Source organism: Epithele typhae (genome assembly GCF_022376455.1).
Source record: "Epithele typhae strain CBS 203.58 chromosome Unknown BXZ73scaffold_45, whole genome shotgun sequence".
NCBI lineage: Eukaryota > Fungi > Basidiomycota > Agaricomycetes > Polyporales > Epitheliaceae > Epithele > Epithele typhae.
This window is the reverse complement of record NW_025954236.1, coordinates 1-66,920: the sequence shown is the minus strand read 5'-3', so window position 1 is coordinate 66,920 and position 66,920 is coordinate 1. Positions and strand designations below refer to the sequence as shown.

General features: G+C 59.3%; 15 protein-coding genes across 15 annotated transcripts in view; 6 read left to right on the top strand and 9 right to left on the bottom strand.

The window, feature by feature from the left end:
* BXZ73DRAFT_103848 (actin-domain-containing protein) overlaps positions 1-5,175 on the top strand; it is a gene marked incomplete at both ends in the record, with an annotated part of 5,847 nt that extends 672 nt beyond the window's left edge. The window contains 12 exons of the mRNA XM_048015711.1: positions 1,105-1,232; positions 2,420-2,456; positions 2,516-2,521; positions 2,574-2,601; positions 2,655-2,696; positions 2,759-3,122; positions 3,179-3,354; positions 3,402-3,473; positions 3,532-3,549; positions 4,825-4,877; positions 4,928-5,043; positions 5,107-5,175. Of these exons, the coding sequence (XP_047875282.1) occupies positions 1,105-1,232; positions 2,420-2,456; positions 2,516-2,521; positions 2,574-2,601; positions 2,655-2,696; positions 2,759-3,122; positions 3,179-3,354; positions 3,402-3,473; positions 3,532-3,549; positions 4,825-4,877; positions 4,928-5,043; positions 5,107-5,175 (1,109 nt within the window). The remainder of the gene's footprint in view (positions 1-1,104; positions 1,233-2,419; positions 2,457-2,515; positions 2,522-2,573; positions 2,602-2,654; positions 2,697-2,758; positions 3,123-3,178; positions 3,355-3,401; positions 3,474-3,531; positions 3,550-4,824; positions 4,878-4,927; positions 5,044-5,106) is intronic.
* A 4,667-nt stretch (positions 5,176-9,842) lies between these two features.
* On the bottom strand, positions 9,843-10,412 carry BXZ73DRAFT_51000 (EMG1/NEP1 methyltransferase-domain-containing protein; the record flags this gene model as incomplete). Its single annotated transcript, XM_048020537.1, has 4 exons — positions 9,843-10,036; positions 10,095-10,137; positions 10,187-10,254; positions 10,310-10,412. Coding segments are annotated over 4 exons (408 nt in total), but the record flags the coding sequence as incomplete, so codon positions are not given.
* Positions 10,413-11,564: 1,152 nt separating this feature from the next.
* BXZ73DRAFT_4758 (uncharacterized protein) lies at positions 11,565-12,281 on the top strand (the record flags this gene model as incomplete). The annotated part of the gene is made up of 2 exons (XM_048019902.1): positions 11,565-11,897; positions 11,988-12,281. Coding segments are annotated over 2 exons (627 nt in total), but the record flags the coding sequence as incomplete, so codon positions are not given.
* Positions 12,282-12,625: 344 nt separating this feature from the next.
* On the bottom strand, positions 12,626-13,878 carry BXZ73DRAFT_103846 (GroES-like protein; the record flags this gene model as incomplete). The annotated part of the gene is made up of 4 exons (XM_048015710.1): positions 12,626-13,161; positions 13,214-13,406; positions 13,465-13,543; positions 13,613-13,878. 4 exons carry the CDS (start codon positions 13,876-13,878, stop codon positions 12,626-12,628), a joined length of 1,074 nt encoding a protein of 357 aa, XP_047875279.1.
* Positions 13,879-14,528: 650 nt separating this feature from the next.
* BXZ73DRAFT_103845 (WD40 repeat-like protein) lies at positions 14,529-15,959 on the bottom strand (the record flags this gene model as incomplete). Its single annotated transcript, XM_048015709.1, has 8 exons — positions 14,529-14,552; positions 14,612-14,849; positions 14,909-15,065; positions 15,135-15,389; positions 15,467-15,549; positions 15,620-15,750; positions 15,808-15,902; positions 15,953-15,959. 8 exons carry the CDS (start codon positions 15,957-15,959, stop codon positions 14,529-14,531), a joined length of 990 nt encoding a protein of 329 aa, XP_047875278.1.
* A 432-nt stretch (positions 15,960-16,391) lies between these two features.
* On the bottom strand, positions 16,392-17,258 carry BXZ73DRAFT_50935 (uncharacterized protein; the record flags this gene model as incomplete). The annotated part of the gene is made up of 1 exon (XM_048020531.1): positions 16,392-17,258. One exon carries the CDS (start codon positions 17,256-17,258, stop codon positions 16,392-16,394), a length of 867 nt encoding a protein of 288 aa, XP_047875277.1.
* Positions 17,259-18,763: 1,505 nt separating this feature from the next.
* On the bottom strand, positions 18,764-19,795 carry BXZ73DRAFT_79476 (uncharacterized protein; the record flags this gene model as incomplete). Its single annotated transcript, XM_048023095.1, has 1 exon — positions 18,764-19,795. One exon carries the CDS (start codon positions 19,793-19,795, stop codon positions 18,764-18,766), a length of 1,032 nt encoding a protein of 343 aa, XP_047875276.1.
* A 5,194-nt stretch (positions 19,796-24,989) lies between these two features.
* On the bottom strand, positions 24,990-25,761 carry BXZ73DRAFT_761 (uncharacterized protein; the record flags this gene model as incomplete). Its single annotated transcript, XM_048022353.1, has 3 exons — positions 24,990-25,371; positions 25,425-25,602; positions 25,656-25,761. Coding segments are annotated over 3 exons (666 nt in total), but the record flags the coding sequence as incomplete, so codon positions are not given.
* Positions 25,762-30,208: 4,447 nt separating this feature from the next.
* Positions 30,209-33,317, bottom strand: BXZ73DRAFT_91440 (uncharacterized protein; the record flags this gene model as incomplete). The annotated part of the gene is made up of 11 exons (XM_048025972.1): positions 30,209-30,232; positions 30,296-30,576; positions 30,639-31,040; positions 31,110-31,713; positions 31,738-31,767; positions 31,789-32,044; positions 32,068-32,339; positions 32,376-32,377; positions 32,423-32,711; positions 32,770-32,886; positions 33,126-33,317. The coding sequence occupies 11 exons, from the start codon at positions 33,315-33,317 to the stop codon at positions 30,209-30,211; spliced, it is 2,469 nt and encodes an 822-aa protein (XP_047875274.1).
* Positions 33,318-34,611: 1,294 nt separating this feature from the next.
* Positions 34,612-37,123, top strand: BXZ73DRAFT_103840 (uncharacterized protein; the record flags this gene model as incomplete). The annotated part of the gene is made up of 10 exons (XM_048015708.1): positions 34,612-34,830; positions 34,906-35,196; positions 35,260-35,280; positions 35,641-35,736; positions 35,789-35,982; positions 36,022-36,064; positions 36,122-36,271; positions 36,579-36,764; positions 36,817-36,983; positions 37,036-37,123. The coding sequence occupies 10 exons, from the start codon at positions 34,612-34,614 to the stop codon at positions 37,121-37,123; spliced, it is 1,455 nt and encodes a 484-aa protein (XP_047875273.1).
* Positions 37,124-43,359: 6,236 nt separating this feature from the next.
* BXZ73DRAFT_50961 (uncharacterized protein) lies at positions 43,360-44,070 on the top strand (the record flags this gene model as incomplete). Its single annotated transcript, XM_048020534.1, has 1 exon — positions 43,360-44,070. The coding sequence occupies one exon, from the start codon at positions 43,360-43,362 to the stop codon at positions 44,068-44,070; it is 711 nt and encodes a 236-aa protein (XP_047875272.1).
* Positions 44,071-48,528: 4,458 nt separating this feature from the next.
* BXZ73DRAFT_103837 (peptidase C14) lies at positions 48,529-50,736 on the top strand (the record flags this gene model as incomplete). The annotated part of the gene is made up of 8 exons (XM_048015707.1): positions 48,529-48,709; positions 48,766-48,854; positions 48,913-48,973; positions 49,276-49,338; positions 49,398-49,667; positions 49,813-49,890; positions 49,948-50,654; positions 50,710-50,736. 8 exons carry the CDS (start codon positions 48,529-48,531, stop codon positions 50,734-50,736), a joined length of 1,476 nt encoding a protein of 491 aa, XP_047875271.1.
* A 1,191-nt stretch (positions 50,737-51,927) lies between these two features.
* On the bottom strand, positions 51,928-53,450 carry BXZ73DRAFT_79470 (uncharacterized protein; the record flags this gene model as incomplete). The annotated part of the gene is made up of 5 exons (XM_048023094.1): positions 51,928-52,567; positions 52,639-52,783; positions 52,844-52,925; positions 53,015-53,160; positions 53,399-53,450. The coding sequence occupies 5 exons, from the start codon at positions 53,448-53,450 to the stop codon at positions 51,928-51,930; spliced, it is 1,065 nt and encodes a 354-aa protein (XP_047875270.1).
* A 395-nt stretch (positions 53,451-53,845) lies between these two features.
* Positions 53,846-56,727, bottom strand: BXZ73DRAFT_79469 (uncharacterized protein; the record flags this gene model as incomplete). The annotated part of the gene is made up of 11 exons (XM_048023093.1): positions 53,846-53,933; positions 54,190-54,364; positions 54,630-54,772; positions 54,824-54,836; positions 54,939-55,101; positions 55,258-55,464; positions 55,512-55,698; positions 55,873-56,420; positions 56,535-56,570; positions 56,597-56,651; positions 56,672-56,727. 11 exons carry the CDS (start codon positions 56,725-56,727, stop codon positions 53,846-53,848), a joined length of 1,671 nt encoding a protein of 556 aa, XP_047875269.1.
* A 2,618-nt stretch (positions 56,728-59,345) lies between these two features.
* On the top strand, positions 59,346-61,750 carry BXZ73DRAFT_103835 (subtilisin-like protein; the record flags this gene model as incomplete). Its single annotated transcript, XM_048015706.1, has 10 exons — positions 59,346-60,002; positions 60,058-60,178; positions 60,235-60,342; positions 60,392-60,514; positions 60,570-60,683; positions 60,737-60,846; positions 60,899-61,081; positions 61,137-61,318; positions 61,373-61,520; positions 61,577-61,750. 10 exons carry the CDS (start codon positions 59,346-59,348, stop codon positions 61,748-61,750), a joined length of 1,920 nt encoding a protein of 639 aa, XP_047875268.1.
* Positions 61,751-66,920: the final 5,170 nt, after the last annotated feature.

Here is a 66,920-nt window from a genome sequence, read left to right as displayed (position 1 = left end):
TCATTACAGGCTAAGCGGGGCGAAGGCATAGTGGGGGACGCGGGGGACGCGGGCGTGACGCAGGGGAGGCGGGCAACGCGTGAGGGGCGCGCGATGTGGACGAGACGGGCGAGACACGGGCGACGTGGTGGACACGGGGGCAAGGCGAGTGCAAGGCGAGGGCGTGGAAGATGACGCGGGCGTGGAGGATGACGCGGGGGCGACGTGGGCGCAAGGCGTGGGCGCAAGGCGTGGTCGCGGGCGACACGGAGAAAGCAGGTGTTGTGGTGACCGCACGGGAGACGCGGGGCAGGTGGGCGGCGTGGGCGGCGAGGTGGGTGTGGGTGCCGCGGGCGAAGTGGGTAATGCGGGAAATGCAGGTGTGGTGGGCGACACGGGCGAGGTAGCGGGCGACGCGGGAAATGCTGGCAATGCGGGCGCGACGCGTGCGGGAAATGCTGGCAATGCGGGCGCGACGCGTGCGGGAAATGCTGGCGACGCGGGCGCGACACGTGCGGGAAAAGGTGGGCGACGCGTGGGCAGGTGGGTGGCGTGGACAACGCGGAAATAGTAGACGGGCGACGCAGGCGAGGATGTTGAGGGCGAGACGGGTGAGGGTGAGATGGAGTTGACACGGGGGGGCAAGGCGTGTGGTGCGGGCGAGGTCCCGAGACGACGTGGCTGAGGTCCGAGGCAGAGAGAGGGGCGAGACGGGTGAGGTGAAGTGGGCAAGGTGGGCGCAAGGGCAGACAACGTGGATAACGCGAGGTAGGAGGGTGGACGGCGCCATGGCGGACGACGCGAAGAGCGGAGGGTGCGAGGGTGGATGGCGCCAGGAGCGCGAGGTGGACGAGGAAAGGGCGACGCGGGGCGACGAGGGGGCGAGACGGGCTGGGGCGAGGTGGCGAGGTGGACAAGCGCGACGCGGATGAGCGCGAGCGCGAGACGGCCAAGGCGTAGTTGGCACGGCTGGAACCTGGTAGGGGGAGGCAATGCGCAGAGCAGTGGGGCGGGAGGAACTCACCAGAGGAGATCGGGGCCGCGGGAGCTCACCGCGACCCCACAGAACGGCCGCGCGCACGAGATGATGCGAGGCGGGCGACGGTGAGACGGTCAAGGGCGCAGCGGGAGACGCGGGGGCGACCGAAGGCGACGCGGACGAGGGCGACGCGGGGGCGACCGAGGGCGGCGCAGACGAGGGCGACGCGGGGGCGACCGAGGGCGGCGCAGACGAGGGCGGCGCGGAGGCGAGGGTGAGCGAGGGTGTGGTGGACGACTCGGGGCAGCGAGCTCCGTGGGCGACGCGGGGCTTGTGGGCTTGTGGGCTTGTGGGCGAGGGCGATGGTGACGCGGGCGAGGGATGAGGCGGCGAGGGCGTGGCGGAGAGGAGGGCGCGGGCGCGAGGTCGGAGAGCGCGGAGAACGTGGAGGGTGGAGGGCGCGAGGTCGGAGGAGAGCGCGGACGGAACCTGGAAGGGGGAGGCTACGCGGGGAGCATAGGGGGCGGTGAGGACTCACCAAATGAGATCGGGGTCGCGGGAGCTCACCGCGGCCCCATGAAGACCCCCCCATGCCGAGAACAGCCTCGCGCGCGCGCGCGATGTCGCTGCGTGGACGGAGGGAGTGCGTGAGGGGCTGGAGAGGAGGACGGGCGAGAACGCGCGCGAGACGCCGCGTTCGAATCCGAACATAGCCCGATCGGGACGGATTCCCGCGTGCAGACGCCAGACGCGGGCGCCAAACACCCTCGAAGTGAACATAGGCCATGTTTTGTCTATTACTCGGTCAATTCTTGGCCAAATCACACAAGAATAATATCGTTAGAAAGATGCTTCAAATGGCTATCGAACAGCATAGGGTTTGTAGTACATAAATACAAATATGAGCTATCACTCAAGAATCTGCGGATAATCCGTGGATCGAGCCGTAGATCCGCCAAATTTCAGCACCCTCGATCCGGAGCCGCTGGGAACCGGATCCGGGAAGAGCCGGAGCCGCCCGGCTCATGATCCCCGGCTCACGGCTCCGGATAATCGGCTCATGATCCGCCAAGTGAGCTGGACCTGCAAACAGCCTTAGGGCGTCGAGCACGGGAGTTTCAGGGGAGGAGGCAGGCGCGGTGTGAGCCCTCGGGCGGGTCACGAGAGATGGGAGAGCGATGATATCGCGGATGCAGAGGGCTGTTCTACCACGATTAATTGGATACGCATGTTTGGTTTCCTCCTACTGCCCGGTGTGTTTCTGCCCGCTTTCGACTGTCCCTTAACGGCCCTTGAAGAGCCGTCCTTAAGCTGGTCTTGCTCCTGCCAAGCGTCCTTGAGATCTTAAGTAACCTTATGCGTCCTTGGCGCGCTTATCAAGGGCGCCAAGTTCACTGCATGATTTACTGATGTATCGCCCTCGTCTCATCGCGCTCGCCCCATACTCACTCGCCCACTCAGGTTATCGACAACGGTTCCGGCATGTGCAAGGCTGGCTGTGAGTTCCTCCATTCCTCCTCCAGTGCTTGGCCCCTCTTGCTCACAATTTCTTCACAGTCGCCGGTGAGATCATCCGTACTCCATCCCGTCCTCCTTGATCTTTATTCTCGTTTAGGTGAAGATGCCCCCTGTGCCGTGTTCCCGTGAGTACTCACATCTGAGAGCTCTTGTGAGGTCCTATAGTACGTACCTTTAGATCCATCGTCGGTGTCATGGGTGGTGTGGACTCTTGCGTTGGGTGTGTCCCATCGCGTATGTATCAGTACCCTGTCCACTCATGCCTAGGCCTCCTGGATCCAGTGACGGGGCCCAGTCGAAGCGTGATGTCTTGGCCATCAAGTACCCCATCGAGCGCGGTATCGTCACCGACTGGGACGACATGGAGAGGATCTGGACCCACACCTTCCGCAACGAACTCCGCGTCGCCCCTGAGGAGCACCCCATCCTTCTCACCGAGGCCCCGCTTAACCCCAAGGCCAACCGTGAAAAGATGAGCCAGATCATGTTCGAAAACTTCAACGCCCCCGCCCTCTACGTTGCCAAACAGGCCGTCCTCTCGCTCTATGCGTCTGGTAGTATCACCGGTATTGTCCTCGACTCGGGTGATGGTGTCACCCACACCGTCCCCATCTACGAAGGTTACGCGATCCCCACGCCATCCTCGGTATTGATATCGCCGGTCGTGACCTCACCAAGTTCCTCATCAAGAATCTGACGGAGCGCGGTTACGCTTTCCACACCGCCGCCTCGCGCGAAATCGTACGTGAAATCAAGGAGGAGCTTTGCTACGTCGCCCTCAATTTCGAGCAGGAGCTCCAGACCGCCGCTCACCCGTCCGCTCTCGAGAGGAGCCACGAGCTCCCCGACGGTCAAGTCATCACCGTCGGCAACGAGCGGTAAATAATCTGTTCGCATGAGGCTGCGCCTAACGTCATCTTTACAGCTTCCGTGCTCCAGAGGCTCTCTTCCAGCCTGCCTTCCTTGGTCTTCAAGCTGCCGGTATCCACGAGACCATGTACGTTATTGACGGCCCCAGCCTCTTGGGCATCGACTAATTGGCTAATTCTCCTCAGATACAACTCGATTAACAAGTGCGATCGAGACACACGTAGGGAATGGCACGGGTCGGGTACGGGTAACCGGAGCGTACCCTTACCCGACCCGCAACGTACCCGTACCCTTGTCTGCGGGTACGGGTTTGGGCGTCTACCCTACCCTCTATCGCGGGTACGGGTGACCCGCGGGTCCAGGCGAGGGTTGTACTATGAGAGACTCTGTACAAGCAGTCCATCTCATGTTAGTTCGAGTAGTATGCGCAAGAACCCGTATGTTGACATGTGTGTTGCACACACGGGCGAACCTGCGGGGGAAAGGTGTACTTGGTGGCCGGCAGTGAGGATACTTGCTGGTTGAGCCACACGCACGCAGCAACGTAGTGGCGGCGACGTCGGACTAGCATGGGGTGCGTGTGTTGATGCGTGTTGCGTGGAGGATTGTCAGCGAAAATGTGCAGGTGTGTCCGTGAGGTGGTTGTGCGAGTGTGTTGATGACTAAACGGTCGGAGCGTCGCGCAGACCGGTGGAGGTGCGGTTGCAGCTAGGTGGTTTGGTACGAGGCGTGCCGCGCGGCATGCGGATCAGCGTCGTGCACAGCGTGAGTGCATATCTAGACTTTACCAATGTCAATACTCGAAAACATACAGATCAGACACAGGATATGAGGCAGGGACATGAGAAACACGGTGGAAGAGGCTCAAGAGAGAGTGTGTATGAGTGGATGAGGCCCGGCGCCCTAATGATGTATGAGGAGGTCTACGGGATGCAATCGCGAGCGGAAGCACCGCGGGCGACCAATGATCACTGGGTGCGCGCAGTGGAGACCGCGAGGAGTGCACGGAAGGCGCTGCGGTGCGTCTGTGTGCGTAGCGTCTTAGCGAGTATGCTACCGCGGATTTCCTAGGGTACTCGCGGGCGGATCTTGATGCGTGCGTGAGGCGGAATGGTCGAGATGTACCGGCCAGGCGGAAACGAACGTGGGCGCTAGCGTGAGCGGCGACGCGTGCGTACTAGTATCACGGCTCAGCTGCAGGCTGTCAGGCCGCCACCACCACCCTCCGCATTTCAGCCTTCTGTGATACGCCTCGTGTTCCCTCGCCCTCAACGCGCCGCCCACTTCTCTTCGCTGACCCGACACTCTCAGCCTCGCCGACGCGTCTTTCGTCCGAGTCCCGCCGGCAGTTCCGAGTCGTCCGCCGCCTTCTCCGCGTTGGGTTGACTCCCCGCGGCGCGAGCCCAATGAGCTCGCATCCCCCTTTGCGCACCTCACATGGTTCGCATCTCATCACTGACTCTGCGGGTACGGGTCAGGGTGCGGGTCAGGCACGGGTACACGAAGCCGTACCCTTACCCGACCCGCACGGGTACGTACCCGCGACCCGCGCGGGTTACCCGTACCCGTGCTATTCCCTAGACACACGTCGCGACTTCTACGGCAACATCCTCCTCTCCGGTGGCACCACCATGTTCCCGGGTATTACGGACCGTATGCAGCGCGAGCTCAACGCTCTTGCGCCTTCGAGCATGAGGGTACGTTAGGCGCTCTCTTACGGTACGGGCCGATGGCTGATTGATGGACGCAACCGTGTACAGATCAAAATCGCCGCTCCCCCCAATCGCAAGTACTCGGTCTGGATCGGTGGTTCGATTCTCGCGTTGTAGGGCCCTGCCCTGTGTTTTCGCGTTTAGAGCTAGATTAGGGTTTGATTAGTCAGCCATGTACTTAGCACAGCGGCAGCCTCTGGGCCTTCCTCAGATTTGACCACCACCTTCACCCTTCATAGCTCATTTCTCCGTGTGTTTGCCACCTTTTCTTGTGTTCTGCTCGCTCTGCTCGACGTCTAGAGTCACCTAGACCGTCTGTTCTGTCGCCTTCGGCTCCAGAGCCTGAGCCCAGCACCCTTGACCCACCTGCACTCCTGGGTTTGTCCTGTGGATTCTCCACTTTTGGGCACCTGCCTGGGCACGACCTCACATTCTGGTGACCACCGCAGGGGGTTCTTGTGGTTGACTGTGGTCTCCAGGTCTCTTGGATGCCAGTTCGTCGGCCTCGACCTCCTCCAGATCTGCAGTCAGAGGCACATCCACACGTTCATTGCGCCATCCATCCCCTTCCCGTTGTCCGTTCGCCTCGATACTGTCGTCCGAGGACAGGAAGAGCCGCCCAGGGAGACCAGGAGAGCGAAGATTCGGCCGCGTCTCCGTCGGTTTTCGTCGTACGAACTTCGTTCCTTTCGCGATCGAAAGCCCTTGCGTCCCCCGTCCTATCACGCCCAACACGCCCGATTTCCGCCGCCGGACGCCCCAGGCCGTTGCGCTCGAAGACGCCGTCCTCCTCCTCCCCATCAAGACATCTCCCACCCCGTTGGTCCGCGACGCCGCCGCCGATTTCCGCACGGCTGGGCTCGTTTCGTGCGCATCGTCCGTGGATTTCCAGCGCGCCCCTCCGTGTCGTGACGCGTGCCGTCGTCGTTGACCTACGTCGCGATCGCTGCCGCCCTCGACCTGGACAGCGCTCTCCAGCCTCGGGCTTCGACTTCGCGCCGATCCCGGCTTCTTTCGCCACGCGAGCGCCGCCGCCTCGAAGTTATCGTCATAGGCTTCTTGGCGATTGCTTCCGCGTCGCAATCGGAGCCCATGTGCTTCCTCGACGTCGCCCTGACCCTTCGCGCCCGTCCATGGACTCCTCCGGCCCACTGTCGCCCTGCCCTTCCCCGAGTTCTTCCCCGTTCGACGTCCGTCCGGGTTTGTTTTGCGCACGTTTCCCCCCTCTTTTCGACGAGCCGCCCCGTTCCGCGATCCGCCCTGCCGTCGTCCCGCTGCGTGTCGTCTTGTGCGACAGAAGAGCGCTCGTCATGTCGCCGACTTGATGCTCCCGTCTCTCGACGGTTCGGAGCTCGTTTGCGACACGGCCGGGTTCCCTCTCTTCTCCTCGTCAAAAGGTTTCCGACGCACCCTCATGCACGCCGGTACGCTCACCGTATCGTCCAAGACCGCCACCGCATCATCGCCTCCTCCACGCTATCTGCACCTTCCTCGACCCTCACGATTTTCAGCACCAAGGCCCCATCTCCAGTCCGTTCCGCCCGCGGTTGGGCACGCGAGCTCCCCTCGTTACCCCTCATTGAACGCGCCCTCGCCGCCGTCAAGAGGCGAAGCCGTTCACCCGTGGTAGCCGATTCCATCTCCTTGCCGCCTCCAGTCACCCTTTAGGCACGAACTCGGCAGGCCGCCTCCCCCGTTCAGCTCCGATCGCGCTGCAAGTTGGAGCGTTGATAGCCCTCGTCACCCCCTTTCGAATGCGCCTGCCGCCATCTCGCACGCTATACTCGTTCGCTCGCGGTGCGCTGTGCAAGAGCGCCCATGGCCAGCATTCCCTTCCGCTCTTTTTGGTGCTCGGTTTCGTCTGTCTCGTCGCCGTAGAAGATATAGCAGGGTTCTTTCGAAACAAGTCTTCACGCCCGTTCGAACGCGATCCTGGACGTACAGTTCCGAAGAGATTTGCATCCCTGACGACGCGATCTCTGTATGTCCCTGGTCTCATCACCTTGCCTCCCTCCGGCCTCCTGCTGTGTCTCTGTCCCTTGCTGTCCCCATTGCTTTGAAGCTCGTCCAATCCCACGAGAGAAGAGAAGATTGCTTTGAAGCTCGTTCCACCACGAGAGAAGAGAAGATTGCTTTGAAGCTCGTTCACCCACGAGAGAAGAGAAGAGAAGAGAAGAGAAGAGAAGATACAAGAAGAGAAGATTCGCAAGAAGGGAAGACGTTTCCCTTCGCCCCCCCACATTCATTGCACCTGTCGCCCCGCCCTTCCTTGAGTTATCCATTGTTTGACGCCCGCTCGGGCTTGTTTCGTGCACACGTTTCCGCTCTTTCCGACGAGCCTCCCCGTTCCACGATCCGCACCGCCGTCGTTGCGCTGCGTTTCGTCTTGTATGACAGAAGGGCGCTCATCGCGTCGCTGACTCGTTGCTTCCGTCTCTCGACGATTCGGAGCTCGTTTGCGACGCGGCCGGGTTCCTTCTGTTCTCCTCGTCGAGACCTTTCCGACGCAAGTTCACGCGCGCCGGTACGCCCACCGCATCGTCCACGACAGCCACCGCATCGTCGCCCTCTCCGCGCTATCTGCATCCTCCTTGACCCCCGCGATCTCAACTGTCACGGCCGCATCTACCGTCCGTTCCACACACGATTTGGCCGCTCGCTCCCCCCGTTACTCTGCGTCGAACGCGCCCCCGCCGCCATCAAGATGCGCAGCCGTTCACCCGCGGCAGCCCCTGCCATCTTCACGCCGCCTCGAGTCACCCTCAGGCCCGGACTCGACACACCGCCTCCCCAGTTCCGCTCCGATCGCGCTGCAAGTTGGAGCGTGGATAGCCCTCGTCACACCCTTTCGAACGCGCCAGCCGCCGTCTCGCACGCCGCACTCGTTCGCTCGCTGTGCACTGTGCAAGAGCGCTCACGGCCAGCGCCCTCTTCCCCTTTTTCCAGTGCTCGATCTCGCCCACCTCGCCTCTGTAGAAGACGCCGCCAGGTTTGTTCGATGCACGCCGTCAAGCCCTTTCGAACGAGAGCCTGGGCGTGGAGATCCAAGGAGATCTGCGTCGATGACGACGTGATCTGCGTACATCCGCCTTGCCACCTCCCTTCCTCCTACGTCCCTTCCTCCTGCCCTCGCATCTCGCCGGTCCCATGTCCGCTTGTCGCGCGAATTGGCACCTAGGTGCGCGTCGAACACCTCGTTCGAACGCCACCTCACGCGTCACGATCCGCGCCCTCCTGGACGTCCGGCAAGGTGTTCTCTGCCACGCCCGCTACGCTCCGATCCCCTCATGTTGCCGACTTCGCCTTGCCATACCGCCGCCGCCGCCGATCTCGCCCGTTCGACGTGGTGTTTGGACGCCAGACAGCCCTCGTTGCCCCCACCCGATTCTTCGCAACGTCGCCTTACCCGCCACACTCGTTCAGTCGCTGTGTGCTGTGCAAGAGCGCCTGCCGCTGGCGCCCCTTATCCCTCTTTCGGGTCCCCGATCTCGCCCATCCCGCCGCCGTAGAAGACGCGGCTGGGCTCGTTCGGTGCGCGTCGTCAAGGCCGTTCGAACGCGCGCTTGGCCGTAGGATTCGGAGGAGATTTGGTTGGGTGGTGCTTGGATTTTCGTAAGTCCGTTTTGCATTGCCCCCACCTCTTGCGTCCCCCAGTCTCGCCCTCGCATCTCGCCCGCTCCGCATCCATTTGGCACGAGATTTGGCACGCTCGTGCGCTTCGATATCCCCGTTCGAACGCCCCCTTTCGTTTTGCGATCTGCGCGCCCCGATCTTCGGCGCGGCCGTCTCTGCTGCGGCCGCCACGCTTCCTCCCCTGCACATCGCCGACTTCACCACGCCTCCCATGAACTCGATACGCTATCCCCATATCCATTACGTACTCGTCGACTCCCTGCTAGTTTCCCTTTCACCCCTATCGCTTACAGCCGCCCCCTTTCTCTTTCTGAAGGCTTATCGCTTATCGATCACGCTCGCTCGCTCGAAAGGAAACCCGGACCTCTACGATATCGCTCGAAAGGATTCACGGACCTCTACGATATCTCGCGCGCTCATTTACTTGACGATACTCTCGCGTTTCGCCTAGCAGTTGACCGAGGACGGTCAAGATTTCAGTTGGGGGGAGATGTAGGGCCCTGCCCTGTGTTTTCGCGTTTAGAGCTAGATTAGGGTTTGATTAGTCAGCCATGTACTTAGCACAGCGGCAGCCTCTGGGCCTTCCTCAGATTTGACCACCACCTTCACCCTTCATAGCTCATTTCTCCGTGTGTTTGCCACCTTTTCTTGTGTTCTGCTCGCTCTGCTCGACGTCTAGAGTCACCTAGACCGTCTGTTCTGTCGCCTTCGGCTCCAGAGCCTGAGCCCAGCACCCTTGACCCACCTGCACTCCTGGGTTTGTCCTGTGGATTCTCCACTTTTGGGCACCTGCCTGGGCACGACCTCACAGCGTCGCCCTCGACGTTCCAGAACCTGTGGTGTTCGAAGCAGGAGTACGACGAGGCCGGCCCCAGCATCGTCCACCGCAAGTTCTTCTAAGCACAGCAATGGAGAAAACGAAGGTGCTCACGCTGTCGGTGTAGTCGGGCCCCTACCGTACGCTGCCGTTCTTATGTTCCCCGCATCCATCACCGCACTCAGCCTGGGATCGTCATCTCTGGACGGATGGAGTTCTCCTTCGCATTGTGACGACGGAGGGTCACGCTTGTATTATGTCGCTTTGGGATGTGTACGTTGAAGGACTGAATTGAATGGTTTCGGTTTAACTCTGAACCTTGGCTCGTTGAGGGTCATATCGGCCATGCTCGCGTCATCGGCCCTGCAGGAGTTGCGCACGACCGCCGTGGATTATGGTATATAGTTAAAGTGCGCGCGCGCACAGGGAAGTCGTCCCTGCCGCGGGCCATCGCATCCACAAATACAGTCTCCAGCAATGTGCGCAGATATTTCGATAGCTTCGCTGGCTGACAATCTCCGGATAGTGCTACAAATTCAGATCGCGTCGGCATCTGCACCTTCAGCGGGCAAAGAGAACGGCGTACTGAGCTTGGTCGTGTTTGGCGGCAGGTGGTCCGTGACCGGGTTCTGCACATCACATGAGCCTCAGTTGTACGCGACCGCGCGGCTGACGCACCTTGATCGCCTTGAGCAGCCTCCCAGGGCCGTTCATGCCGCGCATGGAGGGCTTGTGCAGCAGCTGGACTGGAGGGACGGAGGGCGCGTGGCCCGATGCACGGGGGGGGCGGGGAAGGCAAACGCACCCATGAGCCCGCTGACCCGCCTAAGGTGCGGGGGATGCGGACGGGCGGATTGACCTCAATGGGGACGCCATTGGCCGTGTGGGAGTCGAGCTGGGTGAGCAGGCATTGCGGCGCGTGTTATGGCCTGCTCCGCCTGTCTGGTTACGAGCTTCGGCGCGCGCCCGGTGCTACGGACACTTAGCATACAATCGTCCGCCACCATTAGCTTTATATACCGTTCCCGCACCTACTGTGTCGCTACGCGATTGCCTCCTGGCTCCTCCCTGTCGCCTCTCCTTCCCGTCTCCCCGCTACCGCGAGCCTCTCCGAGGTCAAGCGCGTCCTCTAATCCGATCCCACCTTTCCGCTCGTCTCCGATTCGCCCGACCTCCGCGCTCCCGCGCTGGGAAATGTTTCCTTTCAGAAAGGCAGACAAACACTTGAACAATCGGCCTATGAGCTAAACAGGCATGCTTTTTACTGCACGAGTCATGTGGTAACAAAGGGGTGAAATGCCACCCAAGGAGAAATGCCATTGGAATGCTAGTGAAAGGAAACATTTCCCTGGCACATCCCCGCAGGGGCAACAGAGGGGAAAGCTTGCCCGTGCCGATATGGGAAATGTGTGCGGCATGCCCGCGATAGTATACATTTCCCACGAATATCCCGCCACTCGACATTGTGGGGGATTGACACAATATTCAACAATATCCCGTGCATTTCCCGCGCCATTATTCCTGCCTATGCCCGAGGTGTCCCCTCTCGGCGGAAAGTCAATTCAAATTGGCGCACGGGCCACTCGCCGGCCCGGGCACGTGGATGTCGCGTGCGCGAGTTCGACTGCGGCCAACTCGCACTTTGCTTTACCCCCTCACGTTCGAGCAAGAAAGTACCGAATCTCATTTCCACACGTGTCCCCAGAGAGCTACGCATCTTTTCGACCCGGATTCGGTCTCCCCCATGCCCGACACTCCCCTTGACGACTCATTCCTTGCCCTATTATTCAACCACATTCGCGGCGGGGTACAACCCACCGGTCCCAGTTCGCAGTCTGCGAGTGACGACTCGTACGAGTCTTGGCACACGGCGCGAACGAGCTTTTCCTCTCAGCGGTCCTCCGATGACCCGTCAGGTCCCCCTGCATCTTCATCGGGCACTCAACCTCAAGCTCCCGCTTCTCATACTATCCCCTCGCCTGCGTTGTCTACACCTGCTCCTCAAGGATCCCACGCTTACCCACTCCAAGAGCCAAGCAACAGCGCGTCGCCATTCTCTTCCATCCAATCCCAGACTTGCCGGCAGCGTTTGCTCCGCGTGAATCCGCTCCTTTCGCGTTCCAGCAGGGCCCAAACGAGGATCACCTACGACATCATGGATCGGCCAGGTCCCGGGAACGTCCTCGATCGCCTCACGCGGCACCCATTTGCGCTTGCCCCGCTTCTGCAGCCGGCAACATACCCACCTACAGCGCGCCTCATCCTGCATTCGGACAAGTTTCCAAATGTGATCGTTGTGGACGCCAATGTAAGCAAGATGAACACCAGAAATCACGGTGGCGGTGGGATGAGAGGGGTGGGTGAAGCTCTCGGTCCGTCGACAGTATCAGTGGGCAACAAAGACAAGGAAAACCACGACGACAATGATCGAATCAACAATGAGGGGGGCAAAGGCAAAGGAAAGAGGAAGGGCCACGAGGCGGTGGACGGCATGCAGTACGTTTCCATCCTCGACGTCCTGCATGCCGTCCACGCCGGGTTGTCCATACCGTTCTCCCCCACTGAATGGTCTGCCCTCGGCGGTGCGAAAAGCTGGAAGGCCGCTAAAGCCTACGGTCGCCGGATGCAGGCGGGTGGTAAAGGCGATTGGAAGCGGGGCGTCTGTCACCTCGACCTACTCGAAGGGGATACTGCGTTGGTTGGCATTGAGTCTCTCAGTGTCGCCAACGCTGGCTCTTCTGTCGGGCTAGGCAGAGTTTTTTTTGGGCGTCCGCTGTGAGACCCGTTAAGCATTGTGTTTTGGCATTAGATGCGCTGTATGGACGTGACCATGTCAAGTCCGAGAACCACTGTTCTTGTACTGTTGTAGGATGGACCGGGTCGACGCTTCCATCCCTGCTCGGCTAGTGGTTGTTTGATACTGTACATACTTCGTCATCTACTCTCTAGTAGAGAATACCCCGCCTCTTTTGTAATCTGGGCGCCCAGAGCTGTGTCCCAGTTGCCTTGACCTTGCCAACCAATCTCATGTGTGGAGTGAACAGGCAGCAATAGCGCCAGCTCGGTGAAGTCATCTGTAGTTCGATCCGTACATCCCAGCTATTACACCAACGCCTCTCACGGCGTCTCCGCGATCCGCACCACCAGCTTCACCCCGCTCACCTTCCCCTCCAGCACCCTCTTCGCGCCCTCCGGTATCCCGCTCAAGCCCCCAGGGAGCACCTCTACCCGGTTCGGCTTCACCGTCCCGTCCGCGAGCCACCCCGTCAGCCGCCTGTACACCTCGACGCCCAGCGCCTTGTTCGCCGGCATCTGGAAGCTCGCGAACGGCCGCGCGACCCGCTTCCCGTCGCCCTCCCTCTGCACCGGCGCGAGCACCTCCGGGCCCGCGCGCGGCATCACCGAGACGAAGCCGCCGTGGTCGCCGAGCGCAGCGTACGCGAGCCGCTGCGTGTCCTCCATCCCGATCGCGTCGTACGCGAACGCGACCGGCGCGCCCGACGCGGCGGCGGAGACGGCGGCGAGGAGCTCGGGGGTGGGGAGCGCGCGGTCGACGACGTGCGTCGCGCCGAGGGACCGGAGGAGCGTGGCGTGCTTCGGGGAGGCCACGGCGATGATGGGCGAGAAGCCGTTCATGCGCGCAGCTTGGATGACTGCGTGCGTGTTCAGCGGTGAGAAGGGTCGGAAGGGTCGACAGAGACGCACCGAATTGGCCGACGGAAGAGGAGCCACCGACGATCACCGCAGGTTTGCCTGCGTACTCGGTCGTGCCGCCCTCCTCCCAGGGCGCGGGCAGGCCAATCGAGGTCGGGCCCTCTAGACCCCACATCCCCGTTACCGCGGTTGCGAAGCCAAGCGGGATGGTCGCGGCGTCTTCAAAGGACATGCTATCGGGAATCTTAGCTTGTGGTCAGCTGGGTAGTTCGGACAGAAAGATTACACTCGCAGGTGCGCACCTTGGCGACATTGTCTCCATGCATCACGCTATATTCTTTGTGACCCGCATTGGGAGGCGCGAATCCACCCGGGCAGAGACTGTCAACGGCGAGAAGCCAAGCCCGTTAGCGACTGCCTAGACAGAGTCACAAGGAGAAAGCTACGCACATCCTATCGCCCTCCTTGACGCTCGTCACGTCCGCGCCAACCTCCTCAGCGACGCCAGCGACGTCAAGCCCGCCGAGGAACGGGTAGTTCTGGATGAACGGCGCGCCGAACGCCTGAATCCTGGCATCCGCGGGGCAGATGCCCGCGGCGACGATCTTGACGAGCACCTGGTGCGCCTCAGGGGTCGGGACGGCGAAGTCGCTGACGAGCTTGAAAGGTGCCTTCTCGGCGGGCACGATGAGTGCTTTCTGCGTGGTCGGAGCCATAGGTGTTGGTTCAGGGTTGTCTTGGAGGAGTAGATGCTGATGTTGGAGCAGCACGAACGCACTATATAGATTGTCGAAAAGACTTCATACGTTTTCCTCAGCATTGCATGATGTGTAAGCTAGATTCGGTCGTCTGTGGGTCCTTCAAGAGTGGGATCACGTACATACAGATGCCGGTCATAAAACGCCTCTGCGTTTCCTCGCTTTGTCACACCTTGAGGAAGGTTCTGTGGCAAGTGTTGGGCCGACGCGTGGTTTTGCAATTTCGGAGGTCGCCCCGGGCGGCTATTGCGCGCCCGGGAGTCGGCTTCCAGTCGGTCGCTGGAAAGGCATCGTAAAAGCCCGTGTCTAGACGTTCGTTGCGCAAGCTTGGCAAGGTTTGGCACTCATTCATCGGTCCGGCTGGGAGACTGGCAATACCCGGGGTGGGTCGCACTTACTCATTACTCAATGAGTAGTTGATGCCAGCTGCATGCAGCACGAGTCTCCCTCCGACTAGTCAGATCTATAAGTGAGTCGCTCACGGAGGGAATGTGGGTCGACAGCGAAGAGGGAACGGCTTCTGCATATAGAACAGGCGACAGCAAGATCGCTACACTCGCACCTTACAGTAACACATTCAGCTACCCTCTGTTCCCCACAACGCAGTCCTAGCTCCCCGTCCATCCCTTGGGCTGGACCACGAGGCACGTCAGTAGCCCATCTCGCCAGCTCATCAAGACGGGCGACGTACCTTGACCTCATCCCCGACCGTCTTGATCCACACAGCCGGCCGTCCCGCCGTCTTCGCGCCCTCCTCGCCCTCCTCCCACGTGTAGCTGACCCCGACCGCGAGCTTCGTGCCGTCGCAGTTGAACGCGACCGACGGGACCGGTGCGTTGTACTTCGGGTACTGCCGCAGTCGCTTCTTCGACTTGTGGTCCCAGATCGACACCGTCCCGTCCGACCCGGCGGATGCGAACGTGTTGAACCTGCGCTCCAACATCAGCACATGATGAACAGAGTGCCTGAGCAGAAGAGGGATGCTCACTTGGGGTTGAAGGCGAGCGAGTTCACGGGCCACACATGGTCGACGTCGTCAATCGTCTGCCGGTGGCACTTGAACGCGTACTTCTTCTCCTGCGCCGCGGCGCTCGGGTCGAAGTACTCCACCGCGATACGCCCCTCCACCGAACCCGTCGCGTACCCTGCGCACGTCCATCCCGTCAGCACGTGCTTCTCCCTCTACCACGCATGAAGACAGCCAAATCACGCACCTTGGCCGTCCGCCATGCACGCGAGCGCGCGTGTCATGAATTTCAGACTGCTCTCCCGCGTCTGTGCCGGCGCGTCCATCTTGCGCACGTCGTAGATGTGGAACAGGCGGCTCGCCATCGCGACGACGAGTATGTTGCTCACCAAGTCGGTGTGGTAAATCCTTTCAGGGAGCTTGTGCGTCGCTTGCTCCTGGTTTGCTGCGCGCGGGTCCCAGAAGCGGATCGTGCGGTCCCAGGAGCCTGTCACGAGCGCATCTGATGGAAGGCGAGGACGCGTAAGGGGGTGGATGGACACAAGAAAGAAGGGAGAAATTTGGAGATGGAGAACGCACTTTGTTCGCGGGCCCAGTTCATGCTCGAGATCGCGTCTGAGTGCTGGCCAAGATGGCTCACCCTTTCCGTTTCAAGGTCGAGTCTAAGCAGAGATGGGATGGGGGGAGGGACGTTGGTTTGCATATGCGAAATTTGGCGAACAGAAAACTCACTCTCGCACCGAAGTATCCAGCCCTCCACTGAAACCATGGTTCGCGTCCGACCAGCATGTGGTCAGCACGGCCGCGCGGTGGTCGAACTTTGCGCGTTGTTCGTTTTTCGTGACATCGTAGAACCGGACTGTCTGAGGCAAGTTTGAGGATGGATGTGCCACCACGAAGCAAGAGAAGACGAGACGTACCGTGTCCCAAGACGATACAAGAAGATGTGAGGGGTCGTGTGGAGAAAAGCGGACGGCCGACACGCTATCGAAGGGCGGAGAGACGAGTTCTTGATCTGAAAGCCAGAGTCAGCGTAGGACGCATACAATGAGGAAGAACTTGTACCAGCCATGAGAGGGGTGCAAATGGAGCGGAGGAGTCGTCAAAAGGGAACGCTGGAGGAGAGCGGGGCGCACGAACTGTGTGTCTTGGTCGAGATCGAGGAAAGGGAAGCGTGAGGATGGAAAACGCGGTCCGGCGTGCCAGGAGGAGAGCAAGCGCGCAAGCGCACCACGGCGGAAGTTTGCTGTTGTTTGTCCGTATTAGGATCCCAGGCTTTGGTAAACAACCGCTTTCGCTTACGCTTCTTTGGGCAGTGCACCGGCGTCACGGCCCCTGCGCTTCGGTCAATGTCGCGTTGCAGCGTCCATTGCAGACAACGTATGAAGTAAAATATCATAAATGTCATGAAAACTACGGATACATAGGGGCATTCGAGAACCATGGCCTACCAGAGACTGTCTGAAGCACTCAAACCACAGCACCAATTGCAATAAGTAGAAGATCACCGCAAACGGCCCATCACAACCACGAACACCTCATCCGGCGCAAACCCAGGAGGCACCTCCACCGGTGCAGCCAGCCGGATCCCCACAAACGCCCTCGCGTCCCCGAGCACGTCAACCTTGCGCACCCCAAACCGCATGTCGCGCTCCCTCTCGCGCGCGTCCCGGATCGCCCCGTGCCGCCCCTTGAACGCCCGGTCCGCCTGCGCCCTCAGGGGCCCCGGCATCGCGGCGTACTCGCGCGGCGGGAGCGACGCGCGCAGCTCGCGGTGCAGCCGGTCGAGGACGTCCCCGACCGCGATGAAGTCGAGCGGGAGCGGCGCCCACGCCGGCTGCGGAGAGGGCGCGACGTGGACGGCGAGCGGGAGCCCGGGGAAGAGCAGGACCATCCGGCGGAGGACGAACGGGGACGGGGACCCGCGTGGGCCGCGGCGTGCGGCGGGGGACGCGAGGTCGGTGTTGGTGAGCGTCGAGCGAGAGCGGGAGCGAGAGTCCGCCGGGTCGTCGATGCTGCCGAGTGCGATTGTCGACGGTCGCTCGTTGACGTCCCAGATGAGCGTCGGGGGGTGTGAGAGCGAAGCAGGTGCGACGAGGAGCGGATCCAGGACGAGGTCGGGCGCAGCGAGAGCGGTATAGGGCTTGTGGGGGGAGATGCGAATAGGTATGACGGGTGGTGACGGGCGGGGGTGGTGCTGTGTCAGAGGAGGGTAGTCGACCGACCGCGGTAGGGATTGGCTAAAGAGCTGCGGTGGAGTCCAGGGTCCTGGCGAGGAGCCATACGATGCCGTCGAGGAGGATGGCGACGAACTCCTTGGAACGGCAGAGGCGTCCACGAAGCGGACGGTCTTCTGCTGAGAGTCAGGCATCGCGTGAGGTTGGTGTGGAGGAATAGAAGCAGGTATCGAGGGTGGTATGCAGTGAGAGCAGTCGAGGGAGCCAGAGCTATATACACCAGAGTAGACGCTAGTTATAGTCGGTGTGTGCGCTGAAATGGTGGGAGTATGAGGGGGAGGGGCGAGCAACTGACCTAGCACCTTGCCAAACCGGGCTTATATGGAACATAGAGCCTGCGCACAAAGGCCCTTGGCGCCCTGACTCGCCCGCGCGGACAAGTCGGACCCGCCTCGCTATGCCTCTTCGACGACGACTGCCACGACACGCGTCGCCCCCTCGCAGTCTCCGCGCACCACCACACCGCCCGCCCGCAACCACGGAAGAGGAGGACGCCTCCTGCTCGCCTGATCGGGACTCATGGCAGAGTTCGCGGGAGGCATCAAGGATCCGCGTGGGAGGCTACACGCGGCACGAAAGGGCGGCCGTCGTCGGAACACGAGGTACGCCGACGACATTTGCCCCGACAGCGCCATTTCGGACATGATCAAACGGGCGGGGTCGGTGAGCACCGCCAGGAAAGGCACTATGATTGATGGTGCGCATCCCGACGGCGGTGCACTGGGCGCTGGAAAGGCGCCTTTGCGCAGATACCTGCAAAGACCAGTTAGTGCAGCTTGGAGAAAATGTAATGCGGTACATGCTGTGGACCCACGGAGCATGGACCAAAGGCGCGTCGGCGCAGCGGATATGGTTGTTGGGGTGATTTCAAAGGGCTGCGCTGCGAATTTGGAAGGTGCCTTTCTGAGACACGTGGGGCTCTGAAAGGCTGCTTCTGCGGTACGTGTGTGCTACAATAACGCACATTGTAAATACATACCATCGCAGGCCATACAAGATCAGTGCGAAACGACCGCAGGTGGTGGAAGCAGACAAAGATGCACGTCGCTTGCGGCGCCTCGTGGGGCCGACCAAGGTCGACGCCTGATGGCCTCGTGGACGGGCGCTTGACTGTATATGGCAATTTTGATGGGGCGTGGACTTGCCGCGCATTTCGCCTCGTGTGTTCTTCGTGGCCGACCGCCACCACCACCATTCCATACAACTCACAACAAAGGACACAACCTCGTTTGTAGCCACCTGGCTTCTTTCAAGACCGCCCACCTTGCGCCCCTTGCCATGGCGTCAGTCTCAGATCGCTCCCATCGTCTCTGGACTCAACTGATCGATACGTCACGACTCACCCAGCCGTTTGTCAGCAGATTTCCAACCGCTCTTGAAGAGTCATTGCCGCCCCTGACTTTTCTTGGCTCTGCGCAAGTAGCATTCGGCTCCACCTGAACACGTTGTACCCAGCACTCGCATACCACCATCTCCGACATATGCTGATCCGATTGTACCGGCCAAACCTATCGTCTACATTGAGCATACTCAAGCTTCTAAACCGTCGTACACTGTGAGCTCATTCAAAACTCTGAGGCGTTACATCGTTCATCGGCCCAATCGTAAAACTCATACATGCGCAACGTCAGCACCCCTCCTACGAGTCCACCGCTTCCGTCTCGACAACAAACACGCTCGAGTCTCCATCCATCCTCACATCGATAGGCGCCTCTCCCCGCTTCGCAGGTCGAATACCAGCAAACCGCCGCCTCCGACCCAGGAAGTCGATGGACTTCACTGCCTTTTCGGTGAGCGCGTTCGTCTCTGTCCAAAACCCTTCGGCTCGCCTCCGCGAGGCCACACGGGAGGCCAAGTGTGTCTGCTCCCGCGGTGACAGCGCCGCCCACTCTTCGGGAGGGAGCGGCGCGTGCAGCGCGTGGTGCAGCGTGCCCAGGACGTCCCCCACGGTCACGTAGCGCGGTGCGTGTGAGTCGTGGCCGTGGTGGCGGTCACCGCTGTCGACGCCAGTGGGGTGCACGACGATCCGCAGCGGCAATCGAGGGAAGACGAGCGTGATGGAGCGCGCCGGTCGCGGCTGCGCGGTGCCGTGGCGGGTATAACCGGCGGCGACGTCGAGCACGGCGGCGGGGCGCTGCAGGTCGGCGGCGGCGACGCGGGTGGAGGTGCGCTCGTTGGCCAGGTCCCACTCGAGGCGCGGACGGGAGTGCGAGGTTCCTGCCACGGCGAGGAGCGGGTCGACTATCGGGGGCCGAAGGCGCGTAGGTCCGCGGTGCGACTGAGGCGGGTGCGCCGTCGCGGTGGGGGCGAGGATATGCGCGCCGATGCGCGGGTGTGTGGGGACGGGGGCCGCGATGGGCGCGTACGCGTACGACGCAGAGGGTGGCGGAGGGGCGGCGTGGAGCCGCGACGGGCCTGCGCGGGGCGATTTGACCTCGGGGAGGGGCACGACGCCGGGTCGCGGAGCTTCCGGCGGTGTGCAGCGGGGGCGGGGCATGCCCGGCGGAGGCGTGGCTATCATCGACGGGGACGGCAGCGAGAGCACGGGTAGTCCAAGGGGGGAAGGACCGACTCTCGACGACGAGGCCTTGGCGCATGGGACGAGGTACAGTGCCCAAACGACGGGGTACGCCTCCCCAGTGGTATAGGTGTATGCGGGGTACGTGGGCATGGTGGGGAGCGGAAAGTTGAGGGGAGAGGGCCGCGTCGAGTGCCTGGCCTTTTATAGGAGGGCTGCGGGGGTGCGCACGTTATGGGCGTGACCGTGTACTTCGCGGCAGTGTCACGAAGAAGGATCAGTCGTGGTTGAGGCGCCCTACGCGCCTGTTGCACTCTGTTCTCCTTCTCACATGCTCTCTGCTTTTGGGGGCGGCAGGAAAGCATCACCACGCTTAAGAGTATTCTTTTGAAGTACGACAGCGCCATCCGCACTAATCTCAGCCGGTCGACTGGGGGGATTTATGCTAGCCGGGTTTCGTGTCGAGAATCCAAGTACGGACAAAGTGCTCCTCATGGGCACCGCGAAGCCGTCCACATAAGCAGTCTGTTACACATACGCTTAATAGCGAAGTGCATGGAAGCCGACGGGAGGACATTGCCTTCCCACCACACCCTGTGTAATAGAGTTCACAAACTGCCCTTTTCGTCGCAGCCCGCCATCGATCCTCCGGGACCGTTTTCGTGATGTTCCCAGGGTGGCAGCACGTCCTTTTCTGCGCCAGCCTTAATATTAAGCGCTGTTTCCTCTATATCACCTGCTGTCGCCAATTTGCAGGCGCAGCTTCACCCGTCCGTACGGAGATGACTACTGTGCTGATACGGCATACCGTTGAGAGCCATGGGTGTCGCGGCTGGGCTCGTCAGTCCAGGTGATATCGAAGATATGTACGTGCATCGCAACGTAGGACGCGCCTCGTGGGGAGTAAGAAGTCATACCTCGGCACCCATGTGGACATGGTAGGACGGCAAAATTGAAGTGAGAGCGTTCAGTGCTTCGGACGCATTGTGAATTAGATTATAGCGCGTAAACACACACCCGGGCGGTGTCACAAAGCGGAAGTTGTGTCCAACGCGCCTAGCGTGTTTCTCCACTTCGCGCTCTATTTCCCTCTCACGAGTCCGAGTGTAAGGAGGTACAAGGCCGCAGGTCGGGGGGAGTCATCGGAGGTTACTGCACCGTTGGCTCGAGAACGGAAGCACACCTTCTCGAGGCCGCACTAGTTCCGGAACAGCCAGCCCCGTAAGTCTACGCGTACGACGGCATTGCTCTCCTAACACGGCCGGTGCTACAAAGTTCACCTTCCTGTTTCGTCATAAGCACTTTCATGCAGGCCAATTTCGCGGTATTCCCAGGGTTATAGACGGTCTGAAACGTCCTAAAGTTGGGAGGCTCCACGTCCACTTCTCACCTGTCGAGCACCGGGCGATGAGACTTTTCCGTAGGTGGTGCGTTCCCAGAAAATTTCTGGCGCGCTATCCGGTTCATACCAGTGCTGAGAAGGCGCAAAAACAGCGGTTATAAGTCCTTTATAAAAAGCACACAGTATCCGACACCATCTCGAAGGTGTAAAGTGGATCAATATCATGCGGTGCACGGGAACAGACATGTGTCTCGGCTTGGGTGGACTCGGTACAAATCCTTCGGTCATTTAAAGTACCATCACCTCTCGTGCGGACCAAATTCCGCTGTTCTCCAGTACCAACACAGCGGAAGACGTCGACAAATTAGACCGAATCTAGAACATCCGCAAGAGGTCTGCGGGCACTCTTCGTAGGATGCGGATCGCGGTGAGGAAGAAGCTTAGCCAGGCCTCGGGACCGGTTGAGTCAGGCTCTTGCCACGGCAATACCGGTACCAAATAATCAAGACGCGGACGTGCCGTCGACCAGTCCCTCACCCTCCGACGCCCCCGTGCAGGGATGCGGCGTGCGCTCCGTCAAGAACCAGGCACTTACTTGGTGGTCCGACTTAGCGACGGTGGTCCACTCCTCGCTTGCAGAAGCGTGTCTAATCTCCCTTCCCATGCGGTACACGTCAATTACAGATGAGACATCGATAACCCCTGGTGGACAAGGGACTCACATGCGCAGTGGCCGCTCGTCCTTCCGGGAAGACTTCAAGCTTCAAGGGATATGCCGGCGACGGCTCCAGGATCCTCCGTGAGACACGGACCTGTCGATATTACTAGTACTACTCTCCTCACGGCTTCCCTATCCACAGGACGAGGCGCGTGCCGGGTCGTGCGCTTTCGCGCACCCGTGCCGGCGCTCGTTCACAATGTGATGCCCGCGCCCCGACTGCCACCTGGGCCCCACCCTTGCGGCGAGTCGCCGCCGCAGAGCGCCGCCCCCGTCGGCGCCCTAGCGAGTCGGCCACTTCCCCGGCGCTCGCTGCCCCCCGAAAGAAAGACCGATGGAGGCAACGCGGCTGTTCCGCCCGCCGCGCCCGCGACGTGCACGGGGACCGTTCTGTGATGTCAGCGTCCACGGGCGGTCGCGGTCACCACCAGGCTGCGCACCGAATCCCCCGCTCCACGATCGCCAGCCGGGCGGGTGGACCAGACCAGCGTAAGTACGTGCCGACGGACGCGTCCGTGCGGCGTGCGCGTGATCTTCGCGCAATGGCACGCACCGCCCGTGCCCGCCAGGCGCCGCTACGCACGCGCGCCCCAGTTGGGGACCGCCGTTGTCGTCCGTCGAGGGCTCCCGCGGCCGAACGAAGAGCCGTCGGCGGAAGCGGCGGGGCGAGCGGTGTTGTGGTTCGTGGGCGCGCGCGCACAATGACGTGTACAGCCCGGGCGGGCGCCTTCCCTCAGGCACCCGGAGGAGCCATAACGCACCGTCGCGGAGGCAGTTCGCGACTTCGGGTCGTGGACTTGCCAGATCGGATCCGCAGGGCGAGCGATTGGACGCGGCGGAAAGATAAACGCTAGAATTTGCGCGTTCCGCGCGGCGCGTGCTGCAATAGGGCTTTAGAAGCGTGCGCGCGAACCAAGCCAGCCACGGGAGAACGGCGAGCGTGTGCGGCGCACGTACAAGGTTCGTATCGCGCGGCGTGTCGCAGCTGGGTTGGCCGCGCTTCTCGGGGACAAGAAGCGCAGGACGGGCGCCCGGTGACTGACAGAGTCCTTGCGTACACCACCGAGCGTCGCGAGCGGGCGTCCGCACGATGTCCAAGGCAGGGATGGCGGCAGGGGCGGGTACGTGAGCGCTTGAGCACTGGGTGTGGTTCGTCGGACGTCTTCTTTCGTGTTTATCGCTTGCGGAGGTGATCGGCCGCCGGGGCTGCGGGCCGTGGCGCAGGAGAAGGCATCCTAGAACGGAGAGGGCTCACATCTCGAGACTGGAGACGCTGCTCATCGAGGAGACCCCGTACGACGCATGGAACGCTGCGCGCGCCGGGAGTGGAAGTCCAGCCAAGCCCCCTGCGCAGTGCTGCCGCCAGCGGACGAAGACAGTACGGTCAGCCATGGAAAACGACAAAGTGAGGTACTAAGCATTCGGAGCGTACAAGGTTCGCGCAGTTCGTGGTCGCGGCGGGTGATGTTGAACGCGGTAAGTACACCGCGGACTACGCGTGAGAACGCTCGGCATACTCGGCCACGGGCCGCCGAGCGGCTCGGCTTACCTAAGAGCGTCTAGCCGTATGGCGCGCTCTACGGAACGCCACTGCATGGCATGCACGTCTCCGATCGTGCATCCCCCGTTCCAGAGAGCTATCTCTAGCTACTCTATGATACCGTAGTGTAGCCCCGTTTCTTTGCTCTCGTTTCAGCCTCTCTCGTGTACTGTACAGTAGCACCAGCCACTCGTTCGTACCCTGTATATATACCAGAGTATCCCGGCCTGCTAATACACAGTTCCTTTTACTACTACACTAAGTGCGAGACCTCGAACAGGCTCTACTAAGCTACAGGTGAGATGTCGCGCCCACTAGCGTGAGGCTACCGTCTCAACAGGTTATGAGCCCTGTTCGCACAGCAAACGGAGTAACATTCGTAAAGGGTTTCGGCACAGTACTCATCAACACCGCAAGCGCACTTGACGGCGAACGTTGCGCCATACGGCTGCACCCCGTCAACTACCTACCTAATCTAGGTGGACGTCTCATTTCACTCGGATCCTTCTTACAAGAAGGAATGTCAGCGCGCGCAGATAAAGCCGCGCTTACTATAGTCAAATCGAACGGAAAACCGTTACTACGGTTCTCACCAAGGAAACCTGGGGATTCAATCTATATCCTCTGGGCAGTCCCGCCCGAGGACGCGTTCGCTGTATCGCGATCTGTGTTCAAGCTCGACTATGAGACTATGCACAGACGTTTCGGGCATCCCTCAATTGATGTCTTGAAGCACGCACGAAACCATACAGATGGTTTTGGCAGCATCATCTTCCCAGATGAAGCGCCACTATGCAAAGGATGCGCAGAAGGAAAAATGCACTCTCGCACCTTCCCACCCTCCTCCGCTCGCGCAAAGCGCGTATTCGAAACGATACACTCCGATCTCAAGGAGTTCCCCGTCCTGTCGTATCACAAATATAAGTGGATTATCACTTATGTTGACGACTACTCAGGCTTCGCCTGGACCATGTTTCTGCGCAAAAAGAGTGCTGCGTTTCATGCGACCAAGCAGTTCATCGCCGCGATCAAGAATCAACTTCATCAGGAAAACCCCCACTTGCAAATTGGTGATAACACCACTAATCTTGGGGCTAACATGAGTCTAATTGTGTAATGTCGAAGTAATCTGCATAACGTCAACGTAATACACAAACTTCGCACTAATGGAATCGTAGGAGTGCTTATTCACAGTAATGGAACTGCACAAGTGTTCATCTGCACTAAAGTAGATCCTGTGAAAGACCAATATCACCAATTTGCACGCATCTACACCAGTAGATAGAAAGCAAACTAATCACCGACTAATTTGAACACACTCTAACAATTCCAAAGGGAGGGTATATTGCTGCGAGTTTGAAAAGGGATCTACTACAACAAGTCGGTGAACACGATAGGCAATGAGCGCCATGACATGCTGCCCTCGTGCTTGTCATGCCCATCGCCGTGCAGACCGCCAGCGCATGGTGGCAGCGCACCCGCACAGCAAGTGCGAGAAGCGGGCAAGAAAGACCTTGGTGTGGCCTATCAGCATTGTGTCGACTACCTAATCTACCTCCACCTCAGCGTCATGCATGTCCACATCAGCGTCCACATCCTCGCCCTCCGCATCTGTGCTCATCGTATCGGACACGGATCATTTCGAGCTGCGAGAGGTTCCGCAGCCCGCATTCTTCGCTTCGGCTGTGGGGTCAAGGTGCGGGATTGACCCATTCGGCTTGTGGGCAGAGGACGGGTGGCACCGGCGGTCGTCGTCATCGTCGTCCTGCGGGAGCGTGGTGATGCCGTGCGGGGTGGGGCTGCGGTGAGACGAGCAGTGGTACGGCGATGCGCCGTTCTCGCAGTTGTGATCCCGGTCGCGATCTTGCCAGGAGTAGACGCCACTCGAGGAGAGTCCGGTCAGGTCGGGGGCGCGCGATGAATTAGAAGGGTGGATGGGAAGGGTGTCGGTCCAGTGGACGGAGCGGTCTGAGCCTGAGTGCGAGCTGCCCCTCTTGGTGTGCGAGCCCGGGGCCGCTTGTGGGGCACCCGAGGGGTAGATCGCCGCAGGCTGGTCGTGGAGGAGGGCGTTTAGGCTCATGGAGTTCGACGTCTTGCGACGTTCAACGTGTTTCAATTTCTTGCGGCATCTTCGGAGCGCTTCAGGAGAAGAGTGCAAGGGCGATGTAGGGGAGTTACATACCGATCGCAGATGGTGCCAGGGCCCTTAGGACCAGGCCCCCACCTCTCAACGCACTTGCCATCCTTGATGCGGCCGGTGTGTCCACACTGACGGCAGATGCGCTGACCCTGGCTGTTGGTCATAGGGAATCCGCAGTCTCCGAAGGTGGCCATACCCGGAATGGAACTCCCATTTGGACCTGCAGGACGGTCAGCATCGCGCAAAGTGGCCACATAAGAGAGCCTTACTTACCCATCGTCATGATGCTTCCGTTGCTTCCGAAGACGTCCAGCTCGCGCTTCCTGACGCTTGGGCCCATTTGCGGAGTCATGAAGATGTATTGCGTCGTCTGTGTCTGATCTGACAGCAGGTGCTGGCTGCCGTGTATGGCTGTCTCCGGGTGACTGGAGTGCACAAGGATGTCGGACGCACACCCACGCATGCCGTAGTCAGCGCCTCTGGGCGACGAAGAGCGTCCGCGCGAACCCTGGAGCCGTTGTGGCATCCTGTCTACGGTCGCGTGGCCCCCGTGAGAGTAGTCATATGGGTAAGGGTAGTGGGAGTGGTGGCCGAACGGAGGAGACGGGTGACAGGCGGAGAGGAGCTGGGGGGAGCGGTCGGTCGAGTGTCCGTTGGGATAGGCGGGGAGTGGTGAGATGGAGGGCTGCAGGCCGTGGGCGGTGCTTTCGTCGTCCACATGTCCGCTGCGGGGGCATTTCGCGGGAGGAGGGGCATCAAGGCCGGACACAGGCGTGTGGTACTCCGTGCTCTCGGAACGTGAACGGACACGCGAACCGGTCGCGCTAGGGACTGGGGAGAGCAAAACGGACGGCAAGGGCTGTGAGGATATGTTCACGCGGCCAGTGGTATAGGCAGACGAGCTGGCCGGAGCACGGTGGGAGGGGTGGGAGGATGCGTGTGGCGCGAGCGCATGGTGGTATGCGGAGGAGGCTTGAGTAGGGATATGGAGGCTGACCTGGATGAGCTGGCCGCCTCCCTCGGGAACGGTGAGCGCGAAGAAATTGCGGTCCGTTGCGTTGCGGGACTCGGTGTGGGTGAGGAGCAAGTTGAACCTTGCCCAAGCGTCACGGATCTCCTGCAGGTGGGCGTGGGCCTCGTCGCGGGCGCGCTCTGCGAGCTCTGCGCGGTGCTCGCACTCCATGATAATAGAATCGCGGGCTGCATCCAAGATGATCTGGGTTCGGGGTGTGCCTTGTGCAGTGGGCGGGGATGTGGGAGGTGTCTGGGCGGAGGTTTGGAATGTAGTGAGCTGTTCGGCTTTCTCCCCATGTCAGGCTTGTCCTTGTCATGAGCTCGGACTTGAGAGCTGCTGTTTTGCGGGACACCTTATACGAGTCGGGAGGGAGCCAGACGGATCGGTAAGGGCGGGTGTCGGTGCGGCCTGGGGCGAGCCGGACATGAGCCATCATGTGAAGGGGGTCGGCAGGGCTAGTAGTAGCGGCGAGCGGGAGAGTGGAAGTTGCCGCAAGGTCCAGGTACTTACCAGAGTCCACCCTGTCGTAGGTTTCGATTGCTGGTGCCTCAGACGGAGGAGTGCCACCGGTCTTCGCGCGTTTGCCAAGGACGACTTGATGAATGCGGTGGCAGCAGCTGGGTATACGTCCGGTAGGTAAGCGCTATGTGTTCGTGTCAGAGGCGTGAGGATACTGATGGTGACGTGGTGGTACAAGCCAGGGGAGAAGAAGAAAAGGATGAGCAGGAGCAGGAGCAGGAGCAGGAGGAGTGTGCCACACCGGCACGCGCGCGAGCCCCGCACAGGCGCCAGCACCAATGGGCACTTCAAGGGCACCTGGTCTGGGTTGCACATGGCGTCGCTGCAATTATGACACACAAAGCTTGTTCGGATAGTGTTCACAGACGATATATTAGTGGAAGTATCAAACAGCATTTTGATGCCAATGTGCCACTAGATACATGTCATATACATAAGAAGATCGCTGAAGGGGTTGAAGTAGAATGATTCGCAGGTATCGAGGACATCAGGAAAACCCCAAAATGCGAATTAGCACTAACAGCGTGAAATTAGTCCTAATGGCTTGTCTAATCGGGCTAACAGAATTGGAGGATCTAGTCACAACTAATGTGTGATAGTTGGGTACTAGCAGTACAGTCGATCATCTAATCTCAATAATTCTACCAGCTCTCTCACTAATTGGTGTAATTCACTCATATCTGATCTCCTGTGTCACTAATTTGAACGTCACACAGATATATTGCAGCTAATTAGAGTAACATTGGAAGGACGACATAGGGGGCCATATGGACGACGCCGTAGGCGCAACACACGGGCAGAACAGGCAACACAGGTAAAGTGGGCAATATAAGAGCGACGAGGGCGAAGGTGATGCAAACACGGGGCCGAGACGGGGGTGGGGTGGGTGACGCGGACACAGGCGACATGAGCCGGGCGAGGGCAAAGTGGGTGACGTGCGGGCAATGTTGATGAGGACGTGATGTGGGTGAGACGTGGACGACGCGCGGGCGAGGCGACGAGACGTGGGTGAACGCAAGCGTGGTGAGCGACACACGGGCAGACAAGGGCAACGTGGTGACGCGAGGGCGAGACGGACGACACAGGGTGAGATGTGGACGATGCGGGGGCGACACGTTGATGCAGGGACAGCGCGGGAGACACGGGCGACGTGGCGACGACACGTGGGCAACGCGGGTGTGGTGGGTGAGGAGAGCGACACGGGGGCGAACGCGGACAACGTGGGGGCGATGAGAGCGCGGTGGGTGCTAGGTGAGGCAGATGAAGTTGGCGATACAGGCGACGCAAGTGCAAGACAAAGGCGACGTGGGCTAGAGCGAGATGGGCAAAAGGAGGTGGGTGACTCCTGTGGCGAACGAGACAGAGACGGAATGAATATTCGCCGAGAAAGACGGGCTGAACGTCAGGCTGAACGTCGGCGTCGCGGGCGGGAGCTAGCTTCCCGCTTATGCCGGCGCGACAGCGCTTGAATAAGTGTATCTTGTGAGTCCTCAGTCCTGGCTCGTAATCGATAGGATGGATATTGATAAGGGAGAGCTGTGTGTCGTTCCGTCGGTGACGCGGGTGCGCAGGTGACGCGGGCGAGCAGGGCGAGGTGGAAAAACAGGTGAGAGGGCGAGGCGGACAAGGTGGGTGACGTGGGCGACACGGGAGATGCGGGCGCCGTGGGCAAGGTCGAGACGGGCGAGGTGAGTGATGTGGGCAAGGGCGAGACGGACGAGACAGGCGAGAGCGAGACGGGCAAGACGAGGAGCGGGAGGCAAGGAACGATGAGGGCGACGTGCCAGGCGCCAAGCGCTGGAGTCCACGCGACGCGCGTCGATTCCCACGCGTCTGGAACTGCCAGCACGTCGTCCTTCCTTTCGTCCCCTGCAGCTGACACCGAGCTCGTCCTCCCCGTCCTCCACATCCTGGCCCCCTTCGTCTCCCCGGCCCATATTCTGCGCCCTTCGTCCCAACCTCCTGACCCCACAATGTGCAACCGCAACGACGTCTGTGGTCACGCCCCGCCCCGGTGAGTCCCCCGCTCCCCCCTCTTGCGCTTCCTACCTCGCCCACCGCCTCCCAGGTCCTGCCCGCGCCACCGTCCCCGTCCCCGCAACCAGCACGTCCCAACAGACATGCTCGGGACGCTCGTTCCCGATGTGACCGTGGGACGCCGTCGTCACCACCCGCCCGCCGCAACGCCGTTCACCCGCGCTTTCCCGTGTGCAACCCTGGTGCACGGTCCCCTCGTCTCGAGTGGGCCGCGAAGGAGAAAGAGGCCGGCACTGCGGTGGTCACCCGTGTGAAGATTCACGCCCTCGGACGACAGGGTACAGAGGAGGGCAGCGCGCGACCTCAGTGCTTGGAGGTAAGCCTGCCCCGTCTCACCTGCCCTGCGCTCGCTCGCTCACGCATTCTCGCCTGTCTCGCCCTCGTCGCTCGTTTCGCTCATGTCCGTGTCACCCACGTCGCGCACGTCGCCCGCGTCCCTCTTGTCTGCTTCGCCCACATCTCCCTCGCTGCCTTGCCCGCACTGCCCGTGTCGCCCACCTGGCCCATCTCGCCCTGCCCCGCGTCACCCACCTCGCCCTCGTTCTGGCCCGTCTCCCTCTTACCTGCTCGCCCTTGTACTTGCTCGTCTCGCCCTCGTCCACCTTGCCCTGGCGTCACCCACGTCGCTCTTGCCAGTCTCCCCCTCACGCGTGTCACCAACCTCGCCCACCTCGCCCTCGCCCGTCTCCCCCAGTCTCCCCCTCACACATTATCCACCTCGCATGCCTCACGTCAGCATCATCACCTGGTCAGCGTCGCCCACCTTAGCCTGTCTAACCCCCGCGTCGACGTCATCCCTTCCCCATATCGCTTGCGTCGCCTATCTTGCCCGCGTTCGCCCTCACGTCGGCTGCGTCTTGCCCCCACATCACCCACGTTCACCCCCTCGTCGCTCGCGCTGCGTCGCCCTGTGCGTCGTCCGTCTGCCCTCACGTTGTCTTTGTTCACCCACGTCTCGTCCCCGCGTGGCACTTTGCCCACCTCGCCCGTCGCGCCCGCGTCACCGTAGCATAGTACTTGTGTCCCTGCATTTAAATATATCTGCTTTGAGCTCTCCGAATGCGTGACTAGTCGTGTGATTATCATCTCTAAAGTGTGCCTATCTGTGTCTAATTGTGCTTATTGTTGCTAAACCCTGCCTAACTGTGTCTCTAACACATCTATTCATGCCCAAATCCCCGGAGTAGTGCATGGCTAATTGTTGAACTATTCTGTCTAACGGTGCGAATTCGCAGGGGACCGATCTAATTAGACACTAATCGATAATCCGCGCTAATGGCTGATAATCAGCTAAATTAGTGCCATTAGTGCGAATTCGCACTTTGGGGTTTTCCTGATGGACGGTGCTACTGGTCCAATTGCGAGGTGCCACTGCACCGAATACAGGAAGTAAATGACAGCCGCGATAGATATCTGTGACAGGAATAACACTTGCGAGACGATCGCCGTTGGCATTTCGACAGCGCAAGACCTTGTACATACCATGCGCTGGGTCTGGCTCTGTGAACGCCGTAAACCACTCAACGTAGGCGAGATGCTGCGGAGGCATTATTCGAGGGAAGAGAAAGTCACGCGCAGCCTTCGGGATGGTGAAAACCAGGCGAAGGCGACCCACACGGTACTCTGTCATGAAGAGTGGCGGCTCAACCGATGGTTCAGTGGATGAAAGCACTAAAACAACATACTGTGAATTCCCTGCATGCCATCGCTATCATCTTCCTTCACCAACACAGTATCAAATCTGCCCGGTACGACCCTCCCTCGCCTATCGATGCGCTCAGGACGCGCGTGCACGGCGTCCTGCAAGTCGTCCATAATCCTGACATGTTGCGCACTCGGTAGGTGGAACTTGATCTTGTGGTAGGCCGGTACCGTGTCGAAAGGAATGGACAGCCCCACGGAATGCTGCTCGATTTGGGCGTGGGTGAGTGTCGGATCGCGGAACGACACAATAAACCTGGCGAGAGCGTCACGGAAAAAAGGGGCACCATAAATGGCGGCACACGCCGTTCGGACTGACACCTGGCGTGCACTTGGCGTCTTAGGAAGATGGATGCGGGGCGAGCCGGATATCTGTGGTACAGGAGCTGGGGATAGACCAGGGGACGTTGACCTTGACGAGGAGCCGTCGCCGGAACTGGGGGCTTCGACGTCACAACGCCACGCAACGAAGGCGGCGTGACGCTGCATCTTCTCGCGGCGTTCGAGCCAAAGCGTCATCTGCGAAAAGACATCCTTGCGATTTGTGGCCCGGAAAGCATCCTTCGTGAGTTCGATGTGCAGTCTTTCCGTGTACTGCGTATCATAGTTGTCGGTAGTGCCAAAGAGAGTGATGGAGAAGGGGTAATGATCGAGGGAGTGGAGCTTGGGTATCTTGAAGTGGATCCGGATGCCGAGAGCGACGAAAATGTCCTTGTCATCGTGGAAGCTACGCAGTGCAGCCTTGAGAAGATCAAGACTATCTGACGTGTGCGACGGATACTGAGCCAAGTAGAGGAAGTCGAGGATAGAGCGGACAGCGCGCACAAGTCGAATCGGAGAGAACCCATCCCTAAGGGGAAGATCGACGATAAGTCCTAGAAGAAAACGACAGATCGCGGCGTGTTCCTTTCCCGTCACGCGTTGCAGACCTGTGATGCCGTTCATGAAGACGCGGATTTGGTGATTTGGAGGCATTCGACGGCACCGGGTGTCGATCTCTTCAGTGCCGTATGCAACCTTGAGCCACGAGATGACGTGTTTGACAACCCCTTGATGTAGCTGGTGTAGGATGTCTGGCGTGACGGAGCGGAAGATATTGACGAAAGGGAGGTGCTGCCAGTAGGGGAAAGCGACCGGCTTGATCCGTGCATTAGCACAGGCGTTGACGAACTCCCTTGGTGTTCCGGAGGTGGCGACGTCAAGCGCATCCAGAACCAAGTCGACGTCGCGACGGGGCCGGTTGGGATCTGTTGTGGCTCCGACGTCGTTGCGGTCAATGTCGCATTGAGGGCACTCCCCTGACTTGCAGCATGTTGTGAGAAGTTGCTCCGGGTAATCTCCGATGTGGACAGCGAGTATGGGATGGTTTCGTCGAACAACACCGTCACCACTCGCCATGTTGATGCCGTGCACACCAGCTTTCGAAGAGGTTTCAATATTTGTCCGAGGCATGCGTGATAGAGGTTCGCCTGGATGCGACTGCGGGCAGCCTTGATGGAGACATGCTCGAGTTTAGTGGTGGGGAGATATGCGAGCAGAATCTGTCCACGACGCGAAGGCTTGCGGCGAATATCCTTGGGGAGGTTGCCGATGGTGAGGTATACGGGATAGGCAGTTTTGTTGCCGAAGAGAGTGAGCTGCGTCTTGTCCGATGAGATGATGATAGGAATGATTGTACCCCTGCGCTTGATTCGATCGAGGGCCTTCTAGGTAGTAGACACATCTGCATGAGCTTGTGAACGAAAAACGAAGAAGAACACTGACGTACCTGGGTCTCCACCACATTTTCCGGTGTGCAGATCAAAGTACACTCGGATATCATGCTCTGGGTCGGCATAGTGCTTCTCTGGCTTGAAGACCAGCAGTCCGGTGAACTCCGGGTCGCCATAGAGCGCTCGAATACACTCGATGACGTCGCGGAAGAAGACTTCGAAAACTTCGCCAGCAACGAGTATCTCTTGACGTTTGAAACGAGGACGTGGCGACGAAAGCTGCGTGTCGATGATCTTATTCAGATCCCGTGAGTTCTTGAATGACAGCCCCAGACGGGAAGCCAGCTAGTTAAACAGACAATGTTCAGTTAATGGTAATAGACTCGCATAATGAGGGACGCACCCCTTCAATTTCGAGCAATTCCGTGACTGCCGTAGAGCCTGGTCCACGCATCTTCGCCCACATGGCCACCGCACAGTCGGTGAAAGAAAGGAAGGGCGCGTACGGATTGTTTGAGTTCTCGCCGCCGCTTTGAAGGGTGCTGCGGGTTTCCTGGTAGGTTGTTTGTTCCGGTTGAAGATGGATGGGTGAGCCGGCGAGGGCATCCGGGAATTGCACGACATGGGTTGTTGTGCGCAGAGCGTCTTGCACTCGCTGCTTCTTCCAGCGCTCTTCCCGTTGACGTGTGCGGGCATTAAGATCCTCTGGGTCGAGAGTGGAGTCGTCACCTATCTCGTCGTGGCTAGAGGATGAGTTACCCGCTCTTGAAGCTGGCACACGCTCCCATAGCCCTTCGGCATCAAAGTTGGCGGCATCTTCGTCGTCTGTGTCGTCGTCTGTGTCGTCCGACAGTTCGAGCTCGATGTTCTCATCGCCTGCAATGAAAGGATCTTCGCCCGCTGGTATTCGTCGTAGTCGTCCCAATCATAGTCTTTGTCTTCTCCGAACATGTCGCCTTGAAATCGGACCGCTTCCGCGTTCTCGCCGTCGCCGTCTGCATCAACCGGGCCTGGAGTGTCTTCTGGCTCGGACTGAAATTCCTCGAGCTATAGACGAATGGCGACACAAGCCGGATGTGTCGTTTTTTCAAGGTGCTTTGCGTATCCTTCTTGTCCGGTGAATGAGCGACCACAGCCTTCGCAAAATGCAGGCATATCGGAGGGGAATGCGAATGGTGATAGTGAGAACGTGGAGTTGGTGGAAGGATGCGTGGCTGGCTGAGCGCAAGCGCAAAGTGCTGCGAGTTGAGAGCAAAGGGGTTGTAATATAGCTAGTGGAGATGTCAGGGTAGGGTGGGGAGGAGGAGATCCGGTTCAAACTCACTGCAAGTCAGACTCAGGGTCAAAAACGCGCGGAGACTCCAAACTCCGCTGCCGACACAAGCGTGGGCCACTACTCTTGACCTGGCACACTCATCTCAGTATCCTTTCCCTACACCCCCACACCACTGCACCACCACTCACCAGTCAATCCTTTACCCCCTCGTTCATTCCATAATTTCACTCTTCATCATTCCTCCGAGTCGACCAATACCCTCTCGTTCAAAGTCGTCCTCAACACTTTAATCGACCCTGTGCAATTCTGTGATTAGATCCATGGCCCGCAGCACTCGACTGAAGCGCGTCCTCATTGCCTCAGACGAGGAAGGAGGTGGCAACGACGCAACACAGACGCGTTCGACGGACGACTTACCCAAGCCACTGTGTAAGTTCGGTGTAACAGTCTGTCGCAGCGTATCCGTAACATGCATTCCAGCTACACGAGCCTCGCATCAGTCCAAGGTCGATGCCCTTAAGAAGCGTGGTGTGTCAACTTGCTCACCATGCGTGTATCGAAGTTCATGTACTTGCTGGGTTTTCTTGTTTCAGTGTGGGCTCCCCTTATTCCGAAACTACCAAAGACTTCTAGATCATCGTTGAAGTCAGCCGTCACCACTCAGCAAGGTAAGAATATACGTGCCTTCTGTGTTGTGCCATAACTGACGAGATTAATGACGTCAAAGACGTCGTCTCTGAAAATACTGGTAAGACACATGCAAATAACACGAAGAAAGCAAGATCGTACAAGGCTCCCGTTATACTGGACCACAACAGTGACGGCGAGCCTGAACAGCCTCGCTCTCAACCTCGTCCCGGCTTGTTGAAGGCGCGAAGAGGTTTGCAGGCTGCGGAAACTCTGGAATATGAACCAGAGCGCGAGCAATCGGAATCGCCACCACCATTGCAATCGTCACGGCTGCCGCGAATGCATGCCGCTGAGGTCGTCGAGCAGGACGACAATGAGGCCGAAGGGAGCGATAGCGCGAATCAAGATGCGGCCCAAGGCTCCAGTGACGACAGCAACAGAGACAATGCGGATGACGAAGGCGAGATCGACGAAGGCGAGAACGGAGAAGGCGACTCGAGTGAAGATGATCTGGTGGAAAGAAACAACGAGAACCTGCGGCAGATTCTGCAGAACGAGGTGAGCGCGCGCTCGCGTAAATCCTCTCTCTCACCATTCTCACCACCTCTCCCTGCACCTCACTCCTTTCCTTAGACTGCTGAATGGGTTCACAATGAACTTGATCACAACCCCGACTTCCCCTCCCTCGACCCAGATCCCAGTTCAACCCCACCATCTTCCTATCGCAGTTCTCAACATGCCACAGCTCGCACCCGGGAGTCCGATATCACAACCAAGAAGCATTCTCGGAGCAGGACCAACCATATACCGCAGCGCAAGCCGGAGTCTCCCGGGGCCAGGATCCCCGATCGGAGGGGTCTGAAACGTACATTGCGGACGGATGAGTCGGGATCAGAGGGCGATAGTTATCGGACCAAGTCGAAGGTGAGTCTTCATTTCTTGCGATTCATACCCTGGATGAGTTCCAACACCATGTATCTGTTTCAGCCGCCGCGCAAGAAGACGAAAGTAAGTGTTCTGTTCATCTCTTGCGTCCCCCATATCAACGCCTACCAAAACCGCTCTGCCGAAGGTGTCTAATCCCAGCTCCAAGTCCCAATCGTCTCCCAAGAACGCCGGCAGTGCATCGCAACACGGGTCGGCTGGTTATGGTGCGCATATCTTTGACATCATCTCCGCTCTCACTGCAATTGATCTTCAGGTGTGACGCCGCGCAAGCCTGCATCGTCGAAAGGTTCACATTCGACCACGGCAACAGCAGCAAAGGTCAAAAATGCGAGTGGTGGGGCCTCGAAACGACCCCGGAGCCGAGTCGATGAGGTTCTTTTCATTCTATCTGGTGATTATCGCATTCTAACGCATCTACAGCAGCCAATATTCATCGACATACTGGACGACGATACCTCAGACGAACAGCGCACACACAAGAAGGCCAGATACGAAGAAAATTCTTCTTTGGAAGAGGTGTGTGTGTGTCCGTGTCGTCGCTGTGACAGATACTAATAAACCTGGCAAGGATATCGAGGATCAAGAGAGTATTGAACTTGTGCGCAGCAGCAGCGGTCATTACAACCTTCTGGAGCAACCACTGCGCGTGAAACGCGTTGCTGAGGGGGCGATCACTCAGATCGAGTACTACCTCGTACTGAAGAACGCGTTCCCAGACGGCCCCACGAAGTATAATGTCGCCATTCGCCAGATTCTCGTTAAGTGCGCAGAAGCCCTGGAGGACTGACGAATTGCAACAAGGATCAAGACCGATGCAAGCTACGCTAAGAAGATCGCTACAATTGTGAGTGTCAGTTCATCTGTCTAGTTTTTAGCTTGCAGATGACATGTTGACCACCAGCCCGCACAACGCATCCCGATCTTCCGTGGGAGAGTCAAATCCAACGTCACCGCACTCTCGGACGGTCTCTTCAATGTGGATAGTGAGGACGAGAAGAAGATCGACTGGCTCATTGAAAAGGATCGTTTCATTTACCGTTGCGATTACGAGGTGAGTTTCAGTTGGCACTCGATGTTCATGCTCCCGATTGCCTTGCACATCTTCCTTCCGCGCGCACCCTCCTCACGCGCACGCACCCTCCTCACACGCGCGCACTTCGCACTGCGTTCACGCTTGCATGTCCCGGCCTTTGCATGCGCACGTCCCACCGCGTCATACACGCTTGTGCATCATCTTCACGGCTCGCGCTCACACATTCGATCGGGTCGTGCACGCTTTCGCATCCCCCTCATGCACGTGCGTCCCGTTCATTGTTTATACACTCTGCTCGTACGCGTAACTGACTGCATTGTGCCAGAACAACATCGTGCACGGCGGAGAACCATTCAGTGATCCAATATTCGCAAAAATGCTTCGTCTGTCATTTTTCAAGAGGTCGTCACATATTGGATACGCAGTCATGGATTCGCTGTCCTCGTCGGTTGCCAGCAAGCCCGATGAGAAGGAGATCTCCGCACCGATGCTCGCACTTGTTGCCACAACGGTAAGCCCAGTCGTTATGGCCGTTCGCTTCAGATGGCTTATCGATGCGCAAGGTTTATGCAGGACTCCTGGACTTGAAAGCCGGCAAAGAGCAGGATTTCCGGGGGAACTTGTTTTCCGACAAGTATGACGACGTTATTGACGCTCTCAAGGAGATACGTGATCAGAACGTCATGAAGTACCACTCTCTCATGCACGACTTCTATCAGACAGTGACAACGTACGCTTTTGTAGCTCACATAGTCCTTGATACTGATGTTTTTCCTTCATAGATCTAGTGGTAGAGAGGGTCGATCCACTGCCCGCCGCTCGAACGCCAAGCAGACGTTCCTCGATGTCTCTGCTATGCGGGGGGGCTGAGTCGACCGCATCATTCTGGACAATCACCTCCCTCCTCCCCGGTCCCTATCCACGCTCTGCCGCTCGTCCACCCTCGTTTTGATCGCACCCTCGCTGCAGCCTGTCGTAGATTCTACTGTCCTCATATCCCACATGACTCTCAACCCTCTGCGCAGAGATCAACCTCATTTTAGCCATCCATGACATTATTATGCTCGCTACATATCGTCACTCACCCCCGTCTTGATCAACGATTATATCTGCTACTTTAATCTCTTGCTTTGCTAATGCATCTAATTTGGTTCAAGTAAATGTCTTCGGTGTGACTAATGCATTCCATCTAGTGACTATTGATATATAATGCGGCAATAAGCGCACAACAGTCGCTCTAACTTCGTAATAACCACACTAATCTGGTGTCTAGTATAGTGCATACACCCTTCCGTGAGTACCAATCAGTGCCTTCATTTGCACCAATTAGATGTGTTGTTTAGGGTACTGCAAACACCCTTCCATAAGTACCAATTAGTACCTCCATTCGCACTAATTAGAGATCCAATGTCTAATTAGTCTAGGGGGTACTCCAATTACTGCTAACCAACTAATGGTCTAATTTATATCTCATTAGTGCTAGTTATGTGTAATTTGCAAGGTGGGGTTTTCCTGATGTTAATGGGCGTATAACGAACTGGAGGTCAGACGCTGGAGGCGAATATACCTCCGACGCTTTCGTCAACATGTTGCGCGATGAAGGGATCAAAATCCAACAAAGCGCACCTCATACACCAAAACAGAACGGACGCGCAGAGCGCTTCAACCGCACTGTCATGGAAAAGGCTGAAGCTATGCGTCATGACGCTTGCTTACCTGATTCATGGTGGGAGTTTGCGATAGAACACGCAACTCACGTCTACAATCGCACCCCGATACGTAGGCACGACTGGGTCACGCCATACGAAGTGGTGTACAGCGAGAAGCCGCGAGTTGATCACCTTCGCGTATTCGGCTGTGGGGCATATGTTCATCTGCCTGAAGACGTTCGTCAGAACAAGCTCTCACCTAGATCTGAGCTTATGACTTACATTGGCAACCCCGACGGCGTGAACGGCTTCAAATTCATGCGCTCACCCAACAATATTGTGTTTACTGGGACATCAGCGCTTTTCGACGAGCACTCGTTCCCACGATGCCCCGGCTACAATAAGCGAGGCACTACACCGGTCGGACGACCGTATAAACAACCCACCGTCAGCGACGAAATATTGTCGGATGATGAAGACGACGCACCTGCACCACGTCGTGCTCCCACAACCGCAGAAAGGAGACAGGATGGGCAGCAGAATGTTGCGCCACCGCAGCAAGGGGGAGTCGAACCCGACCTTCCACCCTCGCGCGATCCTAGTCCGCCGCCACAGCGACCGGCTGCTGAACGTAAGGATAAGCAGCGCGCGAAAGCGCCGCAGCAACCTACGCGAAAAAGCACGCGTGAGCGGAAAGTACCAGTTCGCCCAGGAAACGTCTATGGGGAGTCACGAGACCCCATCAAGACTTACCAAGAGATTGAGAAAGAGAGTACATGGAAGAAGATGGTTGGAGAAAATGCGAGTCACCATCGTAATCCCAATCAGCAAGTGGAAGCGCATAATACCGGAAATGCTGCTCCGAACGCACCTTCAAATGTGGAACAACCCTCTCTTGAATCATCCTCCTCGGACGAGTCGTCTGAAGTCGACGACCTACTGTTGGCACAGCTGTGCCGCGAAGGGGAGTGGAGTTATTAAACTATCTCGCAGCGAAAGCTGTACCACCAGATAGTACTCCCGATCCGTCAAACGTCCGAAACTGGACGCTCCGTGACATCGCTCGCTTACCTAAAGACGAGCAAGAAGAATGGAAAGCGGCCTGCCGCGAGGAGCTGGAAGACCTCAAGCGCAGGGATGTATTCGAACTTGTCGACCGCCCGAAAGGCCGCAAGGTTGTCAAGAACCGCTGGGTATTCGACATCAAACCAGATGGTCGAAAGAGAGCCCGATTAGTCGCAAAGGGCTACTCACAGACTGAACTTGAAGACTTCTTCAAGGTTTTCTCTCCCGTCGTACGCTACGAGACCGTCAGACTGATCCTCGCGCTCTGTGCGCTCGAAGATTGGTTCATGACTGGACTTGATGTGCGGAAGGCTTACCTATACGGCGAGCTAGACGAAGAGATATACATGGAGCAGCCCGAAGGATTCAAAATCCGAGGGCATGAGCACCAAGTATTCATACTACTTCGTGCGCTCTACGGACTTAAGCAAGCGGGCTTAGCGTGGTGGCGCGCCCTCTGCGAGTCCATGGTAGAGTTCGGATTCATCCGACTCTCCACCGATGCTGGTTTATTCCTATATAAACATAGCGACGGACGCATTGTACTCGTCATCATCTATGTTGACGATGCGCTCTTCTGCGGAAAGGACAAGGCGCTCGTGCTCGAACTCAAGGAGAAGTTCATGAAGCGCTGGGAGTGCCGCGACCTTGGCGAGACCAAGGAGTTCCTCCGCATGACGATCAGACGCGACGGCCGCAAGATCCATCTGGATCAATGCGCCTACCTCAAATCCGTCCTTAAGCGCTGCAAGATGGTGAACGCAAAATCCAAGCCCACACCTCTACCAGCTGGGTACATTCCTGAACCCAACGACCAGCCTGTGAACCTCGAGCGTCGCGCTGAGTTCCAAATGGTCATCGGATCGCTTCTATACCTCATGCTCGGCACGCGCCCAGACATCTCGTTCGCAGTTACCAAGCTAGCGCAATACGCCGCTAACCCATCTGAAGATCACCTGACCAAGGCCAAGTACATCTGCCGTTACCTTGTCGGCACTCAATCGTACTCTATGGTCTACGACGGCGACTCGGGGCTTGGCATGGTCGCTTTTGTCGACTCCGACTGGGGCACTGATCCTACAACTCGCCGCTCTCAAACTGGATACCTCGTCAAGATGGCTAACGCCGCCTTCTCCTGGCAGTCACGAGCGCAGAACACTGTCTCGCACTCTGTCACCGAGTCCGAGTATATGGCTGTAGACGACGCTGGACGTCAAATCGTCTATTCGCGCAACGTCCTCGAGGAGATCTATTACTTCCTCGAGCCTGTACCGCTCTCTAGCGATAATCAGGGTGCTATCTTCCTCGCCTCGAACCCAGTCACTGAGAAGCGCACCAAGCACATCGACATTCGCTATCATTATATACGCGAGATCATCGAAGCGAAGAAGGTTGAATTATTCTATATTCAAGGCGAAGATAACCCCGCCGACCTCTTCACCAAGAACCTGGGGCCTGACAAGTTCCTCAAGTTCCGCCCTCTTCTAGGGCTTGTATTCCACCCTTAGGCCTCTGTCTTACTTCGCTGATGCGCCTTTATTACGGCTGCTCAGCGAGGGGGGTGTTGAACGCGGTAAGTACACCGCGGACTACGCGTGAGAACGCTCGGCATACTCGGCCACGGGCCGCCGAGCGGCTCGGCTTACCTAAGAGCGTCTAGCCGTATGGCGCGCTCTACGGAACGCCACTGCATGGCATGCACGTCTCCGATCGTGCATCCCCCGTTCCAGAGAGCTATCTCTAGCTACTCTATGATACCGTAGTGTAGCCCCGTTTCTTTGCTCTCGTTTCAGCCTCTCTCGTGTACTGTACAGTAGCACCAGCCACTCGTTCGTACCCTGTATATATACCAGAGTATCCCGGCCTGCTAATACACAGTTCCTTTTACTACTACACTAAGTGCGAGACCTCGAACAGGCTCTACTAAGCTACAGGTGAGATGTCGCGCCCACTAGCGTGAGGCTACCGTCTCAACAGGTGAGTAACCTTGGACGGTCCCCCCATCGGACGCGAGGAAGGCGTGCGCAGCGCCTTGGGAGCGAAGCGAGCCGCGAACCTTCCGCTGCTCCGAGTCCACGCACCCCGTGAACGAACCCGTCGTGCATGACGCCAAGTCCGGATGAACGGCTCCTCCCTTTCGACGCACCGTAGTCGCCGACCTGCTGCCCGCGGACGAGCCGCAGCGAACCGGCACAGTCCCCCGCTGTCCTTGGTTTCCTCTGGACTCTGGAGTCCGGGTGCGCCGGACAAGGGCCTACGCGCCCTCCCGGAGCAAGCGAGCCTCCGGAGGCCGCCACGTTCGCCGAGCGGCAAGCATTCCAAATACCGCTGAGACGGGGGAGTGGCGACCGCCCGCCGCGCGTCCGGCTGCGTTCGCACGACCGTAGGCTTGTAACGGGGAGGTCGATGCTTGTCGAGAACGCATGCCGGATGGCGGCCAGGGTCGGCCGGGGGCTAAGTGGGCACGTCAGAAATAGACACAGCCCAGGCGTCCGGGGTGGGAGGCGGGAGGCGCACCTGGACTTCTGGAGGGATTGGCTGCGAGCGCCCGCCACGAAGGGTGCCGCTGAGGCTGAAGCTCAAAGTTCGGGCATGGCCGGTGCGCGCACGGCCCCGCGCGCCACCGCGCCAGTCGATGATCCATGGAGGCAGCTGCCGTGCAGCACCTGTGGACGCGGGCGGTGAGCTCGGACGGGACTGGAAGGGTGGAATCGAAAGTGGTGGATCCAGGAGCGCGTCCGGTTCGTCAGGGAGCGAGCGCGAGCCTTGGACGCGAGATGCACCACGAACATACCGGGCGATGAACGATGGTCAGTCGCACCGGGCGAGCAAAATTAGCGTTCTGGGTGCCCGTCGCCACGTCCGTCGTCGGTCCTCCAATGCATGCAGCGACGCGCTGACGGTGGACGCGATCGCGGCCGCGGATGCATCGCGCACACCGCATCGACCCGCATCACGGAGATACGCGCACAAATGGCTCGTCGCTGTGCTGACGGCGAGGGGGGCGGATGCAAATCGCCATGGAGAACGGGGCCAGCAGCGGCGGAGAGGGCGCGCGGCACGTGAGCGTGCGTTGGCGGACGGCAGCATCAACAGTCAGCGCATCTCCCGTCCCCTGCATCTCGCGTCTCGAGATCGCGTCACGGTGCTTGGTGTGTGCGTGCTGCGCGGGCTCCAAACGCAGACACAGATCAGGGGGACTCGTCAGGAAATCAAGATCTCCCCCGCGCGCCCGTGCGCGGTGTCGCGGGCGACGGGGAGGCCCGACGGCCAGTGGGCGGTGGCAGATTTGGGTTGATTTGGGAGAGAATGGATGCGGGTCTGGGTGTAGCGCTGCTGCGCAGCCTCGACGTAGTCGATCCATCTGCCACACACGGACGTGGACAGGCTCGAGCTCGGGGAGGGAAGGCGGACGTACGGGGCCACGCGTGATGACGAGGACGCAGACCAGAGAACTCACACGACGTGCAACGGACGGGACTCCACGGAAACGAGGCGTGCATGGGGGAGCGACTGTGCAATGAGGGGGCTTGGAGGGAATCCTCGCCGGGCGGAGCGGAGTCGCTGATGGCGGGCGATAAGGGAGGCTTACAGGAATTAAGCTCGAACTCAAACTCCCCGGCTTTGGACACGTCCGAGCATGGACGCGACGACGGCGCAGCGACGTGTCCTAGCCTGTACCGGCTTTGGCTTCATTGCGCAGAGAGGAAGCAGAAAGCGAACGAGGAGCTGATGACGACTGAGCAGGCTCTTATTACCGCCACCAAGAGCTGGGGGCGCGCGAGGACAATGCAGAAAGCGAGCAAAGCAAAGAAGCCAGATGTGTGTGGAGGCGACTGGGAGCCGCGTGCATTCGGCGATGCGGGGGCAGGCTCAAGCGGTCTACGTTCGGTGGACGGGAGCGAGCGGGGCGGGCGCGCACAGCCGCGGCAGTGATTGTGGTCGCAGGCGGTGAAGAGGCGCGCACGCGACCTGCCTATTCCGCGCGCGAAGGTCATGCGTTCCTAGGAATCGTGGCTGAGAAGCCTGCGTGGAATTCGTACGAAGAGTCAGTGCGGGTTGACTCACCTTCCGTCCCCGGGGCGGGGCAGCGCTGTCGGCGACCCAGACGGGAAGGGCGCGAGTCTGTGCATAGTCGGTGCGCCCGCCGTGGAGGCGATTCGCTCCCGCCGCAGGCAGACGCGCGCCAGATCCCGCCCCTTAAGATACGTTGTCACCGTCCGCTTCACAGCAACAGTCCATCCTCCTACAACGCCAACCCGAACTCTTCATAAGGCCCCGCCATCCACCCTGCCAGCCAACTTCTCCTCCTCCTCCCACCCCCACCACCACCTCGCCGTGCCTCTCCACCCCGCTCTCCGCCACTCCGAGTCCCACCAGCGCCGTCCAACCATGCCAGGCAAACACGTCCACTTCGTCGACGTCCCTTCGCCGTCGACCACCAACTCGACCCTCTCCAACTCTCCGGGGCCCATGACGCCCCCGCAGCTGTACTACTCCCCGCTGCACGGCACCAAGGTCATGTACGCGCCCTCTTCCTCCCCGCGCCCCGCCACACACTCCGTCGCACTCCACCCCCTCCTCGCCCGCGCGCCCTCCGGCACGCCCCTCAACTGGGACCTCGCGCTCCCCGCCGAGTCCGCGCGCCCGAACGTCCCCGGCCTGCCCTCGCGCATCACCGACAAGGTCGTGTGCGAGCCCGCGACGCACCCCGCGCTCCCGACGCTCGCCGTCGTCTGCGACTTCCTCCCCTGGACGCTCACCATCACCCCGACGCCGCACGCGCTCTGGGCGGCGCCGTACGTGACCGTCGGCGACGTCCTCCACGCGCTCTACCGCGCGCTGCGCCTCGGCGTGTCCGACCCCGAGCTCGCCGTGCTCGAGCCCGGCCAGCAGGACCGCGTGCGCGACGCGTACGTGCGCCGCTACCGCCGCGCGCCCGCGGGCGAGCGCGAGCAGGAGAAGGCCAAGTCGATCAAGCGCGTCGACTTCCTCCGCGACCACCGCGCGTTCCTCGGGCTCGCGCCCGTCCCCGGCGGGCTCCCCGCGAAGGGCCTCGTGCCCGGCGCGGTGTGGGCGCTGCACGTCGCGCGCTCGCCGTGAGCTGGACGCCACTCGAGACCCAACGCCCCGCCCGCCTCGCCGTCGCCCCATATCCTCTTCGCCTTCGCCCTCGAGCCACAGCCCGCCCGCGGTGCAGCGCACCCGCGGTTCGGACTCTCGCAGCGCACGTTGATCCCAGCATCCCAGGACCCCCGATCCCCTCTATGCGCGCATCTACCGGACTGCCTCCTTCCCGCCCCCGTACCGTGTACCAATACCCGTTTGAGATACCAGCCCCCTCCCCATCGGCGTCGAGACGGCGCGGGGAGTCCCCTCCCCACGTCCGTAGAATATATAACAAAAGAAATGTACTGTACCTTAGCCCCCCCATCTCCTGCATCGTACCGCATACACCCAGCATAAACACATAACATAGCCCCCTACTGTACCGTTACACCCGCACTCGTACTCGCCCCGGACTCCCCCCCTCATATGCATCTCCTCTCTCCTCTGGACCCATTTGTTCTCCGGTTCCGTGTTGTTATTCCCATCCGCACCACATCCCCCTTCACGCCCCTTCTACGCCTCCTCTTACGACGGTTGCCAGACGACGACACGTACTTTCACGATTTGGGAATGCCGTTAACGTTCCTCGACGCTCTCAATGCGACGACCCTTAGCCTTACCCACACCTGGTGTGCTCGCGCGAGTGATGGTGTGATTCGATCTCCCGGCCGCGCCCTCTGGTTGGACGCGGGTCCTCGTTCGAGCGCGCTCCGCCTCCGCGCTGCGACTTCAAGCTTTCAAGTTCAAGCTGCTGCCGTCGTCGTCGTGCGGAACTGCCCCGTGACCCAAGAAGGCACTGGCTCTCGCCCTCCCTCGCCCCGCCGTCGCCCCCTCAGATCTAGAGGTCTGGTCTGACCCCGACGTCGTCCGTCGTCCGTCGTCCGTCGCCGCGCCTGAGCCGCTGCGATCGCCCGGCGCCCGGGGCTGCGCCGTCCGTGCCCCCGGACTCCGGCGCCCGGGGTCGCGAGAGCCCGCGAAAGGCAAGCCTGTGGCCTTTTGCGGCGGCTTCGATCTCCGGGTGACGTCACCGAGCCTGCGAGGGCGTCGCTCCGTTTCACGTTCTGAGTTCTGATGCGTCGATATCTGCGTCCGACGCCTCGTGTTCGCTCGCGCGCCGACCGCTATGGTGCGTGCGCGGTGTGATGCCGCTGGGTCGATGACGTCGGTGCGAAGTCGCGGATCGTTGTGTTTCAGTGCGCGGGGGCACGCGGATTGAACGGAAATCGAGAACGCTATGTACTAGGAGGTAGGATGGACTTTGCTACCTGCTTCCGCGAAGAAGTATAGTGTGCCAGCGACAAGCTCACACACCGACATCGAAATGGCTCGCCGTCTGGCCACCCATCGAAGGCTCCAAGGAAGAGTCGGACGAACTGAAACGTCCTCAGTGGCACTTCCGCCTTCGTGCCTTCGTCATCTTGCTGTGCGTTCGCACCCCCCGACTTGCGTGCATGGCCGCGAGGAACGGGATTCCACGCGCCCCCACCCCCAAAGTTGCGCACGTATGGCGCGCGCGCATGCACATCGAGGGTCTGAACTCCCGGCCCGGCCCAATCCGATACGCATCTGACACCCGCTCCGAGGACGTCGACAATTTGCATCGAGGGTGTCGATCGCCGCCGCGTGCGCGTCGCGTGGCGGGCGTCGCCAGCACCGACCTCGGGGCGGATGTGCTCTCGAGCGGACCCCGGGCCACTCGTGCGCACTGCGATGCGCGGGTATGTATGTCACGGACTCTCGGGGCCGCGTCGCGCCTGATCGGCGTCGACACGAGGCGCGCGAGCCTCGATCGAGGTCGCGCTTGGGCTTGGGCTCAGGGCAGCTGCGCGCGCCGCTTGGTGGTTGTGGGCGTGCGCGTCGGCCCTCGGGTGACGTCTGGGGCTGGGGCGAGCGGCCAGTGTGATCCGAGACGGAGGCGAGGACACGCGGTGGAGGGGGAACCACCCCGGGCACGAGGCACGCGGCGGGGTCGGGATTGCTTAGCGCTGAGCGGCGGCGCATGCTCTTGTTCAGGCCTTCAGGGAAGGCTCCGTGCGCCGCGGTTCAAAGTTTACGTTTAAATCCGGGGTGAGAGCGGAGACGAGCAAAGCAGAGGACGGGATCCGAAGGAAGCGCGCTCGCTCTTCGTTCTCGCGTTTCGCGGGCTGCGCGCGCGGCGCGTGCTCTGCGCCCCCGCAACCCGGTTCCCGACGCTTCGGAGGACTTGGTTCTCGCTGCGGCGAGACCGGGCGCACACGCAGGCGTCGAGAAAGGCAAGGAGCGGGTGCGGGCACACATATGGTCGTGTGACGGCCGAGCTCGGACTCGCGAGCTTCGGACCCTGTACTTACGTGCTGCGCTCGCCCGCGCCCGCGACGCAACCTCCGCCCGGGCGCGGACAAGGGACGGGCACGTGTCGCTTCCTGAGCCCATCGATGCGCACCGACATCCAGAACAGGAAACATGTCATCGCGCCGCGGGGACGTGCGCAGGGGCTCGGCGAGCGACCACATTATGCGCCCGCCGAAGGCGGGTTTGCGTAACGGGCTATGTGCGCCGTGCCTTGGAAGCCTCGGGCGGGCCATGCGAGGGTCCGCGCGTTGTTCTCAGAAAGTCGGGGGAGGCACGTCGCACGGGGCGGTGGCGGTGGCGCGGCAGCCAAGTGTGTGTGGTTTCGTGTGAACGTGGAGAGCACAACGCGCACCGGCGCCAGCGGACAAAGGTAGGTTCAGGAGACTTGGACAAGGCAATGAATTCGGCTTCGACGTTCGGGCCGCGCAGGGAGTTGCGCCACGAGAATCGGCCACAGGTGGCTATGCCGGAATGCCACCCAGAGTATGCTTTGAGTGCAGAAACGAAGCCAGGAGCAGTGCCTCCACGCCGCACTCTACCCCGACGCGTGGACCGGGCGGTCGGAGCGGTATCCGGACTTCTGGGGCGGCTTTCCGACCGAGTCGGAGAGCAGCCTCTACCCCGCGCCCGAAAATAGTACGTACGTACGTACGAGTGCAATAATGGGTGCGCGAGGCGCAGTATGAAGGTTCTACGTCGCGTGAAGGCGTGACGATCGACGAGGCAGGCGTGTGCCGAGCCTATGTAAAGATAGATTGCGCTTGCGACGATAATAGAATATAAGGAGATGGTCTGGGCCGGTGCACGCGTGGGTCTAGCTGAACGCAGATGTTTCCTGGCATGCGCAACTGATTATAGGATTCATCTAGCTTGGAGACCTCAGCCGGAGATCGTGTTCCAGATGGCAAGGACGCAACGTCGAATTGCATGCCGGAGTTCTGATCGAATGTGCATTGATGACCGTCGCCGAACGCTCGTCAGCTAAGCTTGCCGACAAGACCGAGAGATATCGAGTGTTGTGAAGATAAGCACTCTTTGAAGTGACTTGGAGCCTCCAGCCCGACGTCGGGTGTGTGTCGCAATTGAATGAGGATATACACGCGTATACCTCGGGCGCTGGAACGCTCGGATCCATACTTACCTCTGCTCGCAGAATGCAGTTTACTGTGGATAGCGACGCAGTGTCGCCAAGACAGCCACTTACACGAGCGCATGGGCGTTTCAACGGCGCTGTCACCAAAACGATAGGTCGTGTGCACATGCGCGCAAACGAATGAATGTGCAACATACCGCAGAAGCCGGATGATTTCGGAGCGGGTACGGTTGTCCTCGGGGTCAGATGTCATGGTCGTTCTCGCTGGGATGTAGCGATATGTGAGCATACGCCTTTATGGAACACCATACGTACGTATCATGGCCCTGAATGCGTCCTAAATCGTTCAGAGCCGCCGGCGCCGGAGAGGGCAAGAGCCGCGACAGGAGCGCTTGATACGCTTTGATGCCATGTCAGACTGGCCTGACGCTGAGATATGAGCTGGGATAGCATGGTGCGCACTGTCTTTTGGTTATGAATATCCACATGGGTCATAGCGAGCTGTGGGCAGTGAACGGATCTACAGGAGCAGAGTGTGGCGATGAGGATCCAGCAGATGTGGCCGCGCGCGATCGCATCGCGGCATCACAGATTGAAGCGGCGCCCAAGATGGTCTAGTGCGTCTGGCACTCCTGCAGGCCCGTCACTCGTCGCGACCGGCGTCGCACCCCCGCCTCGCACAGACGCCATGCTCCCATTGCTCTCAGCACCGCGCACGTCACCAGACCTGTGCACGTTCAACTGGACACAAATGCCATCCGTGAAGTCAGGGAGGCCGTGCACAAGCTGTTCCTGCCGCCCTCCTCCCATTCCTCCTCTCCCCATCGCACCGCCCAGCCTCACGAGTCACCGCATCGTCTCCGTCCCGGATCAGTGCCGCCTGTCCTTGTCTGTCTGGCGCTTCATTGCGCTGATATTGCCCCTCGCTAATGGCCGTCCGACCCCCTCCCATCCCAGTTGCTCGAATGCTCCCTTGACACGACCCACTCCCCCCACTTCCCCCGTCGTCGTCATCCTCGAGCAAGAAGATGAAGATAGGCAGCCTGCGCCGCCGCTCGACACCGAAGGAGCTGCCAGAGCCCGAGCCGCTTCCGCGCAAGCAGGCGCTGCTCATCGGCATCAACTACGACCGCACGCCGCACGACCAGGAGTATGCGCCGCTGTCGCGCGCGCGGCAGGACACGAAGGATTTTCGGGATCTGCTCATCTGTACGTCGGAATCATCTGCTTGGCTGTATACGCCGTTCTTGACGTGCTGGGTGCAGCCAAGTACGGCTATGACCCCGAGAATATTGTGATGATGTTGGACGAAGATGGGATCGCGCCGAACCTCGAGCCGACGCGGGCGAACATCGTGAGTCGACCTCGTGCAGTCATTTCTCTTCGTGGAGAACTTACATCTTTGCGTGCAGTTGTACCAGATACGCAAGATGGTGGCCAACGCACGGGCGGGGAGTCGATATGTGTTCTTCTGTGAGTGTTGTTATGCCCCCATCGCGCGTCCTCTCGTATCTCCCCTTCGCCTCATGCTCCCCCTTACCTCCCAACGCCCCCATTCCCCTCATACCCACCCTTTCTCTTTCCATATCGGTGTTGCTCCTCTGTCCTGGTTGTTATCGCATGCACACTACCTACCTCGGCCTTATACTCGTCCGTCCTCTGCTGCATCTGCTGTATCTTTACCCTTGTTGCATCTTCTCTTTGCTCCCACCCTTTTCTCTCTGCACCATCCTTCCTGTCGTCGCATCGTTGACTAACTCATTGCTTCCTCCCAGTCTCCGGCCATTCTGGTCAAGTCGCGACCGCGCGACCGGAAGAAGACGATGGCTTCGACGAGTGTGCGTATATCCAAGATTGCGCTGTCTACGTTCCTATCTCACCGCCGTTCTCCTCCTAGTCCTCGTCCCCATTGATCACGCGCGACACATCGGTGCCGACGAGAAGACGACGAACAAGCGCATGGTCCTGGACAATGAGCTCCGTCGGCGGCTTGTTGATCCCCTCCCCACTGGGGCCCACCTCACGGCGATCTTCGACTCGTGCCATTCGGGGACGATGCTGGACCTGGATCACTACCTCTGCAATGCCATCTACAGTCCGTTGAAGAGCCCCGGCCTGCGGCGATACAAGAGCAAGTGGCAGCAAGTCCGCCGGAGGGATGGACAACGTGAGTGTTTGATCTCGGTTTGCGTGGCGTCCATGTGGAGGTGGGCACGGATTCTCTGCGGTCCATCATACCGTGCTTCTACGTCTGGGGCGAACTCTGAAGGTTCCAAGGAGCTGGAAGCTGACTGTGTGCGGCGTTTACCCAGGTATAAGCCAATCGGGCGTCCGTATTGTCACGAGGAAGCTCTCGCAGTCCGATAACGACCACGGCGATGCGGCCCGAGGTGCGTGAAATAGCCTTTTAGTCAATTTGTTGTCCTGACCCTGGTCGTGCTTCGCAGAGAACTCTACCTGCGGCGTGCGAATTTACCAGCGCAGCCGCCTCTCCGAAGACGAGGTCGAGGTGCGCACGACTGCCGTCGATTTCGCCGACGTCAAGGACGGCACCCAACGGAAGTATTCGCTGCGCACGTCGACGCGTCGCACGTCGATCCGCCCAGGGACGTCTCTCGGGGACGTCGCGGAGGGTCTGTCAACAGCCTCTCTGGTCACTTTCATCGACGAGGAAGAGATCGACCGCAGGTGCTCGTCCCCCACATCGTTGACCCAGTGCAACGGCTTCTGTGACGTGGCCGACAAACCGGCCGAGGGCGCAACGGTGCTCTCCATCGCGTCATGTCAAGACTCCCACATGACGTTCGAGTCCAACCGGGGCTCGTTCACGCACTGGCTCATTCAGCTCCTCCAGCGGAACCCACACCAGCCCATCAGCCGCTTCATCCGCGACCTCTCGGACAAGATGTCCACGCAGGCGGACAGGGCGCACGCGTGGTCCCAGAAGCGGAAGGAGAGCTGGAAGCGGAAGCACCCCGTCGAGGCCTCGTCGAGCTCAGCTACTACCGAGACGGGGAGCTCTGAATCCTGCTCGACGTTGACGGAGGCCCCGCGCCGCGAGGTCACCGTTTACGAGACCTGGGAGCCCCATCCGCTGGACCACTTGGACTTCACGAGCATCCCGCAGCCGCAGCTGGGGGCTCAGCATCGTCTCGTGAGTTGTTTGTATGCGTTTATGACCGGATGCACGGCTAAAACGGAACCTGCAGGACCTTGAGCAACCAATCATGCTTTAGCCATGTTCTCTGACTGCTTAGTCGTCTCCATTTCTTGGACCTCCATCCACCCACCCACTATAATTTGTACTCGCACCACATCGCATGCTCCATCTACAGTTTCTCCCATACCCATACTACATAGGATCTGCGGGCTAACCGTTGTCCTTCATGCCGTCGATATCGCTTTCGCATCCTGCCTCGCTATGCCTACCCGGACGCAGCTAATGTACAACACTCGCCACTAACATACTCGCGCATGTACTCCTCGTGTTCGCTCTCACCCATCGCCAGCTTTCAAGGTACCTGAGCGTCGGCGAAATGGCGTGATGCGGTGTCGAACTCGCGCACGTGCCTGTCCGTGTCTTCGGCGTTTGATGTTGGACTCGAACCTCCACTACCGCTTGTTTGTCTCGCCGGATGTCGCTTTGCTCGCCCTTGCTGTCTGTGGCTTGTGGTCCTCACACTCGGTCACGAGTCCCCGCTATGTCCCGATGGACTCATCCAACTGCTGAGGTGTCCTGCTAAGACGGTATTTGACGTCGCTCCCTACTCTTTCCGGCTTCTCTCCAAAACACCAGAAGGGTGAAGATAACGGAACGGAACGAGAGCACGCGTTCGTGCCTGCCGTATCGTACGTTCCCATGCAGGTTCCGAGGATAGGAGTGGCGTGTCGCAAACGCCGTCCCGGGAAGAGCAAGCATTCCCGGGCCCCCTCGGTTACTGGTAAGTCTTTCCTACTCTACCCTTCCGCGTGCGTGGCTCTCAAAACTCAACACACGCCTGTCTTTCGTCCCGCCGGTGGCACGCGCGAAGCGTTCAGCGATATCATGGCTCTCGAGTCTTTGCCGGAACGCCATGCGGGTGCCTCCCCTCGAGTCGGGCAGTGTCTGTCGATGCGCGTATGCCGGCGTGCATGGAAGTTGGATCGAGGTTGCGCTGTGCCACGCAGACCCGTGTTCATTCAACTCAAAGCCGCCGATCGGAGACGCTGAAGCCTTCACTGACACGAGCTTGCGCGTCCTACCAGGTCGCTGCCAGTGCCAGTGAGACAATCGGAACTTTCACGCCCGCCGGGACCTGGCGGGCGGCGGGAAGACGATCGAACATAGGAGGTTCGCATAATGCCCACATATCGAAACACGAGTATAATACTGACTGTCCTGTCGCGGCCCACAACGTTACCCTTCCTGGCGCCCATCCGTCTCGAGATCAAGCCTTGTCGTTGGCGCCCTTATCCTTGTCGCGGTCGTCCTTGCGCTCGCCCCGCTTCTTAAAAGCACTGAAGACGCCTCTGCCCCGTTTCTTCTTGGGCTCCCCCGAGGACCCCTCTCTGTCGCCCGTGCCGGCGCTGTCCGGAGGAGGTTGCTGTGGCGCGGAGGCGTCGGGGGTAGAGGACGCGACTTCCTGGTGCGGCGTGTGGGTCCCAGACAAGTCTGAGGGCTGGCTGACGCTGCCTCGGTGGGGCTGGCTCGGTTGACTCGGCGGCGGTGCCGCACCCTTAGACGAACGCTGTTCCAGCCTGGGGTCCACAAACACATCTAGGAGAACGGGACTCATGATCCGACCACCTTGAGGACTGAGGTCCTGCGCGTTGCTGCGCTCGTGGCGCCTGCTGGCTTGAGAGGTAGATGTGGAAGGAGACGAGTGCTGGTCTAAGGCGCCAGGATACGTGAAGGAGTGACGGAGAAGTCCTTCGCGTTTCTCCGACGAGGTAGCGGTGGCCGGAGAGGCAGCGGTGACCGAGGTAGCGGTGGCTGGAGAGGAGGAGGAAGCGGAGAATGTTGTAGTGGAGGTAGTACTGGCGACCCGGGTGGGCGGCTGGCCCGTTGGGTCCGAGGGGCCAGTGAGCCTAGAGGAGAGATGAGATGAGATGAATACGACGAGTGCACGCGTACGGATCTATACTCTCGGATCACATACCTTGTAGTGGTCACCCGGGGGGGAGGGGGCAGCCCGCGTTGCTCCAGCGCTCGCAGCAAGCGCGCTCGCTCTTGATCCCACTCTCGCTCCCGATCTTCCCACTTTTGCTGCCAACCTCGCTCCCGATCTTCCCATTCTTTCCGCGCTGTGTAGATATTTGATGTGAAGAAGTACAAGAACACATTATAATGTGGTGGCGGCTTACTGGGCATAAGAGTCCCTGGGGGAGGATCTGTCATCTTGCGAGGAGGCATAGGGGAGGGTTCTCGAAATGAGATGCGATATTCCTGAGTGGAAATGACGAGTAGGGGGATAAGGCTGTGAACACGAAGCAAGAAGGGTGGTCGTCTGAGCTTGTGCGACTCTTCCTGATAACCTTCGGGAGCGGCTGGCCGGCGGCGAACCATTGCGATTGGGACTGGCTGACAGTAAGCGGGTCGACCTGTTGACAAGGTACAGATATACAACAGCAGTCTCCTGAGGTCCAAAACCAGCCACGGATAGGGGCATTGTTTTCGCACCCTGTGCATTCCTGATCGTGAGCCTCAGGCTTGTTGAGATATGATGTACTTGTGGAGTGCCAGTGTCTCGCGTCGGGTCCGTGGTATGATCTCTGAGCGTGCAATGCTATTGACCCGCCCTGGTGACATCCCCGACGACATGTCCGCCTCAACGGCGGTCCACCGGGCGGAGGATGAGCGAGATGAGAACGCTAAATGGCGACGCTCGCTTTCGATGTTTTGGTGACGTCACGACTCACGAAACTGTCCGCCAGGCTTGCCGGTCTTCTGCCACGGATTTGAAATTATCATTTCGCGACTTAGATCCAAGCGGTCGGCACGACGGTCTTCTAGAGCTCATCCGCGGCAATGTCATGGGACGAGCTGGCGCGGCTCCGGCCCAACGCTACGCAAGACTGACCTCGCGATTTCTTCAAGGCTCACGCAGGGATTCTTTCTGACTCAATTCCTTTGTTCTATCTCTCGCGTGCTTCGGCACCGACCGTGTTCCGCTTTGTATATATATCAGAGCACCTCAGTTCTATTCAGACACAACCTTTACCACTAAGTACACTCATCATCTCGTCCGTCTCGGTCCCGTTCTGTATCGTCCTCGCGGCCGTCTCCTGCATTCTTGTCGTCTTTGCCCGCACTTTTTATCGTCCACCGAGCTAGTCGGTACGATCAGTGGTCGCCGAGTTGTGCCTTCAAGGCTGCTCGGCTGCGATCTCGTAAGCCGCGGCCCATAGACCGCCGGGAAGGAGGTTTCCCTTGAACTTGTTTCTCTTGAGCCCGCTAAGCCCGTGTTCATAGCAGGCAGGTGCAGCAAGGGCGCATGGTAGGGAACGGAAATATTACCGAGGACACTGTCTACAATCTGGAGGACGGGGACAAGGACAAGACCGGTGAAAATGGCGAAGAAGACCTTCTTGGAAAACGGAAGGACCGAGAATGCAGACAGGCAGGCCGCGCGGATCGGTGCGTGTCTACCCTTGACGTGATTCACGCGGTCCATATCGCCCACGCTCTGTTTCTGGAGTAGGAGGCACACGTTACCCTGCGATCGCCGCTGCGCTTGTACGTGAGGGCGGCGAGGACAACGGGGAAGCAATTGTTCGCGACGTCGGTCGGTTCGAGCAGGAGTGTGCGCTGGTTGGCGTTGATGACCTCCTCGTCGTCCGCCAGCACCCCCTCGCCCGTCGTTACAGCCCAGTGAAACCCTACAACTTTTAGAAACTTTCAAAAACGTGCGTGCGCATTTGAAAGCTTTTGAACGTTTCTAAGCGTGGCTCCGGACGTGTTTCAGAAATTGAAAGTTTTTCGCAAATCGCGGGGAATCGCGCAGATGTGCATGTAATCGTGCAGAATCGTGTAGATACGCGCCAAAAACGTTCATAATCGTGCAGAAGCGCGCTCTAATAGGGCTATAAAGCTCGTATAATGCGGGTTATTACACTTCTATTGATGCTGCATGCGGGATACGGAACACACGCCCCCAACCCATCGCCGCCCTGGTATCAGTCTGCGCTACGAGTAACGGGGCAAGCGGATCCGACCGTGGTCCTCTGGGCGAGGCCCCGTGTATAGCGTGCTTCTTGAAAGCTTGAAGCACGATAAGAGGCTCCAAGAAGCACCTAGTAAAGAACATGTCAGTCGAGCTTGAGAATGTAAGAAAGTAGACTCACCCTCGCCCTACGTCTAGTTGGCCTTCTTTGCAGAGTTACTCCCGTCAGACTCAGCGTGTTTCTGTGGTTGCCTCGATCAGACCGGGCTCCTGGGATCGATAAAATGCTCTCTTACCTTCTGGAAAAGTCGGTTCCATCAGGACAGATGACTCCTCCGTCGAGAAGTTCTGCAGATACAGGTCCGGCCGGTCGTGGCTCTCGGGGAAGAGGTTGTCCTTGAAGAAGTCGACTTCCGGCTTCTTGAATCCAGTGGCGAACACGACCACGTCTCCTTGAATCTAAAATGGATCTGAGCACACTCGAAACCGAACGTGGGGGAAGCCAGGAAACGCGCCTCTCGGGGTTCCTTCCCTTCGCCTGGCTTCTCTTTTCGCCCGCCTACCTTGACTCGCACACCGTTGCGCGTCAGACGCTCGATGTCGCACCGGACGTACTCGCATCGCCCAGCCTTGACATGCGGCATGCCCGATGTTGACGATGTCGAGCCTCGTAGGCACGAGCTCGGATGCCCCGCCATAGCTCCAGCATGCGATGGACAGCTCCCACAAGAACGACAGCGGCATCTCGCGCCCGAACGGCTGCGCCGAGATGAGCGTGTCGACCACGATGTTCCGCGGGATGATCAACTGCGCGACCCGCGCCTGCGAGATCAGTGGCTGTATGCGCCCAGCACAGACGAGCAGCGCACCTTGTCGTTACGCGTGAGCATCACGCACCCCGTCGCGCCCTTCGCCAGCGCGGTCTCCACCGCCTCGACGCCGCTCGCCCCGCTCCCGATGACGCAGCGGCTCGACGTGGGGCACACGTGTGTGGCGGAGGCGTTGGTCCGCCCGTGCTCGAGTGCGTCTTCCCCTGCGTCTTCCTCCGAACTAGCGCTGAGCCGCACTGCAGGCTCTGACCACGGACACAAGCGCCACCACGGGCACCGCAGCTCCTGCTCCTCCAGCGGTAGCTCGAGTGCCCGACGAGCACGCCCACCTGCTCTCGTGGACGCTCATGCGCCCGCCCGCACCGTGCGCGCCGGCAATGGCCCCGCGCTGCACGCGTACCTGGGCACGCTCGAGCGCGGCGCGCCCGTCTCGATGCACGTCCGCGACCCGAACGCGGAGCGCCCGCTGGGCCCATACTGCGACGGCATCGTCAACGGCGCACCGGCGACGGTCGTCCTTGGGGGCCACCTCTCGCGCGAGTGGGCGGTGTTCCCGCCCGCAGGGAAGCGCGCCGCACGGTTCGTGGCGAGGGGGGACGCGGGCGCGCTCGAGGGCGAAGGCGACGGGGAGGAGGGGCTCGCGGTGCCGCTCGCGATGTTGTACGCCGCCCCGGAGCGAGGGCCGTACGGGCTCGTCACGCCGCTCACGACGATCCTCAGGCGAATCTGGGACGTGACGGGGCTGCAGATGCGCTTCCAGAAGCCGGAGTGGGGGGTGGATGAGTAGGATTCAGAGAGTCTGTTGAGGGACCGTGATACCCTGGACTGCGACCGCTCCGGGTTCGTCTTGACGTCCGCGCCGGAGCCCTTAACGCGCTTGACGGACGTGACGGGCGGGTTGAAGCGCGTGCGCGGCTCGAGGTGGTACTCCTTCCACACGCGCGCGATCTTTGCGAATGGGCGGGGGAGGTGGGTACATGCGCCAAAAGCCGTCGAATGAACCCATCTAAGTGACGGTCCATGACAGAGAGAACGGATCCAGCAGCAGAAGTCGCGACGTACCAAGAACATCGTAGCAGTCGACGGCGCAGCAAAAGGCTGCAGATTTGAGCGCATATACCCACCATATACTCCGAAGACAGACGTGCTTGAGACGGGACGTGGTTGTGGTCCTGGAGTCTGTGATAGTGAGTGCGCACTTCGCGTGCACAGGAAAAGGGCTCCCGAGAGAAAGAATGTTCAGACTGGAAGACATGCCGGACCCCATGAGGTAATGAGTCGGTTCTGCTAGGGCCACTGGTCGAGGGTGTTGATGTGGGGTTGCTGTGGGGATGCTGAGGAAAGAGGAGTTTGGAGTTTGTGTCGGACATCTGAAGTGAGGGCATGCATAGGGAGGAGCAGCATTTTGGGGAAAGAGGATGGTGGTACGAGAGAGAGAACACATCGAGGAAGCTGCGACGCGCAACCACTTGGGTGCGGCGCTGCTGCTACATTGGGTCGTACCACGTGATCGAGACTCTGGCAACGCCGGGCTCTGGAGTATCCGAGTACGTCCCACCTCGCTGCTTCCACCCCCCACCATCCTTTGCTGCAGCTACAATGTGCGGCGCATTGACACTACAAATTCGCCGCCCATAGGTTGAACTGCTCAAGAGCCTGCGGATGCGCCTAATCAAAAACGCGGCAGCGCAGAGCAGATACGACTCCGAATGAGAGGTCTTTGCTTTGGCTGGTGTCTTATGTAGTGATTCAGCACCTGATATATGTCTACATCCACTTTTCTGGCAAGATCTAATGGATATATATGCAGGCGTCCATGTGTGTTGTGAACATGTGCTGCGTTCACAAGACGACGATTGGCGACACACTTAACTACGCGAGGTGCATTTGCTCTCCACATTATCAGAACGTTGAGACTTACTAGTTCCAGCCATGTTGTAAGCCATGCGAGAACTCTGTGCAGTTCTACCCTGCATCTCATCCTGGCCAACCCAACGCTATCCAAGCACCGTCGTAGAGAACAAGGCTGGGTGCGCCGTCTCAACCTCCCTTTGCTCCTCCATTCCCGCCTCGTCAAACGCGTCTTGCGCACCCACGGAGACCACTGAGAATTCGCACAAGACAATTGCCTCGCTTGCCGCATGCCGGAACTCAAGCACTCAAACGTGAGGTGGGCAACAGCCTGGAGCGCACCCGCGTACACGCGTTGGAGCTTGAGGCGGACGGCCTCCGCATCGTTCGGCGCCACCCCGCACGCGTGGAGAACCGTGGCGAGTGTGTGCACGAACCCGGCCGTGGCCTTGCCACTCTCCCCAGCCTCGGGCTTGTGCAACCGACAAGCCCGATTCTTCTCCAAACCGCCAAAACCTCCATAGATGTGTCCCCGCTGGTGCGGACGAGACCATGCATGTGCTCCTCTTGGATCGACAGGATCGACTCCGCATCCCATCACACTTCTATCATCGAACGTTCGCACTCCTTGTGGACCCCGCCTGTTCCAAACGCATGGCTGGATCGCTGTGTGCGATGCTCGTAGGTGGAGTTCTGGATTCGGAGGCTGGGAGAGTGCGCAGGTCCTTGCGCAAGTCGGCACTACACGCAGCCGGCGGACGGGGACGACCCACTGCAGAACCCAGATGTATCTAGAATTCATGCTTTCAATGTCATCAGATTCCGGTGCCCGCCAGCAGCGTGTCAGCCAATATTCTCGGCCCTCGACTGCTGCTCTGCTATTTTTTGTGCTATTTTGAGTGATGTAAACGCCCGCGTGAGGCGTCCGCGCGGTTTTGCACGGATCCACACGCTTTCACACGGTTCTGAAAGCCTTACAAAGTATTTGGCACGTTTTTGAAAGTTTCTAAAAGTTGTAGGGTTTCACTGGGGTTACAGGCTCATCTTCGGGCGTCCGGTGCAGGCGCAAGGAATTCGGCGAGCCGCGCAGGCGGTCCTATATAGTAGTTGGTTTAGAACTGCTTGTTTCGAGCTCACTGAAGTGACGGGGACTTTAATAAGCTAACCCTCTGTTCATTTTTCCCTACATAATTTTATGCCCTCGATTCTGCACATCCGTTGATATCTTCCCGAGCGATGTCGATGAGAGGTGAAGCTTGAAGATGGGTGAACGTGGGCGTGTCTCTGTCGGGATTCGAACCCACGCTCATAGAAGCGCCCGAGCGAACCCGCATCATCGGAGTTCCAAGTCATCTTGCCGCCAGGCACCAGCTTCTCCGGTCGAGCCGCCTGGGGTTCCTTTTTGGAACCGTCAGCAAGCCATGGCTGCAACACCAGGCTGGAGTATCCGCATGCGGAGGAGGAATGCCTTGAACAAGGTGAGTGCCTCTACACCCATTTACACCATCCATCTTGCATATGTGCATGGTCTTGGGCTCGAGCTCGCCGCCTCTCTATATGCTTACAAATGGTGCCATTACCTCTTGCTTTGACATCCACGGCCGCATAGCGTCAGGGCCATCTCTGCACTCACTGCTACGGCCGAAACCCTCCTTCCTGGACTCAGATCACACTGCATGTCTCGGTCGTCACGCCGACACTGGTGCTTGGCAGGGAGAGCGGTCGTTGATTTGCGAGTCCAGGCTTCCAAGGGCTTCCGCTGCTGGTAAAGGCCTGCAGAGGCGCGACTGACCCATTGTACCCCGGATAGCTTGATTCACCACTGCCGTGGTAAGTGGTGTTGCGACATGTCCAACCTGCGGCTCAACCGGAGGTGCCGGCGTGCGGCGGCCTGCGTCCACCGCATAATATTGTCGTCCGCCTTTCGGCGCGTTGCCAGACAGCCGCCAGGTATAAGGCGCATGTCGCCATCGGGCCCTGGTCCCTCCTCTTCCCCTCGCCCTCGACTCCGCCGACTCTCTCATGCTCTCGAGGTCGTTCTGTAATCTGCTTGGGGTCACCGCGCTCGCGCTCGCGGCGCAGTTCGTCGGGGCGACGACGATCTCGCCACGCGTCGTGCACGAACGCCGCGCCGCGACCCCGCGCGGATGGTCCCTCCACCGCCGCGCAGACCCCGACATGGTCGTCCCGCTCTCCTTCGCGCTCGCCCAGCCAAACATCGAACTCCTCGAGGCGTACCTCCTCGACGTCGCGGACCCCGACTCGCCCAACTACGGCAAGCACTGGTCCCCGGCCAAGGTCGCCGCGACGTTCCGCCCCACGGACGAGTCGGTCGACACTGTGCGAGCGTGGCTTACGAGCGCGGAGGGGGTGGACGCGTCGCGCGTCCGGCTCAGCAAGGATGGCGGGTATCTCGACACGACCGTGTCTGTCGCCGAGGCGGAGGCGTTGCTCGGCGCGGAGTACTACGTCTACGAACACACGGACGGCACACGGCACGTCGCGTGCGGGGACCGCTACCACCTCCCCTCGCACGTCGCGAAGCACGTGGACACCGTCTGGCCGACGATTCACTTTGATGTCGTCCCACTCTCGAAGCGCACGGCGGACAATACGGCAGGGCGGGCGCCGGCGAAGGGCTCGCCCTCGGACTTCAAGCCCGCAGCGGCAGAACGACTGGTGCGTGTACACGTACGGTCCTGCGTAGTGCGCGCATGTGTGAATGTGTCTCTAGGCTTCAAGTTATCCTACTCCCCCTGCGAGCTGCTATTACGCGATGACGCTCGACTGTCTGCGGACGTTGTACAACTTCAACTACGACCTCGTAGTGCCTACACAGCACTCGATCGGCATCGGTGAGTCTCGTTTTTCACGTGGCCGCCGTGGGACGGAGCTGATCTCGTGATGGCAGTTGAGTTCGGTATGGAGACACTCAACCTTGCGGACCTACGTATGTTCTTCGAGAACTACGCCCCCGATCTTGCGAACAAGACTCCTACTTTCGTGAGCATTGATGGAGGTGCGGGTGCGGGTGCGTCCGTCAGGACCAACGGCTAATTATGGAGCAGGGATCTCGAACCAGTCCATAACCGACTCGGACCTTCTCCTCGAGCCGAACCTCGACTTACAGTACGCCATGGGTCTTCTGGGCGAGGAGGCGCAAGTGCTTCAATACCAGGTCACGAATGAAGGTGGTTTTCTTGGCTCACTTCGATTATGCGTTGCGCCTCTGACCTAGGCTTCTAGGCGGTCCCAGCTTCTCTTACTTGCCGTATGACCTCCTCCTCAAGGCGCTCGATGCTGACTACTGCACCTTCGAGGGGGCGAACTCGTCACAACCAGAACAGTTCGATAATGACGGTGGGTATCTCTATATGTGATTCTTCCCATCTTATGTTTTGATTGCCGTCTAGAGGACTGCGGTACGAAGCCACGGGCAGACGTCATCTCCATTTCCTACGACCAAGCTGAGTTCGTGTTTGGCTCGATCGCCGCACAGAGGCAATGTACTGAGTATGGGAAGGTGGGCTCGTTCGCTGGTTTCTGCCTGCATTCCTCTTTGACACACGTTCCAGCTTGCGTTGACTGGGATCACGTTCCTCATGAGCTCGGGCGACAACGGCGTAGCGACGTTCAGCAACGTCTGCGTCGACGCCATCGGTTACCCCGATGTCGGTGAACCCGACTTCGCGCCGCACATCGGCAACACCTGCCCCTACGTCACCTCGGTCGGCGCGACGGAGCTCAAGGCCGGAGACGTACGCGTTTCCCCCCATGATGTTCCCCTGATCGCGCTGATGCACTTTGGTGCAGCCCGCGCATCGTGAGATCGCGCCACAATCTTTCAAGTCCGGCGGCGGCTTCTCGAACTTCATCGCCCGCCCGTCGTTCCAGGACACCGCCGTCCAGAGCTACATCGCCAACTTCACGGGCAACATAAGCGCGGAGGCGTTCAACCGCGCCGGGCGCGCGTACCCCGACGTCTCGGCCCTTGGGTACGTCAGCCCTCTGCCTCCCCAGCGCCACGATGCTGATGCGTACATATCCAGCCTGAACTACCAGGTGGCCATCAACCAGGGATTTTGGAGGGTTTACGGCACCTCCGCCTCGACGCCCGTCTGGGCCGCCCTCATCTCCGCGGTCAATGACGCGCGGCTCGCCGCGGGCAAGTCGGTGGTGGGCTGGGCGAACCCCGCGGTGCGTTCCCTCCGTCGTCTCTCGTTTCTGGGTCTGAATGGTTGGCAATATTGTAGCTGTACTCGTCCGCGTTCGCGGATGTGTTCCACGACATCATATCGGGCGACAACTTCGCGTGCGGGCCGAACCAGGACCTCGGGTTCGTCGCCGCGCCGGGCTGGGACCCCGTCACTGGGTTGGGCACACCGGACTTTGAGAAGCTGTTGGCGGCGTGGATGGCGCTGCCTTGAGCAACATGTATTTGCTTTAGGCTTGGACTTCCCCGCAACCTGAACCGGTTTGTCTTGTCACGCTGGGGGACGAATTTGGAACTGGGGAGTAAAAAGCCTGTCAGACAACGCTTAAGCCCCAAATAAGCTGGATGGCGAGGGCGGCATAGTGTAGATACAGAGTGAATTTGTATGTGGGCAGTGGCTGAAACCGTAGCCGATGTGGAACGGAAACCTGTCGTAGTCGTCCAGAGTGACGGGCAGAGGGACACAATCCTATGCAGAGCTGACGCCGAACGGAGATATGCACGTTCGGGGTATATGCACTCAGCAGAGAAGGCACAGATTTTATTATTATTATGTTCTGTCTATCCCTACAAGTCACATATGTACGCATAACTACGCAGCTAAGACTGTATTCCGCGTTCGTCTGACCACATACCGCATATGACGGGTCGCTCGCCCGAAGGCAGTTGAGGAGAGGGGTGCGGCCGAAGGCGCCGCGGGTCGTTCAGAGAACCGAGTCGGACTGTCGGCAAGCCGACAGCGATAGAGGGATGGGGCAGGTGGGGTTGAGCGCGCCTGCGAATGAGGGAGAGGGTGGACCCGACGAGTCTGATCCTGAACTCGATGGGGGGTAGGGGGCGTGCGCCGATTCGCCAGAGACAGGGAGTCCCCCGGTGAAAGAGAGCGGGAAGGGGATTATTATTATTATTATTTTCATTCTATCCCTATGTGTCACATATGCACGTGTAACTACACAGCTAAGAACGTATCCCGCATTCGTTTGAGTACATGTGCTATGTAACGGGCCTGCGCCCGTAGGCAGTTGCAGAAAGTCCAGCGGCCGCAGGCGCCGCGAATCGTTCAGACGACCGAATCGCGCCACGGTTGAATCACCGAGAGCGCATATGGGATGGGGAGTGTAGCCTTGTCGGTCCCGTAGGACGGTGCGCCGGAGCGCGACGACTCGGTGTCCGACTCGTGAGAGGAATCAGATGGGAAGGAGACATGGGACCCCGCAGGCGACGCGCGTTGGTACGACCGGGTCAAGCCAGGCAAGGGTGTATAAACGGGAGGGGCAGGCGACGCGCGTGGACTATGCCGCGACCGGGTCAAGCCGGGCCCGCAACCGGTAGGTGCGAGTGGGGGAGGAAGGGGAGGGGGCGGGGGCATTCCGTCCGTGGCCGAACGTGGGAGGACGTACGTCGGGCGCGAGGGTGTTCCACAGCACCTCGAAGTGGCGTGCGTTATGGCGGTAGCGGTGGCCTCGCGCGCGCTCGCGTCTCGCGTGTGTTTTGTAGCGTTTCGCGATCCCGGCCTGGAGGACATCGGAGACGGTGAGGCGGACCTTGGTGGTGATGGGCGCGACAAGGTCGAGCGCGGTGAGGGAAGTGAAGGGGGCATCCTCGCCGGCGATGATGTCGTCGTAGCGCTCGTCGTGGTCTGTGAGGCCCCAGCCCGAGGTGTCCGGGGGGCAGTCCGATGGCTCGAACGCGGTGTGGTTGAGCGCTAGGAACGCGCGGAGGCGGGCAGGGGGTCGTCGGGCCGCGTGAGGAGCGCCGGTACCATGGGGGTCCGGGAGGACCCGCGCCAGTAGTACGCGCACTCGAACAGGACGTGGTGGCGGTCGTGCAGTGGGGAGCCGCGTGGGTAGTGTCCGCACGTGCAGTCCGTGGGCTGGGCGGCCTTCGGACGGTGGCGCGCCCGGTAGTCGCCCGTAAACGCGTGACCAGTCACTGGGTGCCGTCCCTGTAGCCCAGGGATGCCACTCATATTTTTGACACTGTAGCCCGGGGATACCACTCGGGTGGGCTCATATGAGCGGGCACTCTGTAGCCCATATTCCCGCTCATATGAGGACACAGCCACACATGTGAGCCTGCCTCTACCGCCTTTGTATAACACTCTGACTACTATTCCTGCTTTGTAGCTACTACATCTATATAAAAGGATGTACCCTGTGTTGCCTCTCATATGAGCCTGTCGCCTATGTCGCCTCTCATATGAGCCCGTCGTCTATGTTGCCTCTCATATGAGCCCGTCGTCTATGTTGCCTCTCATATGAGCCCGTCGCCTGCGTTCTAACTCATATGGGCACAGCGCTCATGCTGTGTAATATCTAGATGGCTACTACATCTATTTAAAAGCATGTACCTGGTGTTGCCACTCATATGACCATGTAGCCTGCATTGCTGCTCACACAACCATGTCACCTGCACCACCCCTCGTATGTGGGTGGCGCTTCTTCTGCCATACATATTTATATGCAACCACTTTGCCACAGATGACACTCAAGAAAAGAAGTACATTCAGTGAATAGGGTGGAATCAAGGCAGGTACCTTTGTGTGGCATACACGAAAATAGCCAAACAACCCATCAATAGAGCATAGCCCCACAGCAATTTACAAATGGTACACATAGCAATGAACCATATGCTCAGTAGGCACCAAATGTACACCAGAGGATATTATGAAGACACTGGGTAACGCTTAACAACAGTTGAAAATGACCCCTGGGCATCGTGTGCAAAACGGCCCCACATGGCAGCCTGCCTATAGGCATAGCCTTGCTGCCCAGGCGAGAAACTGGTGTTTGCCCCCTGTCATTCCACGTCGTTTCAGACGCACGGAATGACGACACAATTGCATCCATCTCAAGGGTGAGCCAGCCGATCTCCTCCCACCATCTATCCTTCCTTTCATGCCCTCTATACCACATGGAGCGACGAGCTGTGAATGCAACAGTGAGTGAGTGTCCTAAAAATATGCCAAACAAATGCTTACTGGCTGCATGGTAGTTTTTCTCTGCATCTGCCCCTTCTCCAGCGAAGGTCCACAGCCATGAGGGATGTTTGTGGCGTTGCCCACGTAAGGACGCTTCCACGATAGATGCATTGATATTGAGGTCTGTAGGAACAATGGGTAGGTACATTGCCATGTGCTTCTGGAGGAGGGCTTGTTCGTCTGGGTCTTGAATATTGTGCAAGGCTAAGAAGGCTTGTCGGGACTGCATGTACGTCCGTACATGGCGTGCAATCATTTGGTCGCAGACTCTGATGTCGTCAAAGGAACGTAGGGAGGCACGGGTAGAAGAAGCATTCCGTACGCCCGTGGCAAACTGGTATGACTTGTTCGCGATGCCATCTCTGATGGCGTTGATGCTGTCATGCATATCTGCTTGTCGAAGCTCCCGTTCTTGAACCGCAAGGTGCCAGCAGTTGTTACGTAGGAGATATTCCCTACCCAGGGTTGCAGGGTTGACTATGGGGCGTGACTCTGGCGCACCCACTTGCTCTGGTGCGATAGCAGGGTCCACAGGAATAGCATCACAGACATCCACTCCTTCGTGTGCATCCCATTCCTCACCAAGTGTGTGAGGTGTGGAAAGGGAATCAAGAACTGGGTAAGAGTCGGTGGGAAGAAAGGCAGCCCCAGCTCGGTTGAACCTTTGAATCAGAGAGAGCAGCTTTTGGCGTTCCTGAGCAAGATTAAGGCGAGCGTGGTCGGTGGATGCCTTGCTAAGCTGCCGAGCCATTCGCGCAACAATGACTCTGAAGATATACATGAGATCAGCCTGCAGGATTGAGCCCTGACCAGTGGAGGGGGCATAGCAGAAACAAGATGCGCACCTCCGACGATCTATGGCGATACCAAGAACAAGCCATTCTGTGATGTTGGCTGCCCCAGCATTGTTCTCTTCTTCAACCATAGCTGTTTGTGTAGCAATGATCCCAGGCACTAAAGACACATTCAACCACCATATTGAGACGATGCCCGAGATAAACATACACGGGTTTTTGGCAAAGCTGAATATGTCTTTCTTCGCAATGTCCTCGCTTGCAGCATTGTGGGCATCATTAACTGCCTGAGTCCACATTGCAATTTCGTCTTTAGTAGCGACACCATTTATGTCGTCAAACGCTTTCGTGGCAGCTGCACATTCACGATGGGCTGTAATCCATTTCCGACACTGTGTGTGTGCTTGCTCCAAGGATCAACGACTGGGCTTGGAAAGAATAGACAGGTCTCACCCATACGAGTCAGCTTCATCCAGTTTGAATCACACATGTGATCGTCTTGAACCTCTTGTCTGTGGGAGGTGCTCATGCCCCTGGTGCTGTCGCCGATGGCATTCAGTGGTTTCCACAGTGGTTCCATAGTCTCCCATCCTGAATACCTGCCCAACGAACAAAGTTCAAAGAGTAACGGGCGAAGCAGTTTGTGTTGATGCCATGCACATGGAACTGCCCAATTGCCCAGAGAAATGTGGCCTCTGGCGGAATGTCAAGGAAAGGGGAGTTGGCAAATCGTGTGGCCATGTTGACGTGGTACTGGCAAATGATGTCGTAGATGAGCAGGAAGGATGAATAGACTGTGTATGCCTTCAATGCCCAGTTGACAGAATAGTCCATGTTGCGTTGACTGTGGATCATATCAGTCGTGCGACGTATCGTATAGCTAAAAACATACGCTTCTCCACGCTGGAAGTCGACAGCAGAGTGGGGCACAAATACCCCATGCCGTGAACACGCAGCCGCCCCTATGCCTGTGACATCCAAATGGTCTTTTGTGTTGTGGGACTCCAATGCTGCACGATGTGAGTTGCAGGTAGAACGAGGCCGCTAATTTATGTTTTTTCTCAGCCATCAAAGAACCATCAGAGCATAAGTTCAACCCACTGGCTCATTTCGTGCAAGCGCGTCAGCGAGGTGAGCTTTATATGGCGCCTGGCCGACCATGTGCATCTTGCCATCCATCAAAGAAACATCACCAGACTCAGAGGCCATCTTCATGTGTTGTGCACAGAAGTTGCCGTCGAAAACGAGGGATGCTGGATATTGGCAACTGGAACAGTCAAATCAGGCTGTGTTGAATAGAAGTCCCCTTCAGAAGGGTCGCAATCCATAGATATTGGGCCATGGGCCACTAAACACAGGAGGTCGGAGTACCTCTGGCAATCATATACGGGCGCTCGGAGTGCCCACGCCCATCAGATGCGGGCGCTCGGAGTGCCTATGCCCACCATACCCGGGCGCTCGGAGTGCCTACGCCCCAGACACGGGCGCTCGGAGTGCCCATGCCCATCAGACAGGGCGCTCGGAGTGCCTGCCCATGGGCGCTCGGAGTGCCCATGCCCATCAGACGGGCGCTCGGAGTGCCCATGCCCACACGGCGCTCGGAGTGCCCA